Here is a 71,744-nt window from a genome sequence, read left to right on the forward strand (position 1 = left end):
AGAAGTCTCGGGAAGAAGTCTCTCTTCTGCCATCTGTGGCCTGATTCCTGCTCACAGAATCCCCATTCTTTCCCTAGGACATACTTATTTCCTATTGTTTGCCATTCATTCATTCATTCAGTCAGTCAGTCATTTATTCTTTTTGTGGTCTATAAGGGCCCAGATATTTTGATATTTATCTTTTCTTTTTCATCCACTCTACTCTCCTCTGAAGGCGTTCTAGTTCTTTATTTCCTTCCCCCAGCACACGTCACTTCTCAGATCAACAGGAGAGCTAAGAGAGACCGTTCTCTGTTACTGCCACCAAATTTATTTGTGTCATTTCGCTTTTATGATTTTCTATAAACATGCATGAGGATCTGGATTTAATTGCAGAATCCAGGAAACTCATTGGAAAACAAGTGTTGAGGAGTGGGACTGCCTCTCTGTCTCTGCCCGTCCTTCTCCCCCCCCACCTCCTGCCTTTCGCCGTCACTGTCCTGTGTCCCCCTGTGGAAGATGCCCCAGCGAAACCCCCTCTCCGTGTTCACAGCAGTTATGAAGGGAGCGTCACCAAGGAAGCTTTCAGTCTCACAGTTCACGATGTCCACCTACGTCACAGGAAAAGGAAATCCAACCTCTCAGACCGAGTTCAAGGGGTCAGACTTTCACAAGAGCAATATCCTTCACAGTTCCTTCCACGTGCAGTTTTCTCTCATCATCCTTATAATGCGGCTTGCCATCACAGGAAGTTGGATCCGTTGTCTAAAGTTCTGTGTAATCACTTTCTCCACATTCTTATTTCTCACTCGCCCCTCAGTCCACCCTAATCCGTGTTCTGTGCCTATTTTCCATGGGATCTTCTCTTCCTAATATTAGCGGTGACCTCCATGTTTCTAAATTCAGTGGACTTATTTTTTTCTTATTTTATTAGCATTCAACACAATTTCCATGCCTTTCTGGAAGCATCCTCTTTTCACGAATTCTGATACGTTACACTGCTGGCTTCCTTCTCTTTCCTTTGGTCACTTCTCGTACCTCTTTGCTAGCTCACCATTCCCCTACTCATCCCTGAAACGGTGACTTCCTTCAAGCTTGGTTCCAGGTTCTTTCCTGTTCTCACCTGTGCTCTCCTGCTAGTCGACTGCGTCTGTTTCCGTAGTTCCAGTTACCACCTTCGTGACACCCCTGGTTTGAATCTCCATCCTAGGTTTCTATGAGCTTCACATGCACACGCCCAACTGCCTAGTTGACACTGCCATTTGGGTGTCTCACAGGCACCCCAAATCAAATGTGTCCAGACCTGGCCTTAGATCTTCCCTAACAAATTCGGCCTTCATCCACCCTTCCGTGTCTAAGGGCATTTTTTTTTCTTTTTTTTTTTTTGAGACGGAGTCTCGCTCTGTCGCCCGGGCTGGAGTGCAGTGGCCGGATCTCAGCTCACTGCAAGCTCCGCCTCCCGGGTTTACGCCATTCTCCTGCCTCAGCCTCCCGAGTAGCTGGGACTACAGGCGCCCGCCACCACGCCCAGCTAGTTATTTTGTATTTTTTTAGTAGAGACGGGGTTTCACAGTGTTAGCCAGGATGGTCTCGATCTCCTGACCTCGTGATCCGCCCGTCTCGGCCTCCCAAAGTGCTGGGATTACAGGCTTGAGCCACCGCGCCCGGCCCTAAGGGCATTTTTGAGACAGAATCTCACTCTGTTGCCCAGGCTGGAGTACAGTGGTGCATGATCTTGGCTCACTGTCACCTCTGCCTCCCGGGTTCAAGCAATTCTCATGCCTCAGCCTCCCAGGTAGCTGGGATTACAGGCATTTGCCACCACGCCCAGCTAATTTTTTATTTTTAGTAGAGACAGGATTTCACCATATTGGTCAGGCTGGTCTTAAACTCCTGACCTCAAGTGATTGGCCCACCTTGGCCTCCCAAAGTTCTGTGATTACAGGCGTGAGCCACTGAGCCTGGCCTAGAGTCAGTCTTAAAGTGAATCTCGATACTATCTTCTTCCTTATCCCTAGAATGCAGTATGATGTACTCCCCAAATGCTTATGGATTCCAAATATGAATCCATCCATCCGTCTCCATCTCCATCATCCCATCTCAGTGCCATCATCCCAACCAGGATTTTAGCAGGGCCCTGACTCACTTCCTCTCATCCATCAGCTTCCCGGGCAGTCAGTTCTCCATACTGTATTAGTGGAATGGTTTTAAAAATGTCAATCCAATTACACCACCTTCTTGTCCTTGCAGAGACTTCTCACTGCTTTTAGGAGAAATATGAATGTCCTTAACAAGGCCTGCCTTGCATGGCCCTTGCCAGCTTCCACTGACATCACTCTTCTCTCTCTTTGCTGTCTGGGCAGGGCCATTTTCCACTTCTGTGAAGGTGTCATGTTTTCTGTCTGCCACGGGGAGCTTGAACCAGCCCCTGCCTGGTATGTCTTTATTTCTTTTACCCATTCCAACGTTTCCAGTTAATTTGTAGCTTTCTTTCAGATAACCACTTACTTCTTTAAGAAAGCCCTGCTTGGCTGGGCACAGTGGCTCACGCCTGTAATCCCAGCACTTTGGGAGGCTGAGGCAGGTGGATTACCTGAGGTCAGGAGTTCGAGAGCAGCTTGGCCAACATGGCGAAATTCCGTCTCTACTAAAAATACGAAAATTAGCCAGGCATAGTGGTGCACGCCTGTAATCCCAGCTAGTCAGGAGACTGAGGCCAGAGAATCACTTGAACCCAGGAGGTGGAGGTTGCAGTGAGCCAAGATTGCACCACTGCAATCCAGCCTGGGCGATAGAACAAGACACTGTCTCAAACAAACAAACAAACAAACAAACAAACAAAAAAAGCCCTGACCGCCTAGATTGTGACTCCCCTCTTATAGGTTCTTATAGCATCTTTTCTATTGCTAAGTAGTATTCTGTTTTAAGGATATTTCGTCTTTTTTTTTTTTCCTTTTTGTGGAGAATGGGGTCTCGCTGTATTACCCAGGCAGGTCTCGAACTCCTGGGCTCAAGCTATCCTCCCGCCTCTGCCTCCCTGAGAGCTGGGATTACAGGCACGTTTATCCATTAATCTGTTGATGGATAGTTGGTTTAGGTTTTTTTTTTTTTTAAAGTTTTCAGCTAGTATGAATACAGCTATTAAGAACATTCTTATTTAGGTCTGTGTGTGGAAATGTTTTCAGTGCTGTTGGGCAAATACCTGGCAGTCTATTGGCCAGGTGACATGGTAAACATTTTATTTACTTTTTAAGAAACTACCAGTTTTCCAAAGTAGCTGTACCATGTTGCATTCCCACCAGGAGCCTACGAGCATTTCAGTTGCTCCACATCCTCGCCAACACTTGACATTTGCTAGTTTTTAATTGTAGGCATTTTAATAAGTATGCCACGGTATCTTGCTGTGGTCCTTATTTTTTCTTTTTTTTGGAGACAGAGTCTTGATCTGTCACCCAGGCTGGAGTGCAGTGGTGCCATCTCCACTCACTGCAACCTTCACCTCCCGGGTTCAAGCCATTCTCGTGCCTCAGCCTTCTGAGTAGCTGGGATTACAGACACGTGCCACCACGCCTGGCTAATTTTTGTATTTTTAATAGAGATGGGGTTTTGCCATGTTGGCCAGGCTGGTCTTGAACTCCTGACCTCAGGTGATCTGCCTGCCTCGGCTGCCCAAAGTGCTCAGATTACAGGCGTGAAACACCGTACCTGGCCTTTGTTGTGGTCTTAATTTGTACTTTCTTGATGATTATTGGTGTTAAGCATTTTTTCAAGTACTTATGAGTCATTTGCATATCTTCTTTTGTGGAAAAGAAGTGTGCCTGTTTAAATATTTTGCTCATTTAAAAAATTTTAGACTGAGCATGGTGACTCACACCTGTAATCCTAGCACTTTGGGAGGCTGAAGTGGGCCAATTGCTTGAGGTCAGGAGTTTCAGACCAGCCTGGCCAACATAGTGAAACCTCATCTCTACTAAAAATACAAAATTTAGCTGGGCATGGTGGCGGGCACCTGTGATCCCAGCTACTAGGGAAGCTGAGGCAGGAGAATCGCTTGAACCCAGGAGGCAGAGGTTGCAGTGAGTCAAGATCGCACCAGTGCACTCCAGCCTGGGTGACGGAGTGAAACTCTGTCTCAAAAAAAAAAAAAAAAAAAGGATTATTTTCATATAGTTGAGTTCTGAGAGTTCTTTATTATATTCTGGGTACTAGTCACTTGTCAGATGTATATGTTACAAATATTTTCTGCCATTCTGTGACTTTTCTCTTCTTCTTTTAATTTTTTTTTTTTTTTTTAAGACAGAGTTTCACTTTGCTGCCCAGGCTGGAGTGCAGTGGCTTGATCACAGCTCATTGCAGCCTTGACCTCCCAGGCTCAGGTGATCCTTCTGCCTCAGCCCTCCAAGTAGCTGGGACTGCAGGCACCTGCCACCATGCCTGACTAATTATTGTATTTTTTGTTGAGATGTGGTTTTGCCATTTTGCCCAAGCTGGCCTCGACCTCCTGAGCTTGAGCAGTCTGCCCACCTTGGCCTCCCGAAGCACTGGGATTATAGGCATGAGCCACTGTGCCTGGATTTCCTTTTCTTAATTGTCTCTTGAAAAGCAAAAAAGTTTTACATTTTGATAAGGTCTAATTTATCTAGTTTTTCTTCTATGGTTTGCGCTTTAATGTCCTAATAAGTTTTTACCTCCTTATCCAATTATTCCAGATTTTCATTTCCCTGTTGAATTGCCTTGGCACCTGTACTGAAAACCCATTGGTTGTATATGTGTGGTACTATTTCTGAACTCTCTATTCTTCTCTAGCGAACTCTGTGTCTTGCCTTTCATCATTTGCACACAGTCTTTTAAAATTTTATTTATTTTTATTATTTTTTAAAATTTTTATTTTTAGACGGAGTCTTGCTCTGTCTCCCAGGCTACAGTGCAGTGGCGCTATCTCGGCTCACTGAACCCTCCTCCTCCCGGGTTCAAGCAATTCTTCTGTCTCAGCCTCCTGGATAGCTGGGATTACAGGCGCTCACCACCATGCCCGGCTAATTTTTGTATTTGTAGTAGATACAGGGCTTTGCCATGTTGGCCAGGCGAGTCTTGAATAGCTGACCTCAAGTGATCCATGTGCCCTGGCCTCCCGAAGTGCTGGGATTATAGGCGTGAGCCACTGTGCTCAGCCTGCACACAGTCTTGATTACTATAGTTTCATAGTAAGTCTTGAAATAGGGTAAGTCCTCCAACTTCCTTCTTCTTTTCTAAATTTGCTGTGGCTATTCTGGGTCATTTGCATGTTCATATAAATATTAAAATCAATTTCTACAGAAAAGCCTGCTGGAATTTTGACTGGGCTCACACTGAACCCGTAGATCAATTTAGGACCATCGACACTGGACATCTCTCTCTATTTATTTAGGTGTTTAATTCCTCTCAGCAATGCTTTCTAGTTGTCAGCATAGAGGTTTCACGTGATTCTAAATATTTTGGAGGCCGCTGTGAATTGAATGTTTTTAGGGTTTCTTTTCTCATTGTTTGTGGCTCTCATAGCATCTTTTACTGTTCCTTCCTATGTCCCACGTCTCAGTTTATTATAATGTGTTCATTAGCATGAGGATTTGCATTAAGATGGATGTGAAGTCTACATCCCCTTATGAGACTGTCCACAAAGGCAGGGAACACAGCTGCTTTGCTCACCATTGCATCCCCAGGGCCTGGCGTGGAGCCTGGAACGTGTTAGGCCCTTAGTAACAATTTCCTGAATGAGAGTGGAGGATAGATGGACGAGAATGGCTTCAGAATGGAGGTAAGTCCATTTCAAAAGCTCAGAGGACGCTTGTCCTCAGATGCCTCATTTATCTTTTTCTGTGACCTGTTAAGACATCCTGGATGTGTAATCACTTGAGAGCTGTCTTGTGGTTTAACGGACTTGCAGCAAAAGTCACAGGGACTTTTTCCTCATGGTCAGCACTGACGATCCAGGCTATACACCTTTCTTTTTCTTTTTCTTTTGAGATGGAGTCTTGCTCTGACATCCAGGCTGGAGTGCAATGGCACGATCTTGGCTCATTGCAACCTGGGTTCTCTCTGCCTCCTGGGTTCAATTGATTCTCCTGTCTCAGCCTCCTGACTAGCTGGGACTACAGGTGCCTGTCACCATGCTCAACTAACTTTTGTATTTTTAGTAGAGACGGGGTTTCACCGTGTTGGCCAGGCTGGTCTTGAACTCCTGACCTCAGGTAAACCCCCTGCCTTGGCCTCTCAAAAAGTGCTGGGATTACAGGCATCAGCCACTGTGCCCGGACCCATCTGCATTTTTCGACCATGATATTTCCAATGCTTGGCGCAGATCCTGGCACATTCTAGGGGGTGGATATATATTTGTTGAATGAATGAATGAAACAATTGCCAGCCTCCCAAATGCTAGGATTATAAGTGTGAACCACTGTACCCTGCCGTAAGACTCCATTTTTGAGCAGTGGGAAGTCACTTAGGGCCATAAGAGGGGAATGATGTGATGTGATGTATGATTCTAGAAGATCAAGCCCGATACTGTGTGAAGGACAGTCCCTAGAACAGAACTGGAAGCAGAGGGATATGCTAGGAGGGTGTTGCAGTCACCAGGGGTTGAGGGATTGAGGATGGCGTGGATTAGGGAGAATGTGCACCCGGGGCAGAGAAGATCACTTGGGATTTGAGGTATGTAACTTTGTTTCATTATTATTATTTTTAAATGTTATTATTTTTATTTTTGGTAGAGAGGGGGTCTTGTTATGTTGCCCAGGCTGGTCTCAAATTACTGGCCTCAAGCCATCCTCTCACCTCAGCTTCCCAAAGTTCTGGGATTACAGGCGTGAACCACCATGTCTGGGCTGATTATTATTATTTTTAGAGATGGGGGTCTCGCTCTGTCACTCAGGCTGGAGTGCAGTGGTGTGATGATAGCTCACTCCAGCCTTGACCTCCTGGGCTCAAGCAGTCCTCCCACCTCGGCCTCCCAAGTAGCTGAGACTACAGGCTTGGCCACCACACTCAGCTAATTTTTTTGTAGAGACAGAGTCTTGCTGTGTTTCTCAGGCTGGTCTCAAACACCTGGCCTCAAGTAATCCTCTTGCTTTGGCCTCCCAAACTGCTGGGATTACAGGTGTGGGCCATTGCACCCAGCATGCAATTTTAAATAAATGACAATTAATAAGGAAGTACAGGATGCCAGAGAGAAATGGAACCTCCTAGGGATGAAGAGGGAAGGTGAGTCTAGACCAGCACGTGCTGATGGACTTTGAGACGTCATGGCTCGTGTGCCAGTGCAGTTCACCCGACTTCATTTGTGTATCACCCTTTTTGTGCCCTGCAGAGGCCTCACCAGAGGAGCTCACCCACTGTGAAGGTAAGAGTTTACGCCCACCCCCCTCAGTGCATCTTTTTTAGTTGTCACTTATGCAGCCTCCTCTGTCACTCGTCATAGGGTCCTTCACTTCCATAGTCCCTACATAACCCATTGCTGGGCTGGTGCATTGCTGAAGAAGAAAATTAAAAGGAGAGTCTTGAGGCTAGCTTCTTGGGAGAACTCTGCAGACTCTGTCTCTGTGGCCTCTGTGGTGGGCCTCTGTGGTGGTTCCCACCACCCACTGCCGGTAGCCACACCCCATCCTCTCTCTGCAGAGACCTTTCCTTCCTCCACTCTCTGTCCACCTGAGTCCTTTTTATCAACTTCACTCCTGGCCAATCATACCAGGGATTAGACCCATGTCCTAATCCCTGGAATCCGTGAAGGCTACTTTTCATGGGCAAAAAGGACTTTGCAGTTGGGATTAAGAAGCTTGAGATGGGGAGGTCATCTTGGACTATCTGAGATGGCCCTAAACATAATCACAAAAAGAAGGAGGCAGAGCCGGGCACATTGGCCCACGCCTGTGTTCCCAGCACTTTCAGAGGCCGAGGCAGGCAGACCACTTGAGGCCAGGAGTTCAAGACCAGCCTGGTCAATATGGCAAAACCCCGTCTTGTCTCTACTAAAAATCCAAAAACTTAGCCTGGCATGGAGGTGTGCATCTGTAATCCTAGCCATTCCAGAGGCTGAGGCAGGAGAATCACTTGAACATGGGAGGTGGAGGCTGCAGTGAGCAGAGATCGCACCGCTGCACTCCAGCCTGGGCAGCACAGTGATACTCCACCTAAAAACAAAAGAAGAAGAAGAAGAAGAAGAAGAAGAATCTTTAGATGGGGAGATCGTCTTGGACTATCTGAGATGGCCCTAAATGTAATCACGAAAAGAATGAGGTAGAGGGAGAAATCAGACAGAAAGGGAGACGATGCTGTGATCACGGAGGACCGCAGTGATGTGGCTGCAAGCCAGCGCCCACCAGAAGCTGGAAGAGGCAAAGAATGGATTTTCTCAAGAGCCTCCAGAGAAACGGGATCCTGCTGACACCTGTGTTCCATCCCAGCTGGATCCGGTTGGAGTCACCCCGAAAAGCTGTGGCAAGGGAGTTTCTGCCAAGGAGTTCCCCAAACCATCCCAAGATGGGGCCAGATGGGTTCCCAAAGAAAGAAGCACCAAACGCCAGGGTGATTAGTGCAAAGCATTTTGGAGGGGAATTTGCAGAGTAGGCTTCAGCATCCTGGACACTGAGAGAAAAGGGAGGGGGCAGGGAAGGGGTTTGCATGCGGGTTTAAGGAATTTGGCCCAGGGCCAGGGCTGATTTCTTTCAGTGTCTTGGGCAGCAACCTAAAGACCTTTATCAGTGCCTGGGAATGGTCAAACTCTGGCTTGGGTTCAAGTCTGCAGAGAAAACACGCAGCTGGCTGTGTGGCAGGTTGGTCAAGGCACTCTGCTTCTTGGTCAGGATGGAGAAAAAAGGAGGGAAAGTTAGGAGACCCCGCACCTTGATTTCAGCCCCGTGACACTGGTTTTGGACTTCTGGTCTTCAGTACTGTGAGAGAATAAATTTCTGTTATGTTAAGCCACCAAGTTTGTGGCAATTCATTACAACAGACAGAGGACATAGTAGACATAGCAGCCAACATTTATTGTATTGTATGACATTGTGTATCAAGTGCCACGCAAAGAGCTTTGCAAAGATGAACTCATGTAAACCTTAAAACATCCTAGGAAGTTACACACTCATCCCCTTTAGTGGACGAGGAAGCTGAAGTATGTAGAGATAAGAAGTGATTTGCCTGGAGTCATGCATCTGGTGGACGGAGGAACTGAACTCTGAACTAAAAAGTCCATGGCCTTTTTATATTTTTTATTTTTTTAGACAGGATCTCGCTCTCTTGCCCAGGCTGGAGTGCAGGGGCACAATCTGCCTCTGCCTCTGCACTCTGCCTCCCATGCTCTGCCTCCCACGCTCAAGTGATTCTCCCGCCTCAGCCTCTGGAGTAGCTGGAATTACAGGTGCACGCCACCATGCCTGGCTAACTTTGTTTTTTCTTTTTTTTTTTTTTAAAGACAGGGTCTCACTCTGTCACCCAGGCTGGAGTACAGTGGCACCATCTCGGCTCACTGAAACCTCCAACTTCAGAAATCTTCCCGCCTCAGCCTCCCGAGTAGCTGGGATTACAGGCATGCGCCACCATGCCCGGCTAATGTTTGTATTTTTTGTAGAGACAGGGTTTCACCATGTGCCCAGGCTGGTCTTGAACTTCTGGACTCAAGTGATCTGCACACCTCGGCCTTCCAGAGTGTGGGGATTACAGGTGTGAGCCCCTGTACCTGGCTGGAGTCCATGGTCTTTACCACCACACTACACTTGCCACTGTACTGTGAGGGCCCGGGTTAGACCCTACTTCCTTGGTAGCCCCTGGAAGTCCTGTGCATCCAACAGAGGAGGACATGGGGGACAGGTCAGGGTGTGAGATGGCGTCACCTGCTTCCTGCAGGGTGGGTCTGTGTGGTCACCAGGCTTCTTGCCAGTGGCCTTCACTCTTTCCCTGAAACCATGAAGGAATAACCTTCAACCCTAGACCCCCAAGATCCAGGAGACTCCCAACCTTCCACATGTCTTTGTTCCTGCTGTAGCCCCAGATCCCAGATGCTGCGATCTGTCGTCAGTCCCCACTCCCTGTCTGTAAACATTCTGGATACACAGGAAGTAGAGGGAAGATTCTATTTACTGTTTCTGTCTACCGTTTACCAAGTTGTTTAGCTTTCATGGTTTCCATGAATGTTTACAAGACTCTGGATTTGATTGTGAAACAGAATGAAGAGTTTGGGAGAAGGAATGTTTATTCCAGGAATCCTGGAGAGGTTGCCTGACATTTTCCTCCTCCTTCCCCAAGACCCCTTCTCCATCTGCTGTCCATGCAGAGGTGACCACTGGACTAGGCACAGGACTAAAAAACCCTCCCGCTGCCGCTTCGAGGCCAGACCATTGGGTTATTTGCGTGGGTTCACACCACCCTTGGTAAAGGCCAGAAGGCAGCAGCTGGTTGTTTCCTTGGGCTGCCTTTCAGTGCTGACCCTGAGCAAGGGAGGAGAGGCAGCAGAGTGTCTGGAGGCAGAAACTTGCAGTCAGGTGCTGGCTGATCCTGCAAAAGACACACCAGATGGGGGGCAAAACTGGTTGCTCTGTGTTCCTCTCCCCAGTCCGACTTTGTCTCTGTTTTCCTCCGTTACCTGCTTCTGCCACATACATGACTCATCTTCCCCTAAGAGTTGTGGTATCGCTGGAGTCACCAGGGTTTTTGTCTACTTTGCAGAATCTTAGGAAACTTAAATTAGACCGTGGGTTTTCAGGAAGTGCAGGGAGGATATCAGAAACTCCCGGGTGTCGCAGCAGGGGAGATGGCAGCACATTTGAAAATGCTTGGAAATTTCCCAAGAGAGAGAGAAAAGCCCTGATTTTCTTAACGCAAACCAGAAAGTAAAGTTTCTGTTTATCAGAAGCGGGAGGTGGTTAAAAATAGATTGAGAAACAGTGATTCAGTGGACGTAACACTGTAAGACCTGCTCTCGGGAAAGTTTATGTGAACCGAGATCCTCTTCTTGTTGAGCCATCTTCCCTGAGCTCTTTCCACTGCCAGAAGACTTCAGATTCCATAGGAAGCAATGAAGGCTGCTATCAGGAGAAGGTGGGAGGGGAGCGTGTAGTCTTAATTTTGGGAGTGTCTTGGGGATCCCTTCCCTCATTATTTTTTTTCCTTGAGCCCTTGCTACACAATGATATGAAGCCACAGTGAATTAGAATCCAGAAGCCCCCTTCGGTCTCTAGAAGTCTTTGCCATTGATGAAGATAAAAGCCTTATATCTCATTTGAGAACTGTCAGATGTGCCCAGATAACAGAGACTTAAACACGTAGAGATTTATTTTTCTCATGGAACATGAAGGAATTAGGGAGCCCATGTCCAGGGCTGCTGCTCAGGATCACTCATCCATCCACATCCTGGGGTCCTCTGGCTGTCTCTTTCACTACCCCCAGATCTTAGCTTTCGCTTCATGGTGGTAAGAAGCATCTACATTCTGAGCAGAAAAATGGGGCAGGGAGGACAGAGAGCAAAAGATGTATGAGAGATGGATCTATCCCTTTTTCAAGCAGGAAAATGACAGCTTTTCTAGATGCAGTGGCTCACGCCTGTAATTCCAGCACTTTGAAAGGCCGAGGCAAGAGGATTGCTTGAGGCCAGGGGTTCAAGACCTGCCTGGGCAACAGAGTGAGAACCCCCCATCTCTACCAAAAAAAAAAAAAAAAATCTAGGTGGGTGTGGTGGTGCACTCCTGTAGTCCCAACTACTTGGGAGGCTGAGGTGGGAGGATCGCTTAAGCCTGGGAATGGGAGGCTGCAGTGAGCTGTGATGGCACCACTGCACTCCAACCTGGGCGACAGAGGGAGACTTTGTCTCTAAAAACGGAAAAAAAGAAAATGATAGCTTTTCTGGAAGCCCTACCCAGCAGACGTCTACTTATTTCTGACTGACTGGCGTTGTATCTCATGGCAATTCCTAACTGCAAGAGAGTTTGGGCAAATGAGTATTAATTGGGCATTTCCCTAACCTAACAAAATTGGGATTCTGTTGGTAAGGAAAAAGGGGAGAATTCCAAAAGTATACAGATCTTGAATAGCAAATATGGGGAGCAAAACCAATTCTGAGCCTAAAATATCTATGGTAACCATAGGAAGATGTGGGATTTTAGAGGGGACTTTTATCAATTGTTGTTATTAACAGGTAACATACATACAAAAATACAGCTTGATGCATGTTGACATATCTGTACAAATCTGTATGACCACCCAGGTTGAGATGGAGGCCGTTTTCAGCACTCTAGAGGCCCTTTTATTCCCTCTCAGTCAGCAAACCTTCCACCACCAAGATAACCACTTTTCCAACTTCTACCTCTTTTTTTTTTTCTTTTCTTGTGAGACAGAGTCTCTGTCGAGTGAGTGCTCATATGAGCACTCCCAGGCTGGAGTGCAGTGATGCAATCTTGGCTCACTACAACCTCTGCCTTCTGAGTTCAAGTGATTCTTCTGCCTCAGACTCCCGAGTAGCTGGGGTTACAGGCGCATGCAACAAGCCCAGCTAATTTTTATATTTTTAGTAGAGACAGGGTTTCGCCATGTTGGACAGGCTGGTCTCGAACTCCTGACCTCAAGTGATCCGCCCACCTCGGCCTCCCAAAATGCTGGGATTACAGGCATGAGCCACCATGCCCGGCCTTGTTTCTATTTCCTTTGACACAAGCACTGTTTATCTTCCAGTGTAAAAACGCAGTCAACCATAGCACTGTGGGATAGCAGCCAGGAGGCCGGCTGTATCCTGCTGCAGCAGCCACCGCACACGGAGGGTGGAGAGACAGCCACCCTGCTGCGTAGCTCTGTGTGGACCAGCTGTGTCCTTCAGTGCAGGTCCAGTCAAGAGCCGTGGGCCACAGAGGACACTGGTGCAGAAGCAGAGGGCAGACTAGGCAGAGGCAAGGCTTTCCTGTGCCCTGAGCTATCAGAGATGGGCCAGAGCCATCAGCTTCCTCGATAGGGCAGAAGTAACCACGCTAGCTCCACTCAGCAAAGGATGTGGACAGAACTGCCGGGCTTGCCTGAGAGGAGGAGAAATGTGGAATTGAGTGAGGCTCTCTGAGAAGGTTCTGCTGGAGTTAAGAAAAATTAGGGTGAGGCACCTCCCTGATTTTATGTCCCTTTTCCTGGGTCCAGCCTCCTGAACAGCTACCATTTGCTTCTTTGAAACACCTATCAGTACCTCCTTTTCCAGCCCTTAATGGAACAGTGAGTGAGGTGCACTGACTGGGGTGGAGTCTGCTTGTGAGTTTCCCCATCCCATGTCTCTCTGACTCCTGCTCCAACTCCTTACTTCACCAATTCCTCTCCCAGCTGCCTCAGACTCCCCATACGTGTTCTTACAGGAGTTTGAAGCTTCAGGAGTGCCCTCCGGCCACATGAAGACCAGGCGCTAACAAACTTCTGCAAGTTGCACCAATGCCAACTCCTGTCTTACTCTCGCAGAGGCCTCCTGGGCTCTTCTGAGAAGGGTAAACTTGGTTGGAGGGAAGAGAGGGGTTTGGTGGCTCTTAGTAAAATTGGTTCCCACAGTGACCTTTGGCAGGTTAGCGTAATAACCTGTGCAGAGAGAGGGTCTCCTGTCCTGAGGTCACAGCCCAGATCTCCAGGCCGGCTCTGCCGCCTCTGAATGGTTTGTGGGTCACACATGCCGACAGCGTCGCCAAGGGCTGGCATCAGCCTGCTTGAGCCACAGAAACTGAGTGGACAAGGGTGAGTTCCCCAGCACAGAGGGAGGCGTTCTCCGTCAGGACTGTCTGTGCATGTGCTGTGCACTGCACAGTCTGCACTGCGAGGTTAGTGCTTCTTCCTCCCTCTAGAAAGTGTAATGGGGGCCAGGTGTGGTGGCTCACGCCTATAATCCTAGCACTTTGTGAGGCCGAGGCTGGCGGATTGCCTGACTCAGGAGTTCGAGACTGCCCTGGGCAACGTGGTAAAACTCTGTCTCTACTAAAATACAAAAAAAAAAAAAAAAAAAAAAAAAAAATGTAGCTGGCTGTGGTGGCGGGCACCTGTAATCCCAACTACTTGGGAGGCTGAAGCAGGAGAATCGCTTGAATCCGGGAGGCAAAGGTTGCAGTGAGGCCAGACCGTGCCATTGCACTCTAGCCTGGGCAACAGAGCCAGACTCTGGCTCAAAGAAAGCGAGCGTACCAGAATACTCATAACTGACAGTGATGTTCTAACAGCTTACCTTGTATCCTCTCATTTCTTTGTTTACTTAAACTTTCAAGGCCTAGTTTTTTCAGTATTACCAGGAACCATGGACTTACATTTCTTGCCTCTTGGTGTGTTGCCATATCCCAGCAGTGTGTCTCAATGTGCTTTTGAGAACTGCTTCAAGAGGGGGCCAGATGCACAGAGACAAGCTTCCAGCCTGGCCAGGGACAGACCCTCTGGGGGGGATGCTCCTCTGGCTGGGCACCAATAGAAGCACCTGCCTCCATCCACACCCAGACGCCATTCCCTTTTCTTCACCACTGCTTCCCATCAGAGGGACCCCAAGAGTGGCACCCTCCCACTTGGTCTCACAGGAGTCTCTGTGCTTCTCAGGTGTGTGTGCCACATCCCTCTTCTATGGACACACAGTGGTCAGGATGCCTGCACAGGGAAGGGCACCACAGTCCACCCCGGGAAAGGTGTTCAGGCTTTCAGTAAAGAGCCTGTAAGCACCTCGACTGCTCTTCTCCCCTAGGGCAGAGAACTTTCTTACCCATAGGGGTCCTTTGTCAAAGAGAGGGAGAGCATCGGTGAGCTCTTTCAAAGGCAGCCGAGCCCTCTGCCTCTCCCCAAATCCCTGCTCCTATGAGTCGAATTGATCTCTCCTAGAAATCTAAGTCCTGACTTCCTCCAGGCCTCTTTTTACATCCGTCTGCGTAGCCCACCCTTTCTTCTTTGGAGGACCCCCTCAGGTAACTTCCGTCTGCCCCTCAGTGTGTCTTACCCCTTCCTTCTGTTCTTTCTTTACCTCCCTCCCTCTCTACCTCCACACTGGACTATAGCAAGTTCCTGTTCATTTTTTAGCATGGTCCAGTCAAAGCAGGTTAATCTCTTGGTCTTGGCCAGCAGAGGACGTTTCACAGAAATATTCTCTAAGTCCAGGGCCAGCCCAGGAAAAATGCCCCAAGTCCAGGCAGCCTCCCAGAGTCTGCTACCGTCTGGAGAATCCGGCTCAGCTCTTGCCCCCGCACATTCTCTCCTTTCCAGTGCTCCGTGTCTGGTTCCTGCGCCATCTCCTCTCCTGTCCTCGGTGTCTTCTGTCTGAATTCCGTGGGCCCAGGACAGCCCCAGCCTTCTCAAAGGCACCAGCATGTCTCTTGGATTAGGCAGCTGAGTGCAAGGTGACAACCAGATCATGTATTTTCATCTCTCCATGGATGGATGGGGTTAGCATCACAAGACAGGTATGGTGGCTGGGTGTGTTGGCTCATGCCTGTGGTCCCAGCACTTTGGGAGACCAAGGCAGGTGGATTACTTGAGCTCAGGAGTTCAAGACGAGCCTGGGCAACATGGTGACACCCCATCTCTACAAAAAAATGCACAAATTAGCCAGGTGTGGTAGTGTGTGCCTTTAGTTCCAGCTACTCAGGAAGCTGAGGTCAGAGGATCACTTGAGCCCAGGAGATTGAAGCTGCAGTGAGTCTAGATTGTGCCACTGCACTCCAGCCTGCAGGACAGAGTGAGACTCTGTGTGGTTTTTTTTTGTTTTTTTTTTTTTAAAGGCAGACATGGTTCTTGCCTTCATGGAGTTGACACTGTAGTTGTGGGGAGGGGTGAGACACTAGTACAGTCTCTACTGGAATATAGGAGGTAATGTGTGGCATCCTTTCAGAAGAAAATAGAATTGAATGATAGAATAGAGTAACCTGTGCTGGGGGCAGCAGGTAAGTGTCCCTGAAGGGGTGACATTTGAGCCGAGGCCTGAAGGTGCTCTCCATGGAAGAGCCGGGGGAGGAGCATTCGGGGCAGCGGGACAGTTTGTGCAAAGACCCTGAGGCGATACGAAGCTTGGTGCGATGGAGAAACCGAAAGGAGGCCAGTGTGGCTGCCGGGGGGAGTGAGCGTGAGGGAAGTGATGGGAAACTAGGTCAGAGACGTGACAGCGGGGGGTGGAGGGAAAGCACATCGTGCAGGGCCCTGTTGTCCAAGGTAAGGATTTGGATTTTATTCCCAAAGTCTTAGGAAACTCTTGAAGGGTATAAGGCAGAGGAGTAAGTGATCTGATGTATGGGTTTCATTTCTTTTATTATTTTTTATTTTCTTTCTTTATTTTTGTATGATGTGTGGGTTTTAAGGATTCCTCTGGCTGCCTGTTTGTGTGCGAGTGTCTTGCCCTACTGTCTGTCAAAACTTTTATCTTTCCCTGCCATTAGGGAAGGCCTCGTGATTCAGCAGCTGCTCATTTCTCTCTCTCTCTCTCTCTTTCCCTCTCTGTCTCTCTCCTGGCTTCACTGTCCTCCTGTAGTTGAATCCAAAGCTCATACCACTGTCTGCACAACAGCCAATAAATCAAGAGACAAGATATTGGTGGAAGGAAAATGACATTATTTCAGAGAGCCAGCAGACTGAGGAGATAGCAGACTAGTGTCCTGAGTACCATCTTCAGTAATAGAATTGTAGGTTCCTTTTACATTAGGGATGGGGGAGGAGGGTGGGGCTTAAGATCAAGAGGTGACCGATGATTGCAGACATCTGGGCGGCAGTGAGTGTCCGAGGTGGGGCATTGTGCAACTTCTTTGTCCTTGCTGAGGTCATAATGCTCCTATAAATCTTTAACATGAAATAGCTGCTAGTGTGTACCCTCCTTATCTCCTTGGGGGTGAGTGTTGGGAAGGGACTATTGTCACCCTCACTTTAAAGTTAAACTGTAAACTAAATTCTTCCCATGATTAGCTTAGCGGATGTGCAGGAATGACAAAGGCCATTAGCTTGTGAGGTTAGAAGCAGGACGGAGTCAGCTATGTCAGATTCCACTGTTACACTCCAGGCAGACCCACTTTCTAGATGAGGAGGGGGAGCATAAGGGTCCTTTGCATCTCTTGACTGTCCTCACATCATCTGCTTTTATTTTCTGTAAATGTTTATGATGTCCTGGATTTGAGTGAATACCACAAGCTTCCTGGCAAGGAGATGTTGATAAGAATGAGTGTGGCTTTCCCCTCGAGTTCCGTCTCGCCCAGCCTCCTGCCCACTCTTGACTAGATCAAAGGGACCACAGGCTCTGAGGATGATGGAGGAATCTCCACTTGGGGAAGACGTCAAGCCACACGTGGTCTCATGATCCTGGCGATCCTTAGACCCCTGCAGCGTCCTCCTTTCCACTCTGGTCACCTAGGGGGCATTCCTACCCTGCCCCTTTCCAGGTGTTCAGCCTGGGTAGGTGGGAGGAGGAGGAGGCTTTTCAGGTGTGGGAGTATGAACCTGGAGCAAGGCTGCGTTCCTCCTGCTTTCTGCCAGCTGGCCTCATCTTCCCCCTTTTACAACCCTCCCGTCTGATCTGGCATGAGGAACATCAGGCTTCCATGATGCACCCCGCCCCTGTCCCAAGCACATCTTTCCTGGGGTTAATGTGTGATCTTGCTGAAGACAGACTATCCCGTGGCCTGCGGAATATTCAGAAGCCTTTACGTTGGCCAGTGTTTGTCCCCAGCCCTGCTGAGCCACCCTGTCTAGTATCTCTGAAGATGTTGGAGTGCGGTGACACAATCGCAGCTCACTTCAGCCTCGACCACAGAGCCAGACTCTGTCTCAAAAAATCCCATATGTATGTATGTATGTGCCTGATACAAAGCAAGTACTTAGAATTGCTGGCTGTTACTATTATTAATATTTGATTTTTGTTTAGGGTAAGGCTAAATTATATGTGAGAAAATTAAGTCAATTAAAAAAGTTGAAAAACAAAAAACAAAAAACAGTGGCTCTGCCGGGTGTGGTGGCTCACGCCTGTAATCCCAGCACTTTGGGAGGCTGAGGTGGCTGGATCACCTGAGGTCAGGAGTTTGAGACCAGCCTGGCCAACATGACGAAATCCTGTCTCCACAAAAAATTACAAAAAATTAGCCAGGCGTGGTGGTGGGCACTCCACCTCAAAAAAAAAAAAAAAAAAAAAAAAAAAAAAAAAAAAAAAAAGCGAGTTTGCTCTCTCTATTGAGTTGGGATGTCCATCTTCTCCTGCCCTCAGACATCAGTTCTCAGGCCTTCAGATTTGGACTGAATTACACCACCAGCTCTCCTGGTTCCCCAACTTGCAGACAGATGGTACTTCTCAGCCTCCATAATCACATGAGCCAATTCCCACAATAAACCTCCCTCTCTCTCAGAATAAGTGAGGTAACATATGTGAAAACACTTTGCAAAATGGCAGAATACTCCTGTATTGTAAATTGTGTGAGAAACAAACTCTGCCAGGTGCCGTGGCTCACGCCTGCAATCCCAGCACTTTGGGAGGCCAAGGCGGGTGGATCACCTGAGGTCAGCAGTTTGAGACCAGCCTGACTAACGTAGTGAAACCTGTCTCTACTGAAAATACAAAAATTAGCCAGGTGTGATTACAGGCCAGTGCCTGTAATCCCAATTACTCGGGAGGCTGAGGCAGGAGAATTGCTTGAACCCAGTAGGTGGATGTTGTAGTGAGCTAAGATCATGCCACTGCACTGCAGCCTCGGTGGTGGGGTGGGAGTGGGTGGTTAAAGAAGCCCTGACTGATAGTGGCCTGGCAGCTAGATGAAAGGGAGAAAAAAAAAAGAAAAAGAAAAAAGAAACAAACTCACTTGTCCAAACCAAAGAATGGACTTAAGGACGGGGGAACAGCAGAAGCGAGACCTTAATGGCTGTCTTGCAAGATGGGGTGTTTGGCGTGCAGGCACACCTGGAACGATTTCAACAAGCAATTTATTCCCGAGTGTGCAAGTCCCTCCCCCAGTTCCTCATTGGCTGAGTACTACTGGGTTACAATCTTTCTGGATGTTGCCTGTTAGCAGTTGGGTTAAGGCTTTCATTATGTTCTTTAGGGTCTTTCTGCTGCATTTTATTGCAGCCCATAATGCATTGTGAGTATCTCAGGACTCTTCAAACATTTGGGTTATGGCCATAGTGGCTGGACTTAGTGGATAAGAAAGAGTAAAATTATTTATGTTGCAAGCTAGCCTAAACTAAATTTTTTTTTTTTTTTTTTTGAGACAGAGTGTTGCTCTTATTGCCCAGGCTGGAGTGAAGTGGCGTGATCTCGGCTCACCGCAACCTCTGCCTACCCGGTTCAAGCGATTCTCCTACCTCAGTCTCCCGAGTAGCCGGGATTACAGGTGCCTGGCTAATTTTTGGATTTTTAGCAGAGACAGGGTTTCACCATGTTGGCCAGGCTGGTCTCGAACTCCTGACCACAGGTGATCTGCCTGCCTCGCTGGGATTACAGGCATGAGCCACTGTGCCTGGCCCAACTAAATTCTTTGGTGGAGTGGGAGGGGGTGGTTAAGGGGGCCCTGACTGATAGGCGCCTGGCAGCTAGATGAAAGGGAAAGCAAGAAGTGGGATGGGTGGGGGGGGGGGGTGACTTAGTACGTTCTGCTTCTTTATCTCTTTGTAGCCTGTTTAAACCTATATTAAGGCACTTAGAATTGAAAATGGACCACCACACATAGGTTGTTTTCTATAATTGTAACCAGAAAACTGAACTCTTTTTTTTTTTTTTTTGAGACAGGGTCTCACTCTCTCACTCAGGCCGATGTGCAATGGCTCCATCATGGCTTGCTTCAGCCTTGGCTTCCCAGACTCGAGCAATCCTCCCATCTCAGCCTCCCAAGTAGCAGGGACTACAGGCGCACACCACTACGCCTGGCTTAGTTTTATATTTTTTGTGTAGTTGAGGCTTTGCCATGTTGCCCAGGCTGGCCTTGAACTCCTGGGCTCAAGCAATCTGCCTGCCTCGGCCTCCCAAACTGCTGGGATTATAGGCATGAGTCATTGTGCCTGGCCTCAACTGAACTCTATACAGGAGGAGTTCTTTTTTTTTTTTTTTTTTTTTTTGAGACGGAGTCTCAGTCTGTAGCCCAGGCTGGAGTGCAATGCGTGATTTTGGCTCACTGCACACTCTGCCTCTCAGGTTCAAGCAATTCTCCTGCCCCAACCTCCCAAGTAGCTGGGACTACAGGCGTGCGCCACCATGGCTGGTTAATTTTTGTAATTTTTTTTTTTTTTTGAGATGGAGTCTTGCTCTGTCACCCAGGCTGGAGTGCAGTGGCGCATTCTCTGCTCACTGCAAGCTCCACCTCCCAGGTTCACATCATTCTCCTGCCTCATCTTCCCAAGGAGCTAGGACTACAGGTGCCTGCCACTATGCTCAGTGAATTTTTTGTGTTTTTAGTAGCAACGGGGTTTCACCACGTTAGCCAGGATGGTCTCGATCTCCTGACCTTGTGATCCACCCGCCTTGGTCTCCCAAAGAGCTGGGATTACAGGCGTGAGCTACTATGCCAGGTCTAATTTTTGTATTTTTAGGAGAGACAGGGTTTTACCATGTTGGCCAGGCTGGCCTTGAACTCCTGACCTCAAGCGATACTCTTGCCTTGGCCTCTCAAAGTGCTGGGATTATGGGTGTGAGCCACTGCGCCCAGCCTAGGAGCAGTTCTTAATTTCTTTCCAGTGACCACACAAGGGGCAGGTTATGACCACATGCTGGATAGGCTCCCAAGCAATCTAGCTGCAACTTCTCCCATCCTGCTCCTGCTCAAGAGAGGGAATGTTAACACCTCTCAGTCAGAAGTTCCAAGGGGCAGAAGAGATGCCTCTGTGCCTGTGGGCGTGCCTTAGCTGTTCCCAGCTCCCCAGCTCCAGCCCAGGAGAGCATCACGCGGTCTCTCCATTAGAAGCTCTCCACTCTTGTTCCCTTTCTGTGATCTTTGCCTTCCCTGGTTCTGTCTGTCCCTTGGGAGTGAGCCCCTTGCCTTGCCCCCAACAGCGTGGCCCTCTCCTGATTCCTTCTCCACCAACATCCTTTTCCAGAGTACAGGCAGCTGCCTGGAAACCTTGCTCTACTCTCATTTTTTGTTGGGGAGTGGAGTGGTAGCCTCCAAACAGAAGTCTTCATGCTCCTGACTGAAGTTGCACAGTTGGAGCTGGCTTTTTCTCCTCTGGCTCTGCTCTAGGGACAGGCTTTCACACTAAGATGGGCTGTGTCCATTGGAAAGTTGGTAGTTGATTACCTCTATGAAAAAAAAAAAAAATCTGAAAAATTCCACCTTTTCTCTAGAACTGATTCCGTGAATCTAACGTGTGGATTCCCAAATGCAGACCTTGGTTGCTTCCCCAGTATTCCTTTGACTTCTACAGTTAGGTATCTGGAGAGGCATCTCGTGAGGCTGTGTAGAGTGGCGGGCGAGAGCATGGACTGGATGCAGACTGCCTGGATTCCAGCCTTGCTGGGCTCCCTTCAGCTGTGTGTGCTTGGACAAGTCCTGTAGTCTCCTGGGCTGTGGTTTCCTCCCCTCTGAGTGGAGGAAATGATAGTGCCCACCTCACGGGCTTTTGTGAAGGCTGAATGGATCGATATATCTAAAACTGCTGGGGAGCCAGGTGCGGTGGCTCATGTCTGTAATCTCAGCACTTTGGGAGGCCGAGGTGGGCAGATCACCTGAGGTCAGGAGTTTGAGATCAGCCTGGCCAACATGGTGAAACCCTGTCTCTACCAAAAAATACAAAAATTAGCCTGGCAGGGTCACGGGGGGCTCCTTTAATTCCAGCTACTTGGGAGGCTGAGGCAGGAGAATCACTTGAACCTGGGAGGCAGAGGCTGCAGTGAGCCAAGATCACACCACTGCACTCCAGCCTGGTGGGCAACAGAGTAAGACTCTGTCGCAAAAATAAATAAATAAATAAACAAACAAATAAATAAATAAATAAATAAATCTCTTGGGTCAGGATCTGGGATGCAGTCAGCGCTGTGTGTTTTGTGTTTGTCCTTCCTCGTGGTAGCCTGGATTCCTTGATGTCCCGGTAGGTCCACTCCTTCCTCACACCCGGGACTACTCTCTTATTTGTTCCCTCCTATCCTGAGTCCTAGTAGGTTTTCATTTGCGCTCCAGGGTTCAGCTGCAGACCCACCAGGTGAAGACCAACCAGGTATGTGTATGGACAGTGGGATTACGTGGCTTGGACCCGAGATCTTTTCTTCCACTTGGAAAAGGTTTACTAGTTCCAGCTTCATCCAGGTGTGGTTCCAGGGGAATTGATGGCCTGCTGGCCTCCACATTCTCTTTCCCAGCACACCTTGCCCTGCTTCTGGGTCATGTCTCTCCAGTGCACCTGCAGGAGACCTCTGTGGATGCACCGTGTCTCCTAGCACTGTCTCCAGCCCACACTGAGCTTGTCTCGCGTGAAAATCTTTGTCTCTGCTGTTGCCTTTGCCTGAAGCGTCCTTGCCCCACACTCTCTTGCGGCTGCTTCTCTATCATCTTTCCAGTGTCTGTCCAAGGAGAGCCCTTCCTGGCCACTCCATCTAAAGGTGTCCTTGGCCAGGTGCGTTGTCCCACACTTGTCATCCCAGAACTTTGGGAGACGGAGGTGGGAAGATCACTTAAGGCCAGGAGTTCAAGACCAACCTGGGTAACATACTGAAACCCCCATGCCTATAAGAATAAAAAAGGAAAAAAGTAACCAGGGGTGGTGGTGCACACTTATAATCTCAGCTATTCTGGTGGGTAAGGCTTGAGCCTAGGAGTTCAAGGCTGCAGTGAGCCAAGATCGCACCACTGCACTCCAGCATGGGCAACAGAGTGAGACCCTGTATCAAAAACTAATTAAAAATAGTCTGGATGCAGTGGCTCACTCACGCCTGTAATCCCAGCACTCTGGAAGGCTGAGGCAGGCAGATCACCTGAGGTCAGGAGTTCAAGACCAGCTTGGCCAACATGGTGAAACCCCATCTCTACAAAAATACAGATAGTCAGGCATGATGGTGGGTGCTTGTAATCCCAGCTACTCGGGAGACTGAGGCAGGAGAATCGCTTGAACCTGGGAGGTAGAGGTTGCAGTGAGCCGAGATTGTGCCATTGCACTCCAGCCTGGGTGACAGAGTGAGACTCTGTCTCAAAAATAAATAAATAAATAAATAAATATAAAAAAAGGAATTTCCCTCTTCTTATTGCACTAATCGATTTGTTTTCTTCACTATGCTTTGCCAAAATCTGAAATTGTTCTATTTATTCACCTTTTGTCAATAATTCCTGGTAAGAGGTGCTACCAGTCACAGAACTGGTTTTAGGCTGCTCCAGTAAAAACTTTTTGCTGTCCTTAGCAAAAAGAGTTGCACACATAGACATGCTTTCAGGTGAAACCAACACGTGTGTTTTTAATATGCTACCCCTCACCACTTCTTGGCCTAGGAACAGGGAGGAGGAAGCCACGCTTGCATTATTACTAACTATCTCGGGCCTTTTATTAGTTTGATCAAGTAATAATCATCTAAAGTGCATCTCCTTTGTGGGGAGTCCAAATTCCAGGCCGGAAAAGGTCCCACCACTGTTCCTCCACTGCCGGTGATTTTCCAGAACATGAACTTCACGAGAGCAGCAGCTTCCTGTCTTGTTCACCAAAATATTCTCAGCAGCTTGAACAAGTCCTGTCAGGGAGCAGTTGATGAAGGAGTGAATGACAGGCAAATTGGGATGCAAGCAGGTGTCTTTTTCTTCTCAAACCCCTGCAACGAGAGCCTTTGAGGAGAGCCGATAGAGTGCTGTAGAGCACAGGAAACCTTTGAAACAACGCCGAACTATTGACAGGAATGTAACTTAATACAGTCATTATGGAAAACAGTATGAAGCTTCCTCAGAAAAGTAAAAATAGCACTGCCATATGATCCAGAAATCCCCCTGCTGGGTGTAGATCCAAATGAACTGAAATCAGTATGTCAGAGAGATGCCTGCACACCCATGTCCATTGCAGTGTTATTCACAATGGCCAAGATGAGGAAGCAACCTAGATATCCATCATCAGATCAATGGCTAAAGAAAATGTGGGCCAGGTGCAGGGGCTCATGCCTGTAATCCCAGCACTTTGGGAGGCCGAGGTGGGAGATCACTTGAGGTCAGGCGTTCGAGACCAGCCTGGCCAACATGGTGAAAGCCCATCTCTACTAAAAATACAAAACTCAGATGGGCGTGGTGGCAGGCACCTGTAATCCCAGGTACTTGGGAGGCTGAGGTGGGAGAATCGCTTGAACTCAGGAGGTGGAGGTTGCAGTGAGTCAAGATTGTGCCACTGCACTTCAGCTTGGGCAACAGAGCAAAAACTCCATCTCAAAAGAGAAAAGAAAAGAAAATGTGGTGTAGGTATACAATGGAATACTAGTCAGCCTTGAAAAAGAAAGAAACCCTGTCATTTGAGCCTGGAGTGCCTTCTGCTAAGCGTCATAAGCCAGGCACAGAAAGACAAATACTGCATGATCTCACTTATGTAGAGAATCTTAAAAAGCCGATCTCCTAGAAGCAGATCTCATAGTGAGAAGTATGCCGGTTACCAGAGGCTGGGGGAAGGGGCTGGATGGGGAAAGGGAAGATGCTGACTGAAGGCTTCGAAGTTTCAGGTAGGAGGAATCAGCTTTAGTGATCATTTGCACATAATGGTGTCTATAATAAATAATAATGTAATGTATATTTCAAAGCCATGAAAAGAGATTTTAAATCTCTTATCCTTGCAGTTTACACTGCAAGAAAAGGATAAGTATGTGAGGTGATGGGTGTATTTAATTAGCCTGATTTAATCATTCTGCGTTGTAAACATGGATCAAAACATCACATTGTATCCCATACATAGATACAATTACTATTTGTTAATTAGAATAGAACTGTGCTGAGCCCACAGTAAGTACTCCACAATGTTTCCTGCTCCCTCAGGACCCAGGCAGAAACTCTAGCAGCTTCGATTCCCCTCCAGGATCCTGGGCATTCAATCCTTTAGTGTTCCTGTCATCACACCCCATGCTGTAGCACAGAATGCGCACAGGGGAGTGGAGACTGGCAGATTCATTCGTCATGGGGCCAGGACCATGGTGTGAGGCGCAGGCAAGCACAGGGAGAGCCCTGTTCCTGCGCCAGATTCCAGCCGGTAGCCTCTGCCCTAGGAGAAGCCAGACTGACAAAGGCACAGACCACGAGCCACCGTGGGAGCTGGAGCAGCCTGGCCATCTCGCATAGTGGCAGTTGCCACAGCAGGTGGAGCAGGGCAGCATTCTTCCCGGGCCACACACATGGCCAAGAGGCTGGCAGAGGGACTGATAGCACAGACAGGATGCAGCTGCAGAGGACTGTCAACCTGGAGACCTTGGATGCTCTCCTGATTGTGTCCATCAGCCTTCCCACTACAGACAACAGACTCCTCTTGCCCGGTTAAGCAGGAAAGGAATTTTGTTCTTATTCTATTTTATTTATTTTTTATTTTTTTTTTGAGACGGAGTCTTGCTCTATCGTCCAGGCTGGAGAGCAGTGGCATGATCTCGGCTCACTGCAATCTCTGCCTTCCAGGTTCAAGCAATTCTTCCACCTCAGCCTCTCAAGTAGCTGGGATTATAGACACCTGCCATCACATCAGGCTAATATTTGTATTTTTAGTAGAGACAGGGTTTCATCATGTTGGCCAGACTGGTCTGGAACTCCTGACCTCAGGTGATCTGCCTGCCTTGGCCTCCCAAAGTGCTGGGATTACAGATGTGAGCCACCAAGCTCAGCCTATTTATTTTATTTTAAAATTATTTTTATGGAGATGGGATCTCACTATGCTGCCCAGGCTGATCTCAAACTCCTGGCCTCCAGTGATCCTCCCACTTGGAGCCATCCTCCCATCTTGGCCTCCCCAGGCACTCTGATTACAGGCATGAGCCATCCCACCCAGCCTAGGAATTTTGTTTTTAAAGGGTATTAGGTAGCTTGTGGAATCTCCAGACCAGCCAGAACACCAGGCTTGGAGGGTGTGCCTGCATGATACCCTTGCAGACACCACCGCCTCCACCACTGGCACAGACTCTGCCATTTACACACATGCTGGGCACTGCTGCTGCGCCCTCGGCACCTCTCTCTGCCGCCCTGGCAGCTGGCTGTGTGCTGCCAGCTACCTAGAGTGGCCTCCCGGCCTAACGCCACAGTTGGGCAGCACTGCCCCCACCTGGGCTTGCTAATTGGCTGAACTTTGGTCACATGCCCGTGCCCTAGATGGGAGCCGACTCTGAGAAAGCAAGTTTCTGCTTCTCCGTTGGGCAGGCATAGATTCACAGGCAGGGAGTTCAGAGGTTCCGGGTGGCCAAAAAGAATGACATAAGTCCTTGATAGAAGAGGTGTAGTCAGGGCCAGGTGCAGTGGCTCAGGCCTGTCATCCCAGCACTTTGGGAGGCTGAGGTGGGCAGATCATTTGAGGTCAGGAGAGACCAGCCTGGCCAGCATGGTGAAACCCCATCTCTACTAAAAATACAAATATTAGCTGGACATGGTGGTGCACACCTATAATCCCAGCTACTTGGGAGGCTGAGGCAGGAGAATCGCTTGAACCACGGAGGTTGCAGTGAGCCGAGATTATGCCATTGCACTCCGGCCTGGGTGACAGACCGAGACTTTGTCCCCACCATCCCCCCATTAGAAACTAACTTCATCAGATTGTTTTATGACTGGGGAGTGATAATATGTGTGGAAACTTCCAAAACCGCAGAATGCACTTCTGATTGAAATCGTTGTTAAGCAGGCATCTGATTTATTGGTGCAGGGAGAGCCGTCGCTAGCATACTGGGGTAAAGTGCCATGCCTGGCCCATGGGCTGTGACTCTAACCCTTGCATGTCCGAATGTGAGTGCATTCATGAAAGTATTACGCAGCTAGCTTTGAATCTTCTCTTATTTTTTAAAATCATAAAAGATACAATTCAGAAATGCCTTTATTCTTTTTCTTTTTTGAGATGTAGTCTTGCTTTGTCGCCCAGGCTAGAGTGCAGTGGTGTGACCTCGACTCACTGCAACCTCTGCCTCCCAGGTTCAAGCGATTCTCCTGCCTCAGCCTCCCGAATAGCTGGGATTACAGGTGTGTGCCACCACACCTGGCTAATTTTTGTACTTTTAGTAGAGACGGGGTTTCTCCAGGCTGGTCTGCAACTCCTGACCTCAAGTGATCTGCCGTCAAAGTACTGGGATTACAGGCATGAGCCACTGCATCAGGCCCTGGAAATGCCTTTTTTCTTTATTATTATATTATTTATCCTTTATTATTATTTACAAGTTATCTAAAAAACATTTGTGTTCATTGCTTCCAGGTAACAAAAAACCTTGCTTCAGCTAATTGTGCAAAAATGGAAATTTATTAGCTATGAAATTGAAGAGTTGAAAGTGGCTTCAGGAATGGTGAGATCCATATGCTGAAATGAAACTCTCAGCCTCCTGTCTCCATGTCTCAGCTCCGCTTCTCTATGCTGGCTTTGCTCACAGGCAAATTCCTCCTGCGTGGTGGCAGGAAGCTCCAGGATTACCTTCTGCCTTCCTCACCACCCTGTGGAAAGAGAAAGCTGCTTTCTGAATTAGTCTAGAAGAGTCTAGAAAAGATTGGCTCTAGATGGACTGAGCTTGTGAAGTCTGGGTTGCATGCCCTGCAGTTACAATGGGGCCAACCTCCCCTTCTCCCCCTGTCCCCCTCCCCACATCCCACAGACCAAGAGTAGAGGAGGAGTGGTTAACTAGAGGAAAATTGGGATGCTGCTACCAGAAGAAGGAGGGATGAACTCTAGGCAGGCAGCACCCAGGTACCACTCATGGTAGGTCGCCACACAGAGTGTGAGGACTGTCATATCACAGGCGAGTTGAATGCCAGGGCATTGCTCCACTCTGAAGAGAAATCCAGGGAGAATAAGTGATGAGGGGAGCAGATCTGGATCCCAATCCCACTTTTGGCAATTCCCAGCTCTGTGACTTTGAGAAAATGATATAGCATTCTGTGCTCAAGGCAATTCTCTGCTCTGAAGAGGATACCTGGTTCTGCTTGGTGCCTTCCCATTTCAACCTCTGTCATCCCTCCACCAATTTCTCTCCTAGTTTTTGTTCAGTTTTCTTGATCTTTTACTATTCTGGTTTCCCTCCTGCACTGGAAATGAAGGTCAGAAAACCTTGTTCCCCAGTAAAGTGAACCTGTGGTCACCTGGGTCTCTCCTCCTTTTCCTTTCCCGGGTGGGAGCTTAGAGTGTCATCTCCCAGGACATGCTGGGAGTATTTTAGGTGTCTAGCTTCATCCTGTTTCTAAGCAGACAGCTCTTAGTGATCAGCCTTAAGTGGACTTTTACCAACTCATTGAATAATGTGCATAGATACAGCCACCTCTGCCATTTCAGGATCTCCCAGGAACCAAGAACTTTTACACTTGAGCTTGCTATGTGTTAGGAAGAGGAGGGTCAAAAGTTGAGCTATTTCTCAGGCCACTTAGCCCTCTGTTTCCCCTGAAAGTCTGTGCCCACAAATCTCATTGATCCTTTCTAGATCTCAAGCCCTGATTATTCTTTCAGACTTTGTTCAGCTTTCGTCATTCATTCAGGCATTCTGTTTCATTTCCTCTCTTGGTGGATTATTCCAAAGGAGCTTGCCCACTGCCAGTTTCTCCTGTGCTTCCATCCCTGCCCCTGGCTACTCTACTTGTTTGGTCGGTTTTCCCTATTCAGGGTCAAAGTGGAATTGGTTATTTTTGTTTGCTTGTTTCTTGAGACAGGATCTCACCCTCTTGCCCAGGCTGGAGTGCAGTGGCACGACCATGGCTCACTGTGGCTTTGACCTCCTGGACTTAAGCAATCCTGCCACCTCAGCCTCCCAAAGTGGTGGGATTACAGGCATGAGCCCCTGTGCCTGGCTGGAATTGGTTATTCTTTAGCTCAGCCTCATAAAACCTCCCTAGAATCCCTGGACACAGGAGCACCTGAGAAGAAAGTGGGGCCACTTATTAAAATGTCCATAGAGGGCCAGGGCTCCTCACACAGCCCATTGCTCTCTGCAGGCAGGAGCTCTGATTCTGTCTCACACTCTGGCCTCATGTCTTGATGTCCTATCCCCTACCTCTGCACTATTCCTGGCTTCTTTCACTTGTGCTTTCCTTAAACCATATAGACCTAAGTGGCTCCAGTTCCCTCAGAAGTCATTTGATACAGACACATGAGCACATGACAGACAGACCACTCTCCATCTCTCTGTAGGAACCATGTCTTATCTTGGCCCATGTCACATGACCCAGAGCCAAGAGAAGCTTCATTCTCATCCCCATGAACCAGGAAGCTTGGCCACCGCCCCACATCCTCCCTCAGGATCCCAGCATCTTATTTTCCCCTTCCTTCCATCTCCAACCTGCACTCTCCTCCAAGACCAAGATTTCCTAACCTTCCATTGACTGTTTCTCTCCTGCATGTTTGTGCTTTCTATATAAATGGTGGGACCAGTGGAGAAACCCCTCTGTGCTGAATTTAATTGCGTCATTTTACCTTCATGCTTTTCTTGACAATCTGGATTCTGTTAAGAAAGGCAAGGAGCTGGGAAGTGGGCCACTCCTTTACCCCTGGAGTCCTGGAGACAGTGTCTGTCCCACTTTGCCACACCATGGTCCATGGATACGTCTGGTGCTTGTGCCAGTCTGCTGGGTTCCTATGAGCGTCTCAGGTGCTTGTTTGAACTCCCTTTCCTCTGAGCAGGTCGTGCATGCCTGGGTCACTCCCCACCACTTATTACCTAGGGTCAGGTTGCAGGGCTGGGGTGGGGAGAAGAGTTGGTGGGAAGGCTGGTGAGCCTTCTTGCAGAAAGAACTGGATTCATGCCATCACTTTGAGAACACCTTGGCAGCTTCTACTGAAATGGAGAATGCACATGCCGTGCCACCCAGCGGAAGAGCTCTCCGGCGTGTGTGCAAAGAGATACACACAGGGATGTTTAAAGCAGCATTGCCATGCTGGCGAAGAATGGGAAGTGATTTAAATTTCTATCAATAGTAGAATGGAAAAAAATAAAACTCGTTTTATTAATATGAAGGACTGTTAGAGCAGACAAAAGAAATCAATGAGATATGTAAGGTTCAGTGATGGAGGCCAGATAGCAAAAGCATGATGTGGGGCAGAAAGTAGCTAACTGCAGAATGACTTGTACTATAGGTATTTATGGATATTTGTTTTTTTTTTTTTTTTTTTTTGAGACGGAGTCTCGCTCTGTCGCCCAGGCTGGAGTGCAGTGGCCGGATCTCAGCTCACTGCAAGCTCCGCCTCCCGGGTTTACGCCATTCTCCTGCCTCAGCCTCCCGAGTAGCTGGGACTACAGGCGCCTGCCACCTCGCCCGGCTAGTTTTTTTGTATTTTTTAAGTGGAGACGGGGTTTCACTGTGTTAGCCAGGATGGTCTCGACCTCCTGACCTTGTGATCCGCCCGCCTCGGCCTCCCAAAGTGCTGGGATTACAGGCTTGAGCCACCGCGCCCGGCCTGGATATTTGAAGTAACACAAAATAATACTAAACAGTGTTTAGGTGCAAAGTATATTTGCAAGGTACAATTTAAAATCATGGACAGGAAGGATGAACTTAAAGTCCAATATAATGCTGCCTCTGATGAAGAAGGTAGGAGATTCAGTGAGGGAGAAGCATAATGGGAACATCAACCACAAAAACCTAAAGAAATACGACTCAGTGTTGGCTGGTGCGGTGGCTCATGCCTGTAATCCCAACACTTCGGGAGGCCGGGGTGGGCTGATGAACTTGATGTGGTCAGGAGTTCAAGACTAGCCTGGCCAATATGGTGAAACCCCATCTCTACTAAAAATACAAAAATTAGCCGGGTGTGATGGCACACACTTGTAATCCCAGCTACTCAGGAGATTGAAGAGGGAAGATCACTTGAACCCAGGAGGCGGAAGTTGCAGTGAGCTGAGATTATGCCACTGCACCCCAGCCTGGACAACAGAGCGAGACTCTCTAAATAAATATCTCACAAAACTCAATGGCAAAACAAATAAAAAACCAAGCAATTCAATTAGAAAATGGGCAAAAGGCATGAATAAAATGGGCAAAAGGCTAATCTTTAGAACAAGGACGAGCATAAAGCAATGAACATACATGACTGTGCAGAGCAATTACATTATGTCCATCTCAGCTTTAAACTGGCTTTAAGCTAAAGAAGGAGAATATTTGGTTTTCAAATCTAAAACTCCCCAGAGCAGATCTGCTTTAGGACATCAAATGCCTGAATGTGGGGTTTTTCTCTGTTGCACCTTCCTTTAAGTTGACTTCAGGCTTAGGCAGCCTGTCTTCACAATGGCTCCAGAAGAGAGGGACCAGCCTTCAAGTTCAAGTTCAGTAGAAGAGATATTCTTTCTCCTGGTGGTTAAAAGAGAAGGGCTGGCCAAGTGCAGTGGTTCATGCCTGTAATCCCAACACTTTGGGAGGCAAAGGTGGGCGGATCACAAGGTCAAGAGATCGAGACCATCCTGGCCAACATGGTGAAACCCTGTCTCTACTAAAAATACAAAAATTAGCTGAGTGGTGTGGTGCGCGCTTTTCATCCTAGCTACTCGGGAGGCTGAGGCAGAAGAATCGCTTTGCCGGGAGGCAGAGGTTGCAGTGAGCCGAGATTGTACTACTGCACTCCAGCCTGGCGAGACTCTGTCTCAAAAAAGCAAACAAAAACAAAAACAAACAAAGAAACGGCTGGATCCAGAGTGGATGCACTCTGTCACTCAGGCTGGAGTGCAGTGGTATGATCTTGGTTCACTGCAACCTCTGCCTCCTGTGTTCAAGCGATTCTTCTGCCTCAGCCTGCCGAATAGCTGGGACGAAAAGCGCGCACCACACCGCTCAGCTAATTTTTGTATTTTTAGTAGAGATGGGGTTTCACCACATTGGCCTGGCTGGTCTCAAACTCCTGACTTCAAGTGATTCACCTGCCTCAGCCTTCCCATGTGCTGGGATTACAGATGTGAGCAACCACGCCCAGCCTAGGTTCATCTTTCATTGGTCTGGATTGAGTCATGCACCCAAGTGTGAACCATCACTTGGTCAGAGGATGAACTGCAGATGATCAGGGTCATGGTTTCACACGTGCCCCTGGAGCAGGAGCTGGGGGTGAAGTCAGCTCCACCAAACCACATGGTAGAGGGCAAGGGAGGGATGCAGTTACTAAGGAGGAAGGGATGCTGCCAAGAAGGCCAAACCAACCAGTGCCCCCTCTGATTACTGGCTCATTTTTGAAAAGAGACTGTAGAGCATGCTGTGATAAAATCGCAATCCTCAGGGTCCACCAATCAGTACCCTCTTCCACCCCTTCCTCTTGTTTTTTTTTTTTTTTTTTTTTTTTTTTGACGGAGTGTCTGCTCTTGTTGCCCAGGTTGGAATGCAGTGGCGTGATTTTGGCTTACAGCCTCTGCCTCTCAGATTCGAGTGATTCTCCTGTCTCAGCCTCCCAAGTAGCTGGGATTACAGCCGCGTGCCACCATGCTCGGCTGATTTTTATATTTTTAGTAGAGATGGGGTTTTGCCATGTTGGCCAGGCTCATCTCAAACTCCTGGCCTCAGGTGATCCACCCACCTCCGCCTCCCAAAGTGCTGGAATTACAGGCCTGAGCCACCGTGCCTGGTACACCCCTCCCTCTGATCACTGTGTCTCACCCCTAGAAGCAGGACTTCCCCAAGGTCATTGAGAGTAATATTGTAAATGGTGGCATCTTGATCCCTCCTTTAGGAGAAAGGTCTCCTATAAGTTTACAGAAACCAAGTGACCTGACTTCACATCACAGTCCCTTTCCGGTGGACACTCACTCTCCCCACCATTAACCTGCAAACCAGAGAGGGCTGAGGGCAGCCTTGTTGGTAACCTTCAAACTTCTGTTCCTTGCTTAACACAATGCCCCAGGAACCATTTATTTACCGGGAGGTGCAACGGAACTAGTTGAATTGCCCTATATTATATGAAGTAGATGCTATCAAGTAGTCTAACAGTAAAACTGAGGCTTTCACAAAGGCTTTGTGAATTCCCCCCTTCAAAATAAAACACACTAAGCCTGTTCATAACTTTTGCCCTGAAAACCTTTCTTTAATCTTTGCTGACAAGAATTAAATGTGCATTTTTCCCAGGATGACATAGGACAAATATAATTAGTATTACACTTTCCTCCTTCACAAGTTCCTATAGCCTCTAAGGTTGGAAATCCTACATATAGTTTGGGTTAATATTCCACCTAATTGTAGATGAAGTAATCTTTCCCCATAAAACAAGAAAAACTCCAATTTAAAGAATCCTCAGGCCGGGCACGGTGGCTCACGCCTGTAATTCCAGCACTTTGAGAGGCTGAGGTGGGTGAATAACTTGAGGCCAGGAGTTCAAGACCAGCCTGGCTAACATGGTGAAACCCCATCTCTACTAAAAATACAAAAATTTGCCAGGTGTGGTGGCACACTCCTGTAATCCCAGCTACTCAGGAAGCTGAGGCATGAGAATTGCTTGAGCCTGGGAGGCAGAGGTTGCAGTGAGCCAAGATCATGCCACTTCACTGCAGCAGCCTGGGCGACAGAGTGAGACTCTGCCTCAAAAAAAAAAAAGGTCTTTAGAACAGGAACTAGCATAACGTGGTGAATACAGGTCTGTGCGGAGCGATTACATCCCATCCATCTAAGCCAACTTTGGCTTTGTTACTTCTTTTTATTTTTATTTTTATTTTTTTTGAGACAGAGTCTGGCTCTGTGGCCCAGGCTGGAGTGAGCGGCGCCATCTTGGCTCACTGCAAGCTCCGCCTCCCGGGTTCCCGCCATTCTCCTGCCTCAGCTCCGGAGTAGCTGGGACCACAGGCGCAGCCACCACGCCCGGCTCATGTTTGTATTTTTAGTAGAGACGGGGTTTCACCGTGTTAGCCAGGATGATCTTGATCTCCTGACCTCGTGATCCGCCCGCCTCGGCCTCCCAAAGTGCTGGGATTACAGGCGTGAGCCATCGCGCCCAGCCTGTTACTTCTTTATATCCTCATGAAATAGTTCTGGTTGTTAAGTCTCATATTTAATACCTCAACAAGCTTTGCATTTTACCAGGCAGACTTTAAACTCACTTTGAGAGCTTAAGTGGCATTGGACTTTATGAAATTTTGAATCATTAAACACATATCAGGTAGCAGAATGTTTTATATGTGCACAATTGCACTTAGCAGAGTAAGCCTGTCTGTCATTTCACCAGGTCAGCAATTCTCAAATTTGTGGATCTCAGGGCCAGTTTATACTCTTGAAAATTACTGAAGGGGTGGGTGTGGTGGCTCACCCCTCTAATCCCAACACTTTGGGAGGCTGAGGCAGGTTGATTGCTTAAGCTTGGGGAGTTTGAGACCAGTCCGGGCAACACGGCAAAACCCCATCTCCACAAAAAATACAAGAATTAGCTGAGCATGGTGGCGTGCACCCCTAATCCCAGCTACTCAGGAGGCTGAGGTGGGAGGATCGCTTGAGCCTGGGAAGACGAGGCTGCAGTGAGTTGTGTTCATGCCATTGCACTCACCCTGGGTGACAGAGTGAGACACTGTCTCAAAACAAAAAGAAAGAAGAATAAAAGAAAATTCCTGTGGGCGCAGTGGCTCACGCCTGTAATCTCAGGACTTTGGGAGACTGAGGTGGGCGGATCACGAGGTCAGGAGTTTGAGACCAGCCTGACCAACATGGTGAAACCTTGTCTCTACTAAAAATACAAAAATTAGCCAGGCATGGTGGCATGTGCCTGTAATTTCAGCTACTCGGGAGGCTGAGGCAGGAGAATCGCTTGAACCCACGAGGCAGAGGCTGCAGTGAGCCGAGATCACGCCACTGCACTGCACTCCAGCCTGGGTGACAGAGCGAGACTCCATCTCAAATGAAAAAAAAAAGGAAATTCCTGAGGACCCCAAAGAGCTTCTGTTTAAGTAGGCTGTATCTGTTTACTTTAACCATATTCAAAGTTAAAACGGGGCCAGGCACAGTGGCTCATGCCTGTAATTCCAGGCCAAGGTGGGTGGATCACCTGATGTCAGAAGTTTGAGACCAGCCTGGCCAACATGGTGAAACCCCGTCTCTACTAAAAATACAAAAAAATAGCCGGATGTGTTGGTGCATGCCTGTAATCTCAGCTACTTGGGAGACTGAGGCAGGAGAATAGCTTGAACCCAGGAGGCAGAGGTTACAGTGAGCCAAGATCACACCACTGCACACCAGCCTTGGCAACAAGAGTGAAACTGCATATCAAAAAAACCAAAACAACAAAGTCAGAACAGAAAAATTTTAAAATGTGTATTATCTTATAATAATAATAATAAAGCCATTACATGTTAATATAAATAACACGTTCCTAGAAAAAGCAACTATATCTTCAAAAAATTCGTGACAGTGGCATGGTTTCACATTTTTGCAGATTACTTTAATGCCTGGCTTAATAGAAGACAGCTGTATTTTCCTATCTGGTCTGCATTCATTCCGTCATGATATCACATCACGTAGCTCTCAAAACCTCCACTGTGCACATTATTTGTGAGATAATGAAGGCGAAGAGAGCAATAAGCATCTTAACAGCATTACGAATAGTTTTGACCTCACAGACCGTGCTTTGAGAAATGCTGCCCTAGATTCACATAGTTTGAAGCCACTTGGGTTGGTTTTTCCTTGATGTGTGGTATCAAAGGGAAGAAGGGAGGGAGGGAGGGAGGAACTCACTGAGGAAGTCCTAACATCTTACAATGTTTAAAATAACCACCAAATAATGGAAACAGAATATATAGTTTCGAAGTCAATGGAGGAATAAATGAAATGAGAAAAGAAATAAACAAACTGAATTCCAAAAGAAGGCTAGAGAGCAGAAAAAAAGAAACATTAAAAGATGAGGGACGGCCGGGCGAGGTGGCTCACACCTGTAATCATAGCACTTTGGGAGGCTGAGGTGGATGGATCACCTAAGGTCAGGAGTTCAAACCAGCCTGGTCAACACGGTGAAACCCCGTCTCTACTAAAAATGCAAAAATTAGTCAGGTATAGTGGCACACATCTGTAATCCCAACTACTTGGGAGGCTGAGGCACAAGAATTGCTTGAACCCAGGAGGTGGAGGTTGCAGTGAGCCGAGATCATGCTGTCAAACTCCAGCCTGGGCAACAGAGTGAGACTGTGTCTGAAAATAAAATAAAATAAAATAAAAAATAAAATAAAATAAAAGATGAGGGAAATAAAAAGTACAAAATAAGATGGTAGACGTTTCGCTTTTTCTTAAATAGGTGTGTTCACTCTGTGATATTTGTGATAATTTATTTGGCCTATACACTTGTTATTTGGCTATGCATGGTGATATGGTTTGGCTATGTCCCCATCTAAACCTCATCTTGAATTGCAGTTCCCTTAATCCCAAGTGTCATGGGAGGAACCAGGTGGGAGGTAATTGAGTCGTGGGGTGGTTATCCTCATGCTGTTCTCCAATGGTGAGTGAGTTCTCACGAGATCTGATGGTTTTATCAGATGGCTTCCCCCATTTTGCTCTGCACTTCTTGCTGCTGCCATGTGAAGAAGGACCTGTTTGCTTTCCCTTCTACCATGATTCTATGTTTTCTGAGGCTTTCTCAGCCCTGTGGAACTGTGAGTCAATTAAACCTCTTTTCTTTGTAAATTACCCAGTCTCACGTACATCGTTACTAGCAGCGTGAGAATGGACTAATACACATGGAATGCATGTATATTTCAATATATGTGTACATACTTCACTAAAAGGATTTAAAATAAGATGACAGAAATAAATTCAAAAATATTGGAAATTATTATTTTATAACTATAAATGGACAAAATGATATAGTTAAAAGACAAATATTGTCCAGTTGTCAGACCAGATTATAAAAAAATTCAACCTCTTATACACTGCTTAGGAAAAACACATTTAAAACATAAAGATATAGCAAGGTTGAATGTAAAAGGATGGACAGAGATGGACCAGGCAAATAATAACTAAAAACGAAGTCAATGTGGCTCTGCTAATATCAGACAAAATCAATGTTAAGGCAGAAGGAATTTTGAAAGTTTCAATTCACCAGGGAGACAGAACTACAAGGAGAAATTGACAAACTTACCATGATAGAAGGAGCATGTAATGCACCTCTTCATGTAACTGATAGATTAAATAGATGAAAATGTATGTAAAGGTTATGAAGATTTGAACATCATAAATTAACAAGTTCGATCTAAGATATATACAGAGAAGATGGCACCCAACAATTGCAGAATCTCTCTTCTTTTCATTGTTGGAATACTAGAATACTGTTTATATTCCAAGCCAAAAAAAAATTATCAGCAAATTTCCAAAAAACCGATACCCTTGAAACAATACTCTCTAGTTAGAAATGAATAACAAAAGAATAAAGGGGAAAAAAATTCTGTGTTTGAAAATTAAGATACATTTCCAAAGTCGAGAGTCAAAGAAAAATATCACATGGAATTTGGAGCCTATTTAGAACTCAAAATAATGAGAATTCTGCAAATCAAAACTTGTGACATCCCACTAAAGCTGTTCTTAGAGGGAAATCTATCCAACGCACTAAATGCTTACATTAACAAAGAAGAAAGGCTAAAATGAATGAGCATCCAAGTTAACATGTTAGAAAAGGAGCAACAGAGAAGACTCAATAGAGTAAAACGAAGGAAACAATAAAGATTAGAAATTAATGCAACAAGAAAACAAAGATAAATGCAAGAAAGGATCTTGGTTTTCTGAAAAGACAAATTAATGGACCTCTTGGCAAGACTGAGAAAGGAAAAAAGAAGGCACAAACACAATAGGAGGTAACCACTAAAAAGTATCATGACCTGTTTCTTCCCACCACGTGGACTCTGCTCTGAAGGACTGTTGCTTTTCTTGCCCAGTTTGTCCACCTGTGCCAGTCACTGCTTTGTTTCGGGTGCTGGTCCTTTGAGTCCACATGCAGGCTCCTGCCTTGCTCCCCAGACTTGCCTGTGCTGGGTTGTTCAGATTCAGCATGAAGAACCCTCCTTTCTGAATCGGAGCCAAGGATAGAATTAAGAGCTCTGCAGCAGATAAGTGAATGCTACCATCTTCTAGATACAGAGTAGGGAAGATAAAGAATTCCAAGACTCTGATATTACAGAATAAAAAGCCTTGTGGTTTACCACGAGGTAGTACCAGCCATAATGAAGAAAATGTTATAGGCTGGGTATGGTGGCTCACACTTGTAATCTCAGCACTTGGGGAGGCCCAGGAGGGAAGATCGCTTGAAGGCAGAAGTTGTTGAACATCCTGGGCAACATAGTGAAACCCTGTCTCTATAAAAAATAAACAATTAGCTGGGCATGGTGGCGTGCACCTGGCGTCCCAGCTACTCAGGAGGCTGAGGCAGGAGGATGGCTTGAGCCCATGAGTTCGAAGCTGCAGTGAGATGTGATCACACCACTGCATTCCAGCCTGGGAGACAGAGGGAAACCCTGTCTCTAAAAGAGACAAACAAGTAAAACAAAGCAAAAAAGAAAGAAAGAGAGAGAGAGAGAGAAAGAAAGGAAGGAAGGAAGGAAGGAAGGAAGGAAGGAAGGAAGGAAGGAAGGAAGGAAGGAAGGAAGGAAGGAAAAGAAAATGGAATGTATCATAGACCCAAAGGAACAAAATGAAAACACTCACTCAATGGCTGAGTTGGGTTTGAGCTATCTACTACTCTCCTTTACCTCTGAACTCACCTTAGTTCTGTTTCATTGTTCCTCTTTTTGAGCCCTCCTTCCCCAAAAGGTTACCCCAAGCTGGCGCCTCTAATCTCCTGTGAAGGTGACATTGGCCACCCCTAAGATCCGCATCTTCTCTCTGAAGCTGGCTCTCCACTACCCAGACAGTGAGACCCCCCATGCTGCCGCCTCTGTGGCCCTCTGTCAAAGGCTTTGTGCACATGGAGGAAGAGAAACAGAAAATCAAGGGGTTAGGCTGGGCATGGTGGTTCATGCCTGTAATTGCAACACTTTGGGAGGCCAAGGTGGGCGGATCGCTTGAGGTCAGGAGTTCGAGACCAGCCTGACCAACATGGTGAAACCCCGTCTCTACTAAAAATACAAAAATTAGCCAGGTGTGGTTGTGGGGGCCGGTAATCCCAGCTACCCAGGAGGCTGAGGCAGGAGAATTGCTTGAACCTGGGAGGCAGAGGTTGCAGTGAGCCAAGATCACACCACTGCACTCCAACCCAGGTGACAGAGCGAGACTCCGTCTCAAAAACAAAACAAAACAAAATAAAAACAAAAACAAAAATAAAGAAAATCAAGGGGTCAATGCAGCATTGAGAGCACTGAGCAACACTGCCCCCGCCCACCAATTTGACTCTTCCATTGGGGGAACCCACCCTGGTAGACAAAGTGTAGGGTCCAAACAGACCAAGAAGTTGAAGAGGATCATGGCAGCCAGTCTCCTGGCTCTTCTGCACCTCCAGGTCCCCACTTGGGGCCAGGAGAGCATGATCTGCACAAAGTGCCAGTGGCAGAAGGTGGTGAGCGCCATGGGGATGAAGAAGAGCTCCAAGTACAGCTCCAGCTGCAGCACCATGGCCAGCTGCTCTTGGGGGGAAGTTCTCATAGCAGATATGGGGCCCTCTGGCATATCTCATTGTCTTCTTGGTTAGTAAAAACTAGACAATGAGGCCAGGCGTAGTGGCTGATGCCTGTAATCCCAGCACTTTGGGAGGCCGAAGCAGGCAGATCACTTTAGGTCAGGAGTTCAAGACCAACCTGGCTAACAAGGTGAAACCCCGACTCTACTAAAAATACAAAAATTAGTCGGGAGTGGTGGCACGTGCCTATAGTCTCAGCTACTCAGGAGGCTGAGGCAGAAGAATCACCTGAACCCGGGAGGTGGAGGTTGCAGTGAGCCGAGATAGTGCCACTGCACACCTCTCCTCGAAGTGATCATTGAAAGGTAGACATTTAAAATAAAACTTGTGGCTGGGAGCAGTGGCTCATGCCTGTAATCTCAACACTTTGGGAAGCCAAGACGGGAGGATTGCTTGAGTCAAGGAGTTCAAGACCAGCCTGGGCAACACAGTGAGAGCCTTTCTCTACAAAACGTTAAAAAATTAGCTGGGCATGGTGGTGTGCGTCTATAGTCCTGGTTACTCTGGAGGCTGAGGCAGGAGGATCACTTGAGTCCAGAGTTTCAAGGTTACAGTGAACCATGGTGGCACCACTGCACACCAACCTGGGCGACAGAGCAAGACCCTGTCTCAAAAAAAAAAAAAAGTTTAAAATGAATAAAATAAAACTTGAGGCCTTAACCTATGATGGATAACATATCACCGCTGGCCCATCTGTATGTTTCATTCTGCATTCCAGAATTTCAGAGGTAGAGGACCAGATGAATGGGAGCGGTCCTGCCGCCGTGGGGCTGAGCTCCACCGCTTTCCTCCTGCTCCTCCCGGCCAGGCCCTGACCATCTCTCCACTGACTTGTTCTGGCCCCTTTCCCATTTCTGTGGCCTCTTCCCTCTCCTCCTTGGAGAGTAGCCCTGTCCTCTGCTCCCTGCATGCTCTCCTTCCATCCTGCCTCTCCCTGGGGTTATGATCCCAGCAACCTCTTCTTTGAGCCCAAGCGAGGTCAGGTCCCTTGCCTTTTCCTGCAGGTAAATGGATGGGTTTTCAAAATGTCTGGTTTCAGAAGCAGGTGGCATCTGGTCTAACTGGACCACCTTTTCCTTTTCCACCAATGGCAGGCTTTTATACCTGGAAGAGTCATGTGGTCAAAAAGAGGAAAGTCAGCAGTGGAGCTCTTTCTAAAGCAGCTTGACCTTCTGGGTCTCCCACCAAATTTTGCCCCTAGCAGACTTATTTCACCCAGAGTCCTATTTGTTTGTTTGTTTGTTTGTTTATTTATTTATTTTGAGTCAGTCTTGCTCTATCGCCCAGGCTGGTGTGATCTCAGCTCCCTGCAACCTCTGTCTCCCTAGTTCAAGTGATTCTCCTACCCCAGCCTTCTGAGTAGTGGGATTACAGGAGTGCACCACCACGCCTGGCTAATTTTCGTATTTTTTGTAGATGAGATTTCACCATGTTGGCCAGGCTAGTCTCGAACTCCTGGCCTCAAGTGATCCGCCTGTCTTGCCTCCCAAAGTGCTGGGATTACAAGCGTGAGCCACCGTGCTTGGCCCGGAATCCAAATTTGAACAGCTTTTTCAGGCTTCCTCCTACCCCTGCATTCCAAGAGGCTGCATTCTGTTTCCTTCCCACAGGCAATTATCCCATACGACTGCACACACATCCATCTCTCACCTTCTTCCTTCCTTCCTTCCTTCCTTCCTTCCTTCCTTCCTTCCTTCCTTCCTTCCTTCCTTCCTTCCCTCCCTCCCTCCCTCCCTCCCTCCCTCCGTCCCTTTTCTTTCTTCCTTTCCTTTCCTTTCCTTTCTTTCTTTCTTTCCTTCCTTCCTTCCTTTCTCTCTCTCCCTTCTTCCCTTCCCTCCCTCCCTCCCTACCCCCCCTCTTTCTTTCTTTCTCTCTCTCTCTCTCTCTCCCCCCCCTTCTTTCTTTCTTTTGTTGTTGCTATTGTTGTTTTGAGACAGGGTCTCACTCTGTTGCCCAGGCTAGAGTTCAGTGGTGCGAACATGGCTCACTGCAGCCTTGACCTTTTGGGCTCAAGCGATCCTCACACCTCAGCCTCCCGAGTAGCTGGGCCACAGGTGCATGCCACTGCATCTGGCTAATTTTTGGTAGAGACAGGGTTTCACCATGTTGCCGAGGCTGTTGTCGAACTCTTGAGCTCTGGCAATCCACCCACTTCAGCCTCCCAAAGTGCTAGGATTACAGGTGTGAGCCACCATGCCCAGCCCGAAGTTGGTTTTTAGAAAAAAAACCTAGCACTGTCCCTTGCCTATAACAGACACTCAGATCCTTGTGGAATGTAAGGATGGAGGCTGGATGTGCCTGTAAGTGCTTGCTAACTGATGACACAAGCAAAGAGTGTGTCAGAACCTGCACCTTTTATCTTCTGTCCTTTATTGCATTCTGTTGCCCGGGTTACTGGTATGGGGACATCTTTGGTGCTGAGGTCTAGGTTCCAATGAGGTCAAAGGGAGCATTCAAACTAAGTTGTTTGGCAGCACCCCAAGGCTGTGCTGACCTCACACACAGCTGCGTCATGGGAGAGGGCAGTGCAACATCTCAAATCCAACTCAACTGAGCAATCGTTCAGGCTGAGTCCCACCATGTATGAATGCGGGGGCGGGGGTATGTGGCTCCTCTCCAACAAGCCACACTGCTTCCCTGTCACAAAACACAAGGAACCCTTACTCTGTGCGAGGTACTGTTCTAGGAGATAGAGACAAGAGTAAACAGGATGGACAGAAAACAAGTAGACAAACCAACAAGGCAATTTCACAGGAAGAAAGGAAGTAGGCCAGGCAAGGTGGCTCACATCTGTGATCTCAACGCTTTGGGAGGCCCAGGCGGGAGGACTGCTTGAGGCCAGGAGTTCAAAACCAGCCTGGTCAACATAGCGATACCACATCTCTACAAAAAATGAAATAAAAAGTCAGGCATGGTGGCTCACACCTATAATCCCAGCTACTTAGGAGGCTGAGGCAGGAGGAGGATTGTTTAAGGCTGAGTGTTTGAGACCAGCCTGGGCAACATAGTGAGACCCCTGTCTCTACAAAAGAAAGATAAAAATAAAAAATTAGCCAGGCATGGTGATGCACACCTGTAGTCCCAGATACTCAGGAGGCTGAGGCGGGAGGATCACTTGAGCCTAAGAGTTGGAAATTAAAATGAACTATGATGGTACCACTCCAATCCAGTGGTCCTGTCTGGAGGGGAAAAAAAGGGGGTGAAAGAAAAGAAATTGGCTAGGCGTGGTGGTTCACACTTGTAACCCCAGCACTTTGGGAGGCTGAGGCGGGCACATCACTTGAGGTCAGGAGTTTGAGACCAGCCTGGCCAACATGGTGAAATCCTGTCTCTACTAAAAATACAAAAATTAGCCAGGTATGGTGGCGGGCACCTGTAATCCCAGCTACGTGGGAGACTGGGGCAGAAGAATCACCTTAACCTGGGAGGCAGAGATTGCAGTCAGCTGAGATCGTGCCACTGCACTCCAGCCTGGGCGACAGAGGAAGACTCTGCCAAAAAAAAAAAACGAAACACCAAACAACAACAATGACAACAACAACGAAAGCAAGCAGGGAAATTGAGAGAGAGAGAGATGGGCAGGGCCTGTCAGGAAAGGCCTGGGACATTTGAATGGGTGAGAAGGAGCCACTACCTGAAGAGCGTTCCAGGTAGGGGCACCAGTGGGAACTTAGCCTGAACCATGGCTCAGTTGAATTGGACTTGAGATGTCGCACCGCCCACTCCCATGGTGCAGCTGCACGTGAGGTCAACACAGCCTTGGGATGCTGCAAAACAGCTTAGTCTGAATTCTCCTTTTTTTTTTTTTTTTTTTTTTTTTTTTGAGATGGAGTCTCACTCTGTTGCCCAGGCTGGAGTGCAGTGGCGATCTCGGCTCACAGCAACCTCCACCTCCCTAGTTTAAGTAGTTCTCCTGACTCAGCCTCCCGAGTAGCTGGGATTACAGGTACTCGCCACCATACCCGGCTTATTTTTGTATTTTTAGTAGAGACGAGGTTTCACCATATTGGTCAGGCTGGTCTCGAACTCCTGAGCTCAGGTGATCCACCCACCTCAGCCTCCCAAAGTGCTGGAATTACAGGCGTGAGCCACTGTGCCCAGCCTGAATTCTCCCTTTGACCTCATGGAACCTAGGCCTCAGCACCAAGGATGTCTGAGGCCCTGAAGCTCTGAGATGGGAGAAGCTGCTGTGTTGGAAGGATGGAAAGGAGGCTGGAGGAGGGGCCCTGGCCTCAGTTGATGGTTGCCTCATCCTTTGATTATATCATCCTCTCCTGATCTGTGATACATTCTGATAAACTGCTACAGCCAGTCAGAATCTGACAGCCCCCTTCTGGTTCCATGCCCTTGTGATATCTTGACAACAGAAACCCACATTGAGCAGCCACACTGTCCTTGTCAGCATCCTGTAATGACAGATAGGGTAAAGGTCAGAGATGGGGCACCCAAAACAGAATGACTGGGAAGCATTTTAAGATAAAAGGGGGCCAGATGTGGTGGCTCATGCCTGTAATTCCAGCACTTTGGGAGGCTAAGGCAGAAGGATTGCTTGAACTCAGTTGTTTGAGACCAGCCTGGGCAGCATAGCGGTAGCTCATCTCCACAAAAAATTTAAAAAATTAGCTGAGTGTGCTGGTGCATGCTTGTATTCCCAGCTACTCAGGAAGTTGAAGTGGGAGAACTGCTTGAGCCCGGGAGTTCCAGGCTGCGGTGAGCTACGATCGTGCCACTGCACTCCAGCCTGGGTGCCAGAGCCAGACTCCATCTCTTAAAAAAAACAAAACAAAACAAAACAAAAAACGCTGGGCCCACGGGCTCATGACAAAGTGCTGTAATCCCAGCACTTTGGGAGGCTGAGGCAGCAGATCACTTGAGGTCAGGAGTTCGAGACCAGCCTGGCCAACTCGCTGAAACCCCATGTCAACTAAAAATATGAAAATTAGGCAGGCGTGATGGCAGGCACCTGTAATCCCATCTATTCAGGAGGCTGAGGCAGAAGAATTGCTTGAACCCAGGAGGCAGAGGTTGCAGTGAGCTGAGATTGCACCACTGCACTCCAGCCTGGGTGACAGAGTGAGACTCAGTATCAAAAAAAAAAAAAAAAAAAAAAAAAGCAAGGGAGCACAGGTGTCTCCAGCTGTATGGGCACCTGGGCACCAGCATGCACTAACAGGGGAAGGAAGTAGAGGGAAAGGAGGAGTATGGGCCTAGCTGGGGGACAGGATTTGAGTTAGTCACTGCCCTCATTTGCCTGTAGGCTGGCCGTTCCTTACAGTTCAGCCTGCTGCAGTCTAGCTGTACCTGTTTTGAAATCACCCTGACAGGCTAAGATCAGGAAACCTTATCTATTGGGAAAGGGAGTTTGCCAGATGCCTCCCCTCTACCAGCTGCTGCCCCTGCAGGCCCATGGTGCCAACATCTTGGGAATGGGGCACCAATCACACAGACTCTTCCACCCCATCCTTCCAGTTGCTCAGGCCCTGAGAGATCTCTGATTCTTCTCTTTTTTTTTTTTTTTGAGACGGAGTCTCGCTCTGTCACCTAGGCTGGAGTGCAGTGGCCGGATCTCAGCTCACTGCAAGCTCCGCCTCCCGGGTTTATGCCATTCTCCTGTCTCAGCCTCCGGAGTAGCTGGGACTACAGGCGCCCGCCACCTCACCCGGCTAGTTTTTTGTATTTTTTTTTTTTAGTAGAGACGGGGTTTCACCGTGTTAGCCAGGATGGTCTCGATCTCCTGACCTCGTGATCCGCCCGTCTTGGCCTCCCAAAGTGCTGGGATTACAGGTTTGAGCCACCGTGCCTGGCCTGATTCTTCTCTTTATCTGACATTTGCCCCACCAGCAAATCCTTTCCACCCTGTCTTCAGAATAGCTCCCCAATCCAGCCACTTCTCAGCACAGCCCTGGTCCAGGCTGTAAGTACTGTGTCTCACCTGTGTCTCTTCAGCATCTACTCTCTGGCCCCCTACTTCACACCACACAGCAGCCGGAATGGTCTTATAAAAACACAAGCAGGGCTGGGTGCAGTGACTCACACCGGTAATCCCAAAACTTTGGGAGGCCAAGGCGGGAGGATCGCTTGAGCCCCGGAGTTCAAGACAAGCCTGGGCAGCATAGCGAAACCCTGTCTCTACAAAAAATAAAAAAAAAATTAACCGGGTGTGGTGGTACGTGCCTGTAGTCCCAGCTACTGAAGGAGATGAGGTGGGAGGATCACTTGAGCCCAGGAGGTTGAGGCTGCAGTGACTCGTGATTATACCACTGTACTCCTGCCTGGGTGACAGAGTGAGACTTTGTCTCAAAATAGATAAATAAATAAAAACATAAGTAGGCCACATCCATTCCCTACTCAAAACCCCACAGAGGCTCCCCACCTTTCTGATCAAAGCTAGAGTCCTCCCAGCATCCTGTAAGTTCTGCTCCACGGGCCTTCTGTCTGCAGCAGTTTCTGGCCTCATCTGCTCCTCTTTTCTCCCATCTCCCTGTGACTCTGGGGACTGCGATTCTCTGGGTACTTCTCTGGGGACTGTGATTTGATGACATCTTTCAAAATGAAACACTCTGGCCAGGGGGTGGTGGCTCATGCCTATAATCCCAGAACTTTGGGAGGCTGAGGTGGGCAGATCACTTGAGGTCAGGAGTTCAAGACCAACCTGGCCAACATGGCAAAACCCCGTCTCCACTAAAAGTACAAAAATTAGCCAGACATGGTGAGGCACACCTGTAATCCCAGCTACTTGGGAGGCTGAGGCAGAAGAATCACTAGAATCTGGGGGGAGGAAGTTGCAGTGAGCTGAGATTACACCACTGCACTCCAGCCTGAGTGACAGAGAGAGATTCTGTGTCAAAAAAAGAGAGAGAAAAAAAGAAGGAAACAAAACAGAACAAAACAAAAAAACCAAGATGAAACATTCCATACGATTTGGCCCAAGAAGCTGATATCTACAGATTTATTGTATGGATGAACTTTTCTGTTTATTATTATTGTTGTTGTTTGTTCTGTGATAATAAAAAATCGGGAGCAAACTGTCTATCAGTAAAGGCTCTGGTTAAATAAAGATCGTGGAGCTTCCACATGGTAGGAATCCCACACACCTGTTACAAAGAATGAGGCAGGTCCACGTATGCCAATGTAGACCAGGCCCTGACATGTACTGTCCAGTGGAAAAAAGCAAGGCACGAGAATGGCCACGCGTCTCCACACCCATTCAGCGAGGACTTCCTGAGCAGCCCCTGTCACAGCACTCACTGGTGCTGGGGATTCAGCAGTGGACAAGGCCTAGCTCCATGCAGCTGACCATTGCAGCAAGACAGGCCAGAGACTGATAAACAGCGATCACTTAAAACTCACTGAATTTATACACGTAGAAAAGGGGAGGAGACTGTGATTTTCTTTTTCTCTTTCTTCCTTTCTTTCTCTTCTCTTCTCTCTCTTTTCTTTTCTGTTCTCCCCTTCTCTCTTTCTCTCTCCCTCTCCTCCTTCCTTCCTTCCTTCCTTCCTCTCTTTTCTTTCTTTTTCCTTCCTTCTTTCCTCTTTCTTTGTTTCTTTCTCTCTCTTTCTATCCATTTTTCTTTCTTTTCTTTCTCTCTCTTCCTTCCTTCCTTCCCTCCTTCCTTCTTTATTCTTTCTTTTTTTCCACAGGATCTCACTGTGTTGCCCAGGCTAGAGTATGGTGGCACAATCATAGCTCACCGCAGCCTCGACCTCCTGGGCTCAGGTGGTCCTCCCACCTCAGCCTCCTGAGTAGCTGAGACTACAGGCACACAGCACCATGCCTGACGAAGACTTCGTTTCTTATAAAGGGTTACAGCCTGCAAGGTGGCTGTCCCACAGGCTGGGAAGTGTGCCTTTGGCCAAGAACAGAGACAGGCACTTCAAAGAAAGAGGTTTGAGGTAGGAGTTTTATACTGAATGGGTTGGCTAAACACACATATTCAACAGATTACAGGAGAAGCTATGAATATTCATGAGGTAGTCATGACACATGCATATTCAACAAATATGCATGTAACATACGACCTATGTTGGCCAGGTGCAGTAGCTCATGCCTGCAATCCTAGCCCTTTGGGAGACCAAGGCAGGCAGATCACTTGAGGCCAGGAATTTAGGACCAGCCTGGCCAACATGGCTAAACCCATCTCTACTAAAAATTAGCCAGACGTAGTGGCGCACCTATAGTCCCAGCTGCTTGGGAGGCTGAGGCATGAGAATCGCTTGAACCTGGGAGGCAGAGGTCGCAATGAGCTGAGATAACGTCACTGCACTCCAGCCTGGGCGACAGAATGAGACTCTGTCTTCAACAAACAAACAAACAAACAAACAAACAACCAATGTTCACCTTGGAGTGGAGACTTAGCATTTAAATGTTATTACAATTAGGTCCTATATATCAAAAGCTATTTTTAAGACAGGAAGGCAACCTGTGTGCAACCTCTGTAAACCAGCGAGGACCAGTCCATGTTCTTCTTACCAGGAGAAAGTGGCTGAAATCAGTCTCTTGTCCAGTCAAAGCTGTAGTTGTGGCTGGTGGAACAGAGGCTGGAGGTCAGTTATGCAGCATCTGCAGGAACTTCCAAATGTTTCAAAGTTGCTTATCCTGAGACCAGTGCTTGTTTATCTGCTAGAGAAAAAGAAAAGCCTCGTGGCAGTTAGAACGTAAGTTATTCTTTAAGTGTAGAGGTGAGTGACTTACCGCTTGTCTGGAATGACCTTAGTCCTATTTATAATTTGGTATCTTACTTCCACAAAGGGCCCGTTCCGTGAGTCTTATGACCTCTATTTTAACACGAATGCTGGTCAGTGTCTGAACTATAAAAGGTGAAGAGGTATAAAGAGGCATGTCTGACCTCCCATCCTTTCACTGCCAGGAACTCAAGTTTTAAGGTTTTTCTGGGGTCCCCTTGCCCAAGAGGGAGTCTGTTCAGTCACTGGGGGGGACTTAGGATTTTTTTTTTTTTTTTTAAGAGACAGAGTCTTGCTCTGTCACCCAGGCTGGAGTGCAGTAGCGTGATCTCAGCTCACTGCAACCTCTGCCTCCCGGGTTCAAGCCATCCTCCCACATCAGCCTCCAGAGCAGCTGGTACTACAGGTGCGCTCCACCACGCCCAGCTAATTTTTGTATTTTTAGTAGAGATGAGGTTTGGCCATGTTGGCCAGGCTGGTCTCGAACTCCTGGCCTTAAGTGATCCGCCCGCCTCGAACTCCCAAAGTGCTGGGATTACAGGCATTAGCCACCGCGCCCAGCCAGGATTTTAAGTTTATAACAGTTACCTTACGGTAAAGCCTGGGGCTGTGGGCTGGAGTCGGGTAGGAAGCCTCAGACCGTGAGAACAGAGGAAGAGGGCGCAGGCAGCCCAGGAAGGCCCCTGGGAGGAGGTTGTATTTGAGGAGAGAACTCCAGCAGGAGAGTCAGAGGCTGGAGCCTGTAGGGACATTCTAGGCAAAGGTACAGCAAGTCGTGAGATCAGCTATGGGGTGTCAGAGGGGGCCGGGGAGGCCAGAGCGGCTGCAAGGGGATGGGGTAGGGGAGAGCTGTGGGAATGAGGCCAGGGAGGCCAGAGCGGCTGCAAGGGGTCGGGGTCGGGGAGAGCCGTGGGAATGAGGCTGGGGCAGGCGACTGGTCCAGATTACGCAGGGCTTTGTCGCCACGGTAGGAGGTAGAATGACATCCGGAGAATAATGGGAAGCCGCTGGAGGGCAGCGGTTGTGCTGTAATCTGTGTCACACTTCTGAAGGATCCATCTGGATGCTGAGTGAGGAATAGACTTGGGGAAGGGTCACCCACGAACCTGTTCTCCACGGCTGTCTCTGGGAAGGGGCTCTGGGCATTGGCGCAGGAGGGAAACTCACCTTTCCCTGTATATCCTTTTCTGCCGTTGAAGAAATTCTCTTAAGTATGTAAGTATGTGTGTGAATGTTCAATGTTGCTAAAAAAAATGAATGAAAAGCAAGAAGAACGTGACTTATGATTAAGGCGGAGGCAAGCGATGTGGCTCACTCCGTCCAGCCACAGCCCTTTCTTCTGTTGAGCTGTTGAGTGTATGGAACCCAAATAGACATAAAAATAGACATAAAAAAGACACAGAAACCAGGTGCTGTGGCTCACACCTATATCCCGGCACTTTGGGAGGCTGAGGTGGGAGAATCATTTGAGCCCATGAGTTTGAGACCAGCCTGGGCAACACAGCAAGGACCCTGTCTCTACAAAATAAAAATTAAAAAACTGGGCGTGATGGCATGTGCCTGCAGTCCCAGTTACTTGGGAGGTGGAGGCAGGAGGATCACTAGAGCCCGGAGGTAGAGGCTGCAGTGAGCTACAATTGCACCACTGCACTCCAGACCAGGCTACTGACTGTCTCAAAAAATAAAAATTAAAATTAAAAATTAAAAAAAAGAGAAAAAAATGTAAAAAAGCAAACTTTTGTTTGTTTTTTGATAGAGTCACTCTGTCACCAGGCTGGAATGCAACGGTGTGATCTTGGCTCACTGCAACCTCCACCTCCTGGGTTTGAGTGATTTTCCTGCCTCAGCCTCCCGAGTAGCTGAGATTACAGGCGGCCGCCACCACGCCCGGGTAATTTTTGTATTTTTAGAAGAGAAAGGGTTTCATGATGTTGACCAGGCTGGTCTCGAACCCCTGACCTCAGGTGACCCACCTGCCTGGGTCTCCCAAAGTGCTGGGATTACAGGTGTGAGTCATCGCGCCTAGCTGAGAGAACACATTTTTTTAAAAAGGGAAAAGGGTATAGTCACTGGCCACAGAGCAATTGGATCTCCAAGCCACACCCCCCACCCACTCTTGGCATTATCCAGCGCCTGAGATTTTGCCAGTCACATGGATATCAAGTAGTGTCTCCATGCTGTTTTAGTGCAGTCTCATTTTTCTGATTACTAATGGGCTGCCCACCTCTCAGCAGAACTCAGGCTTCCTTGCTCATGATCATTGCGCTGGACTCGTGTCTCAGCAATGGCTCTTAATTGCAGCAACAGAGACCAATTCTGGCTCATTTAGGGATTTAATGATAAGATATTGAGTAGCTCAGAGATGTGCCAGGAAGGCTGAAAAACCAGGCTTCTAGAATCAAGGAAGCTGCACAGCCAGGGCCACATTAAAAGTCATGCCATTAGCTCAGTCCAGGGAGTACATGGGAGTCCCCCCACCACCACACACTAGGACCTAGAGCCACATTCTGTTTGCCACCGCTACTGCCACTGCCAGAAATAATTTTCCACTTTTTCTCCTTTGTGCCATTAGCCTCAGATTCAGAATTTGGGGCAGGTGCACCTGACTGGCTAAATGCAGGCAACAGGGATGCTTGGAAAATAAGGTCTCTGCATCAGTAGTTTGTCTAGTGGGAGATGGGCTCTGCCTCCTCACAAGGCTCATACGTGGCCAGTTCCCTAAACACAGAAGTGGTTCAGAAGCCAGGAAACCGAAAGATGGCCCATGTTCCCTCAGGGCCCTTCAGAGGTCAGGACAGCTTACACCACTTCCATTTTTTGTTTCCTAGTATATGAAAAAAATGATGCAATACCAAAACCGTGAGATTTATGTATTTGTGTGCTCATTTGAGGTGACCAAAACCATGCTGTCGGCTGGATGCAGTGGCTCATGCCTGTAATCCCAGCACTCTGGGAGGCCAAGGTGGGTGGATCACCTGAGGTCAGCAGTTCGAAACCAGCCTAGCCAAGATGGCAAAACGCTGTCTCTACCAAAAATACAAAAATTAGCTGGGCGTGGTGGCTCACACCTGTAATCTCAGCTACTCGGGAGGCTGAGGCAGGAGAATTGCTTGAACCCGGGAGGCAGAGGTTGCAGTGATCGCGCCACTGCACTTCAGCCTGGGCAGTGCACTTCAGAGCAGGACTCCGTCTCAAAAAAACACACACACACACACACACACACACACACACACAAAAACCCAAAACCAACCAAACAAACAAACAAAAACAAAACACACACAGGCACAAAAGCCAACGCAAAAACAAAACCTGTGCTGTCTTTACATTAACAGAGCAACATTTTAAATGTGAAATAAGTAATGTATTGTTCACAAAATAATTTTAGGATGTTATTTGTTTGGTTTTTGACAGAATTCATCACAGTATAGAGCCAGAAATAGGCCACAGGTTTAAAGTTGGGTGCTGTCAAGATAGCCCTGTGACTGTTTACCTTCATTCAGTATTCATGGCAGAAGAGTGATTATGAGGCCGGGGCCAGATGGCCCAGGACTGCGATTCAGCGTTGCTGTGAGTACAGGACTTGTCCTTGGGCAGTGACCCCTCCCAGCGCAAGCAGCTTGATCTCTTCCGCCAGCCCAGAGCTGCACTGGATGTCGTGCAGACGCTGAATGCCAAAGAGGTCAATTACAGCACAGCACCCTCTTTCTTAGAGAAAACACTCCTGCTTTCAATGCCTGAGGTTTGGGAATGGTTTATGCAGACGCTGAATGCCAAAGAGGTCAATTACAGCACAGCACCCTCCTTCTTAGCGAAAACACTCCTGTTTTCAATGCCTGAGGCTTGGGAATGGTTTAAGCACCTCGCTCCTCCCCAGCCCCAGGGATGGGCACTTAGAAGCCTGAGCACGTTAAATCATTTATTTACGCCCGTGATTCCAGCTACCCTCACAGTGACCCTGGAGGTCTCCAGGCAGTTTGAATCCCTGTGCTACCTTATCTGCTCTTGCTTGGTCAGAATCAAGGTGCTGAATGGTTTCCCATTATTATTTCTCTAATTTAAAAAAATTGCATTATAATGCGTGAATATAGCCTTTTAAAAAAACCCAACGGTACAGAAGTAAAATGTGAAATGCCATTTTGCTTCTTCCTTCCCAGATGAAACCACTATTTTGTTTATGTTCATATATGTACATATACAAATATTTGGCTTAAAAATGAATACATGAGGCCGAGTGTAGTGCCTCACGCTTGTAATCCTAGCACTTTGGGATGCCAAGGCAGGCAGATCACTTGAGCCCAGGAGTTTGAGACTAGCCTGGACAATATAGTAAAACCCTGTCTCTACTAAAAATACAAAAAATTAGCTGGTGTGGTGGTGCGCACCTGTAATCCCAGCTACTTGGGAGTCTGAAGCAGGAGAATTGCTTGAACCCAGGAGGCAGAGGTTGTAGTAACCCAAGATTGCGCCACTGTACTCCAGCCTGGGCGACAGACCGAGACTCCGTCTCAAAAAAAAAAAAAAAACAAACAAACATAAATGAGGCTGGGCCCGGTGGCTCGCGCCTGTAATCCCAGCACTCTGGGAAGCTGAGGCAGGCGGATCACCTGAGGTCAGGAGTTCGAGACCAGCCTGGCCAACATGGTGAAACTCCGTCTCTACTAAAAGTACAAAAATAAGCCAGGCGTAGTGGCAGGTGTCTATAGTCCCAGCTACTCATGAGGCTGAGGCAAGAGAATCACTTGAACCCAGGAGGCAGAGGTTGCAGTGGACCGAGATGGCACCACTGCACTCCAGTCTGGGTGACAGAGCAAGACTCCATCGCAAAAAAAAAAAAAAAAAAAAAAAAAAAAAAAAAAAAAAAAAAAAAAAAAAAAAAAAAAAAAAAAAAAAAATGCGTAAATGGAATCATACTCTATATATTTTTGTGAAATTTTATTTTTCACCTTATAATGTGCCTTAGTAATCTTTTTATGGCAGCCTGTACCAATCTAGAGTCTTTCTAATGGCTACATGGTTCTTTGTTTTAGGACTGTCTTATAATTTATGTAACCATTTAGGATTAATTTACATAGTTTATAGTTCTTTTGGTATAACAAATAGTGCCTCTGCAAATTTGTCTATTATCTCTCTATCTATCATCTATCTATCTATATCTTTCTAGCTAGCTAGCTAGCTATCTGAACAGGTGTGAGTATTTTGGTTAGACGAATCTTTAGATCTATAATTTATGTAATTTCTAGGTCAAAGAGATGCGCCTTGAAATTATTGATAGATATTTACATATTAACTTCCTGATAGTGTTTGGCAATTTACATTTCCACCAGCTGTACATGGCATAACCGCTTCCCCTGCACCTTCTCCAACACTGAATGTTTGAATCTTTAATATTTTTGCTAATTATGGGTAAAGATGGGTAAAAATGATGAAATCTTGTCATTTTAGATTACATTTGGAGGATTCTTTCTACTTAAGTGATCTAGGTCCATTTCAAACCACTGTGGGAAAGGATGGACGATTCAGTAATTTATGTTGGGATAGCTGACTATCCACTGGGAAGAATTACAGCTAGGTAACAAGAATAAAAGGCAGGTGTGTTCAAGATAAAAAATGGTTTTAAAAATTATAAACGTTATGTAGATATTGTGTAATTTTAAAAGTCTTATAAATAAGGAGTTTTTTTTCCTAGTATGACATAACGTAGAAGTCATCAAAAAATAATCAGACATTGAGCACATAAAAAGAGAAAGCTTACGAGAAACATTAACAATCGGCCAGGCACGGTGGCTCATGCCTGTTATCCCAGCACTTTGGGAGGCTGAGGCAGGTGGATCATGAGGTCAGGAGATTGAGACCACCCTGGCTAACATGGTGAAACCCTGTCTCTACTAAAAATACAAAAAAATTAGCCGGGCGTGGTGGTGGGCGCCTGTAGTCCCAGCTACTCCAGAGGCTGAGGCAGGAGAATGGTGTGAACCTGGGAGGCGGAGCTTGCAGTGAGTGGAGATCATGCCACTGCACTCCAGCCTGGGTGACAGAGTGAGACTCCATCTCAAAAAAAAAAGAAAAAAGAAAAACATTACAATCAACAAAGTAAAAGGCCACTATGCTTCTACTTACATACCTGATATGGGGTTTGTCAGCCAATATTCAAAGAACTCCTGTAAGTCAAATAAGAACAAAGCAAGTATTGGGAGAAACACAAATGACTCTACACAATATGCAAATATTGTCTATCTCATTTTTAATCTGGGAGATTAATATGAAAATAACACAGAGTATGATGGTTAAGTTTATGTGTTGGCTTGGCCAAGCCACAGTGCCCAGATATTTGGTGAAACATTATTCTGGGTGTTTCTGTGAGGGTGTTTTTGGATGAGACTGACATTTAAATTGGTGGACTCTGAGCAAAGCAGATTGCCCTCCAAAACGTGGGGGCCTCCTCCAGTCACTGAAGTCCTGAACAGCACAAAAGGCTGACCTCCACATGCAAAAGAGAATTCTCCTGCACACTGGATTCAGACTTTGTCTGTAGCAGTGGGTTTTCCTGGCTCACCATTAGGCTGTCTTTAGACTCAAACCATAACCTCTTCCTGAGCCTCGAGTCAGCCAGCTTCCTCCATCAGATTTTGGGCTCATCAAGAGTTCACAATCACATGAGCCAATTCTTTAAATAAATCTCTTTATACACACACACAGACATGCACACACACACACACACACACAAACACACACAGACACACAGAAACACACACACATACATAGAGACGCACACATAGACACACACACAGACACACACTAACACACACACACACAGGGACACACAGAGACACACACTAACACACAGACACACAGAGACACACATGGACACACACACAGACATGCACACAGAAACACAGAGACACACAGACACAGACATGCAGACACTCACTCAGAGACACACAGACACACAAAAACACACACACAGAGACACACAGAAACACACACAGACATGTACACAGAAACACACACACACAGAGACAAACACAGAGGCATACATTAACACACAGAGACGCAGACATGCACACAGAGACACACAGACACAGAGACACACATACAAAAACATACACAGAGACACACACATAGAGGTACACACACACTCAGAGACACACACAGACACACACACAGAGACACACACACACAGAGACATACACAGACACACACACACCGCAGAGATACTCACACAGAGACACACACACACAGACACGTGCACAGAGACACAGACACACACACACACACAGACACACAGACACACACAGACACACACACAGACACACACACACTCTATTGGTTCTGTTTCTCTGGAAATCCCAGACTAATACATAAGTTTCTAAATTCTAAATATCATCTCAAAAAATTAAAATATAAAATTTTCTCTTGTTGGCAGAGTTATGGGATCTCTTACAGACTGTTGGGGAAGAAAGGGTTGACTCAGCCGGGGAAGGTGATTCATCAATATTTATCAAAGCTTTACATGTATATATCATTTAATTCAACAGTACGACTTGTAGGAAATGCACAGTGCACATGCCTTCATGTAAAAGGATGTTTCTCATAGCATTATTTACAATTGTAGAAAATTAGAGATATTTTTTAAAAATCACTCACTCATTTATCCACCACCAAATGCCCAGTCTGTGCTAGGCACGGTTTTAGGCACCCACTGGGTATATAGTGGCAAACAAAACTGACATGGTGACTGCTGTCATGGGCTTCTCAGTCTAGTAGGAGCCATGTTAAACAAATGAACACGCAAATACATCAAACCATGAGAGTGCAGTGTGAGATAATATCAGAAGGGGGCTACTTGAGATTGGATGATCAGGGAAAGCCTCTCTAAGGCATGACATTGGACAGAAACTTGGAAGAAGTGGGGAACCAGCCAGGTAAAGAGTGGAGGACATGGTGCATGCAGACATTCAGAGCTTGGCCTGCTCAAGGGACAGAAAGAAGTCCAGTCTGGAAGAGCGATGTCAGTGACTCTTCTCTGGGGATGGCCCCAGAGAAGCTTGGAGAGAGAGGCAGGGCTTCAAAGGCTATGAGGAGGGGACCAGAATGGGAAACCATTGAAAAGTTTCATTCAGGGCAATGACAGGATCCAATTTATATTTCTCATGAAACTGGCCCGATTGTCCCATAGATGCTTCTTTTGGATCAACATAGAAATTCACCTTACTGTTTTTCTTTTCTTTTTCTTTCTTTCTTTTTTTTTTAAGATGGAGTCTTGCTCTGTCACCCAGGCTGGAGTGCAGTGGCGTGACCTCGGCTTGCTGCAACCTCTGCCTCCCAGGTTCAAGCAATTCTCCTGCCTCAGTCTCCTGAGTAGCTGGGACTACAGGTGCGTGCCACCAAACCGGGCTAACTTTTTGTACTTTTAGTAGAGACAAGGTTTCACTGTGTTAGCCAGGATGGCCTCGATCTCCTAACCTCGTGATCCACCCACCTTGGGCTCCCAAAGTGCAGGGATTACGAGCGTGAGCCGCCATGCCCAGCCCAGATGGGTTTTATTTAACTCTATATATTGCGACTTACTTTCCAATCTTACTCTGGTATAACATTACATGACAAAGAAGAAAGTCATAATATTTTACCCCAAAACACGTTTCTTTCCCATATTTTGAAATGACCCTGCAAAGTTGTCCTTTGTGGGGGGAGGGGGAATTTGCATCTGTAAAGATCTCTATTAACATAACTAGATATTTTTCTTCCAGCCCCTCCCAATCCTGAAGAGATTAACTAAGAGTCTAGCACCTTTTAAAGGTCTTACTGTCTCTAAGGGCAGCCACTGTAAGACTTCAAAAGAACCTTGATCTCCACAATCTTTTAACCTGAACATTTCCTTTCTATGATCCCAGGTCTTTAGACAAACTCAACCAATTGTCAACTAGAACATGTTTAAGTTTACCTATAGCCTGGAAGCCCTGCTCTGCTTTGAGTTGTCCCGCCTTTCTGGGCCAAACAAATGTATTTCTTAAATATATTTGATTGATGTCTCATGCCTTCTTAAAATGTATAAAACCAAACTGCACTCCGACGACCTTGGACACATGCTCTCAGGACCTCCTGGGAGCTGTGTCACGGGCCATGGTCACTCATATTTGGCTCAGAATAAATCCTTCAAATATTTTACAGAGTTTGATTCTTTTTGTTGACATTAGTAATTGTGTGTGTGCACAACTGCGTCTGGTGGATATCAGGTGGCTCCTCTTGATTTGGGAAACTCAGAGGGTATTTCTGTTTGCAGATGGAAGTAGACCAACTTTTGCAGTCTGACAACCGACTGACCCCACCTGAACCCATGACTCATGACTCAACTGGTCCTATGGTTCCCACCCAGAGGCAGACTCACTGCACAAGGACCATTTTCCACACCCCTACAGTTTTACCCCCAACCAGTTAGCAGAACCCATTCCCCAGGCCTCTGCCCACCAAAGGTTTGGTTTGCCCTTTATAAAGCAACTGAGAGAAGAAGACACCCTAGCTGTTTTAGTTTGGACACTCTTGGGGCTTGTTTGTTGCTATAGCAGTTGGATTGCATTTTGATAATTGTTTGTTTATGTGTATATGTCAATATAGTTGTGAGAAACCAGAATTTGATCAATGGATATTATTTTGCAATGCTCTGGCCCCTCCATGGGTCTCATTTTGCTGTTGAACGGGAAAGTGGGATGGAGTTCCACGTATCCAGGTTTGTATGTTGCTGTTCTAAGCCGGGTTGGGCTGTAATTGCCTGATGGATTTTTCTTGCCCACTGCACAGACAAAACCAATTCACTGAGACCATGATATTGCAGTAGAGAAAGAATTTAATTAACACAGAGCTAGCCAAATGGAAAGACTGAAGTTATTACTCAAATCAGTCTCCCTGAGGACTCAGAGGCTAAGGTTTTTATGGATTATTTGGTGGCAGAGGTCTAGGAGATGGGTGTTGCTGATTGGTTGGGGATAAAACTGTAAGGGTGTGGAAAATGGTCCTTGTGCACTGAGTCTGCCTCTGGGTGGGAACCACAGGACCAGTTGAGTCATGAGTCATGGATTCAGGTGGCGTCAGTTGGTTGCCAGAGTGCCAAAGTCTGAAAAACATCTCAAAAGACCAATCAGTTTCTACAATAGTGATGTTGTCTACAGGAGCAATCAGGGAAGTCATGAGTCTTGTGATCTCTGGCCACAAACTCCTGAACAGTAAGAGATTATTGAAACTATGCCTACGTTTTAACAGAATTCAGGCCTCTCCCATAATCCTAATCTTGTAGCCTTTCATTAGTTTTATAAACATGGCTTCAGTCACTGAGCAAGGAGGGTTTAGTTTTAGGGAAAGACTTATCATCCTTGCTTCAAAGTTAAACTACAAATTCCTTCAATGGTTAGCTTGGCTTATGTCCAGGAATAATGAGGACAACCAGCCTGTAAGGCTAGAAGCAAGATGGAGTCAGTCATGCTAGACTTCTCTCACTGTCATCATCTTTGCAAAGGTGGTTTCAAGGCCTTATTAGTACATGATGTTCTTCTGTGGTATTGTTTGGCCTCAGTGTTCTTTGGAGTCTGGGGAGGTTTGGCCTTTAAAAATCAAACTGTAGGCTGGGCACGGTGGCTCATGCCTGTAATCCCAGCACTTTGGGAGGCTGAGGTGGGCAGATCACTTGAAGTCAGGAATTCAAGACCAACCTGACCAACATGGTGAAAGCCTGTCTCTACTACAGATACAAAAATTAGCTTGATGTGGTGGCGGGCGCCTGTAATCCCAGCTACTTGGGAGGCCAAGGCATGAGAATCGTTTGAATCTGGGAGGTGGAGTTTTCAGTGAGCTGAGATCATGCCACTGCACTCCAGCCTGGGCAACAAAGTGAAACTCCATCTCAAAAAATAAATAAATAAATAAATATAAATATAAATAAAAATATAGGTCAGGCACAGTGGTTCATGCCTATAATCTCAGTGTTTTGAGAGGCCAAAGCAGGAGGATCACTTGAGCTTAGGAGTTTGCAACCAGGCTAGACAACTAGGAAGATCCTTTCTGTACAAAAAAATTAAAATATTAGCCAGGCATGGTGGCATGCACTTGTAGTCCCAGATATATAGGAGACTGAGGTGGGAGGATTGCTTGAACTTGGGAGGTCAGGGCTGCAGTGGGCTGTGGCTATGATTGCACTACTACACTCCAGCCTGGGCAGCAGAGCAAGACCCTATCTCAAAAAATAAAAATAAAATAAAAATAAAACTATCATAGAAAGTGCTTTACTCAAAATTTTGGTTCATAGCCTTCGTTGAATTACCCATCAGGGAAAACAAAGTTCACCTGTGTGAATATGTTTATAAACTGGTGAATTTGTATTGCTATCTCATGGCTAGAATCCCTAGGAAAAACTATTGGGTCTTGAGTGTATATGTTCCTGGATGTTATATGTTGTTTTTGTAGGGTACCAAAATTGGCATGTAAATAAAGGAGCACTCATAAATTAAGTGTATAAGTCCAAGCATTTTTCAAGTTTACATGACTTAGGTAAATGTTCAATAAATAAGCTGGCTCTAAGATAATTGGTAAAATAAAAATAGAAATTTCTTCTGAATTGTCAGCATACAATTTTTTCTGGGTTTTATCTTTGTCTCTGCTAGATATTTTAAGGTGTCAGAGTTTGGCACAAAAGATTATAAGATTGTAAATCTAGCCAGGAACAAAATGATCTTTGTGCGATTTTTTTGCTAGGTAAGACTAATTTAATGTTGTTAGTTTAATAAAAGCGGAGAAATCTTCTGAGATATGGGTGAAAATACCCATGTATTTAACTTGAAATTGCTTACTTAGGTGAACACCTGATATTCACAGGTTATAAAAATGGTTAATGAAGAAATAATGACTAGCTTTGTTTAATATCCCAATTCTCATTAGTAAGCTAGATAAATTGCTAAAAATGAATGAAATGTAAATGGGATAAATGCAGTAGGGAAACTTTTCACATAATTTAAAATCTTGAAATTATATTGGGTGCTTATTGGATGTCTGGGACATTTCCAATTCATAAAGGGTTGTGATGTAGGAAAGCATGTTTTTAAAAATTAAGGAATTGTCTCGCCTATACAATGTTAATATCTGTTAGGCAGGTCAGGATTTCTTGCTTCCTAAGTTTTCACTAAAATTTAAGATTACTAAGAATAAGAATTCTAGTTAATACATAATTCTGTATGTAAAATGTGCCAAAGAAGATGCGTTCTTATTGAGAATAAGAATAATTTTGTCTAATTCAGAAGTTATTTAGAGGTTGATTCACGTTATGGGCTTGGAAAGGTTATTTATGAAACAAGGTAGAAAGCAAAGGGAAGAGAGATGTAAAGATAGTTATGGATATGAAGATATGTTTTTGGTAAGGAAGGTTAGAAAGAAAATACTTTTGTAGGAGAAAGGATCTTGCATGGTAAATTTCTGTCCTAAAGTAAAATGAGGGGTTATTTACAAAATAAAAAATTTAGGACAGGTTGGGCACAGTGGCTCATGCCTGTAATCCCAGCATTTTGGGAGGCTGAGGCAGGCAGATCACCTGAGGTCAGGAGTTTGAGACCAGCCTAGCCAACATGGTGAAACCCTGTCTCTACTAAAAATACAAAAATTAGTTGGGCAAAGTGGCACACACCTGTAATGTCAGCTCCTCAGGAGGCTGAGGGAGGAGAATTACTTGAATCTGGGAAGCAGAGATTGCAGTGAGCCAAGATCATGCCACTGTATTCCAGCCTGGGCAACAGAGCAAGACTCTGCCTCAAAAATAAACAAACAAACAAATAAACAAATAAATAAATAAGATTAGGACATAACAGGAAGTCCAAACATGTCATAGATGGTCTATGTAAGTCACACATAGTTTTTCATTTTTTTCTATTTCTCTGAGTGTCTGTGTTCATGAACATACAGAAAAAATAGGAAGTTGAAAAAGTTTAGTTAACAAGATATTTTTGACTGGGTGCAGTGGCTCATGCCTGTTATCCCAGCAATTTGGGAGGCTGAGGCAAGTGGATCATCTGAGGTCAGGAGATCAAAACCAGCCTGGCCAACATGGTAAAAACCCATGTCTACGAAAAATACAAAAATTAGCGGGGTGTGATGGTGGGTGCCTGCAGTCCCAGCTACTCGGGAGGCTGAGGCAGGAGAATCGCTTGAACCTGGAAGGCAGAGGTTGTAGTGAGCCAAGATCATGCTGCTGCACTCCAGCCTGGATGATAGAGCAAGACTCTGTCTCAAAAAAATAAAATAAAATAAAAATAGTATTTAAAACCTGGTGGAAAATTACAGAAATTTGACTAGTTAACATTGTTCATAGTTAAAGCTCTTAGTTGTGATGAAGTTAAAATAAGAAATATTGTGAAGAAATACATTGGCAGTTTGGCAATTGTTTTTAATGTAGTTAAGCATGAAGCCAGATTTAGCATGGAGCCCAATTTCACATAAATGCTTGCACTGGTTTGTTTCACTCTGTATTTGCTATTTTGCATAGACAGTACTAGCACTAAGGGACTTACTGGTCACGTGCCTCAGGTGAATTTCTTTTTCTTTTTGTTTTTTAGAGACACAGTTTCACTCTGTCACCCAGGCTGGAGTGCAGTGGCATGATCTTGGCTCACTGCTACCTCTGCCTCCTGGGTTCAAGGGATTCTCCTGCCTCAGCCTCTAGAGTAGCTGGGATTATAGGTGCACACCACCATGCCTGGCTAATTTTTACATTTTTTAGTAGAGATGGGGTTTTGCCATGTTGGCCAGGCTGGTCTTGAACTCCTGGCCTCAAGTGATCTGCCCTCCTCAGCCTCCCAAAGTGCTGGGATTACAGATATGAGCCACCACACCCGGCCTCAAGTGAATTTTTTAATTGCACAGAATGTATATTGGTGTTGGGGGATTTAAAGACATTAATTTGTGTACCAGGAGCAAAATATCCATGGTGTTTTTGTTTGTTTGTTTATAGGCTCTGGGTAACACTGTAGCTTCCAAGGTGAAGTAAATAGGAGGTTGAGTGTGGTGGCTCATTCTTGTAATTACAGTACTTTGGGAGGCTGAGATGGGAGGATTAGTTGAGCCTAAGACTTTGAGATCAGCCTCTGCAACATAGTGACATCCTGTCTCTACAAAAAGTTTAAAAATTAGCCAGGCATGGTGGCATGGATGAAGCTCAGTAACATTGTGCTGAACGAAAAAAGTCAGCTAGCCAGGTGCTGTAATCCCAGCACTTTGGGAGGCCAAAGTGAGCATATCACCTGAGGTCAGGAGTTTGAGACCAGCCTGGCCAACATAGTGAAACCCTGTCTCTACTAAAAATACAAAAATTAGCCTGGCATGATGGCACATGCCTATAGTCCCAGTTACTTGGGAGGCTGAGGAAGGAGAATTGCTTGATCCCGGGAGGCAGAGGTTGCAGTGAGCTGAGATCACACCATTGCACTCCAGCCTGGGCATTGCAGTGAGATCTGTCTCAAAATAAATAAATAAATAAATAAATAAATAAATAAATAAATGCCAGCTTAAAAGGTTACACACTGTAGGATTCTGTTTATGTGACATTCTTTTTTTTTTTTTTTTTTTGCTCATTAAACTTTTTTAATGGGTTTCAAAATTCTGTGACAAATTTTTGGTCAAGTTGTTTCCATTAAAAAGCACTGATTTTAAACACTAATAAATTAAAACTGCCACACGCAAAAAAGAAAACCAAAGTGGTCCACATAACATTAATCTTTCCTTGAACTGAAAGTTTTATGATGCATTGTTATCATTAACCAGTCTTTTACTACTAAACTTAAATGGCCAACTGAAACAAACAGTTCTTAGACCATTCTTCCACCACTGATTAATACCAGAGTGGCAGGTATTAGGGATAATATTCATTTAGCCTTCTGAGCTTTCTGGGGAGACTTGGTGACCTTGCCAGCTCCAGCTGCCTTCTTGTCCACTGCTTTGATGACACCCACCGCAAATGTCTGTCTCATATCACGAATAGCAAAGCAACCCAGAGGTGGATAGTCTGAGAAGCTCTCAATACACATGGGCTTACCAGGCACCATATCAGTGATGGCAACATCACCAGATTTCAAGAATTTAGGGCCGTCTTCCAGCTTTTTACCAGAATAGCAATCAATCTTTCCCTTCAGCTCAGCAAACTTGCATGCAATGTGAGCCATGTGGCAATCCAGTACAGGGGCACAGCCAGCACTGACTTGGCCTGGATGGTTCAGGATAGATCACCTGAGCAGTGAATCCAGCTGGTTCCATTGGCGGGTCGTTTTTGCTGTCACCAGCATTGTTACCATGACGAACATCCTTGACAGACACGTTCTTGACATGGAAGCCCACATTGTCCCCAGAAAAAGCTTCACTCAAAGCTTCATGGTGCATTTCAACAGATTTTACTTCAGTTGTAGAGTTGACTGGAGCAAAGGTGACCACCATACCAGGTTTGAGAACAACAGTCTCCACTCGGCCATCAGGAACAGTACCAATACCACCAATTTTGTAGACATCCTGGAGAAGCAGGCCTTGTCAGTTGGACGAGTTGGTGGTAGGATGCAGTCCAGAGCCTCAAGCAGCGTAGTTCCACTGGCATTGCCATCCTTACGGGTGACTTTCCATCCCTTGAACCAAGGCATGTTAGCAGTTGGCTCCAGCGTGTTGTCACCATTCCAACCAGAAGTTGGCACAAATGCTACTGTGTTGGGATTGTAGCCAATTTTCTTAATGTACTGCTGATTTCCTTAACAATTTCCTCATATCTCTTCTGGCTGTGGGGTGGCTCAGTGAAATCCATTTTGTTAACACTAATGATTAGTTGTTTCACAGCCAGTGTGTAAGCCAGAAGGGCATGCTCTCGGGTCTGCCAATTCTTGGAGACACCAGCTTCAAATTCACCAACACCAGCAGCAACAACTAAGACAGCAGAGTCAGCCTGAGATGTCCCTGTAATCATGTTTTTGATGAAGCCTCTGTGTCCTGGGGCGTCAATGATAGCCGTGCAGTACTTGCTGGCCTCAAATTTCCACAAGGAGATGTCAATGGTGATACCACATTCATGCTCAGCTTTCAGTTTATCCAAGACCCAGGCATACTTGAAGGAGCCGTTTCCCATCTCAGCAGCCTCCTTCTCAAATTTTTTAATGCTTCTTTTGTTGATGCCACAACATTTGTAGATCAGATGGCCAGTAGGGGCGGACTTGCTCAAATCTACTTATCCACTGACGACAATGTTGATATGAGTCTTCTCCTTTCCCATTTTGGCTTTTAGGGGCAGTTTTCATGACACCTGTGTTCTGGTGGCAAACCTGTTGCGAAAAGCTATGTGACATTCTTGAGAAGATAAAACCCTAGTGATAGCACATCTGTGTTTCATAGTGGCTAGGGGTAAAAGGAAGATGTGACTATCATTGATCTTTATCTTGATTTTGTTGCTGGTTACGGGAATCTGTCTGTCTGTTTGATTCACAGAACTGTACATCTTTTCCTGAAAATGTTCATTTTATTGTGTGATCATTTTAAAAATTAAAAAAAAAATCAAATCTCTAAAAACAGAAAGAAAGGGCTGGGCATGGTGGTTCACGCCTGTAATCCCAGCACTTTGGGAGGCCGAGGCAGGCAGATTGCTTTAGCCCAGGAGTTCAAGACCAGCCTGGACAACATGGTGCAATCCCATCTCTACTAAAAATACAAAAGTTAGCCAGGCATGGTGGTGCATGCCTGTAATCACAGCTACTCAGGAGGCTGAGGCAGGAAAATCACTTAATCACTTGAACACAGGAGGTGGAGGCTGTAGTGAGCTGAGATTGCGCCACTGTACTCCAGACTGGGCAACAGAGTGACTCTGTCTCAAAAAAAAAAAAAAAAAAAAGAAAAGAAAAGAAAAGAAAGAAAGAATGAATGAATGACATCTCGGTTTCTGGTGTGAGCAGACTGTGGGTGGTGTTGCCATTTATAGAGGTGGAGTAGGCTGGGTGGTGGGGCCAGATTAGGGAGAGGAAGTAAGGAGTTAAGTTTGGTCTTGAAAGTCTAGAAGTTGAGATGTCTCTGTATACAGGTGGATACACAAGAGTCTGGTGCTGGCAATGGAAATGTGGGAGTCATGGATGTTTACAGCCATTGTGATGGATTAGAATGCCTGCAGAGAGGAGAGAGAAAACGAGCAAAGGTGGGCGGGGTCCGAGCCTGAGGAACACCTGCCTTCAGTGCCAGTTGGGAGGGGGAGTTGGGAGGGGGAGGAGGGAGAGCCAGCATGAGTCCTCGGAGCTTCCCTCCCTGCCTGGTCTGTGGCCTCCAAGATCTTTTCGTGGATGACGGAGACAGCTTTCAGAGAACGGCTGTAGGGGCAGGGAGGGACCGCAAAATAAGAACGAGGGACGAGGAAGAACGTCTTCAGAAAGTCAGCAGGTCTCGTCAACTGCCTGTCTTGGGTTCTGAGTAAAAGTATGGGCTGTGCTTACTGCAGAATCACACTTCCTCATGCTCCTTCCCCTTCCCTCCCGACCTCTGAGCCCTCCTCCACCTCTGCTGCTGCAGAGGTCACAGGCCGGAAACCTAGAAGACAGTCCTCAATCCTCAGGCCTGATTCACTTTCCCCACACAAGTACTTAAACGTTTTCAATTTGTTATCAGTTTTATAAAAAATGTAAGATTTCAAAAACAGCAATAACAACGGGATTTTCAGCTTGGAAAATTGGAAAGTATGATAGAGCTGCCCCTACAGCCCCACACGGTGACAGGAGGTGTAATGAACCATTGCACTGTCCAGTTGCCACCCTTTCCACCACGCCCTGCAGATCTCCAGCACCAAGATAAAAGCTGGTTGCCATGTATCATTTGTTTGCACATGGTTTCTACACTTTTATGTAACCTGGGTTATCATCCAGCAGTCACAGCCTCTGCAGAGCAGCTCAGCAGAAGCAGAGACCTGCTTGGCTGAAGGAAACTTAGCAAGATTTATATTAGGTACACAAACACTACAAGCCAGGAGGTGAGGTGACACCAGCTTTTAAAAACATTATTGAGGCTTCATTGACACACCATAAAATGCACCCATTGTAAGGAGAGAGTTCAATAAGTTTTGACTTCTTGTGTGACCCCCACTGCAATCAAGTAATCTCACATTTCCATCACCTGAAAATGTCCCTCTGATATCTTCCCAGGCAACACCCTCCACTCTCCCATCCGCAGCCCCTGGCAACTACTGGTCTGCTTTTTGTCAGAGGCCACACTGTGAATCAAAAGAAGGTTAGCTGGAAAAGCTGTAAGCAGAAGGGTTCACTGCAGAGTGAACAAGCAGACCAGCAAACATGGGCTAGGGAAGCCGTCTGCTGGCCTGCACTGGCTGGGGATGCCTGGCAGTGTTCCTGCAAGTCATTGGATTGTTCACCAAAGGACTCACAAACAAGGAGTTATTTTTATGGAGGTTATAAGAGAGCATTCTAGACTGTTAAAAAAAAAAAAAAAAAAAAGATGACAGTAATGCTCTAAGCATAGAGAACCACTGGAGATTATCAAGGCTAGGCTCACGCCTTTCACGCCAGCACTTTGGGAGTCCAAGGTGGGAGGATCGCTTGAGCCCAGGAGTTCCAGACCAGTCTGGGCCACACAGCAAGACCCTATCTCTACAATTTTTTTTTTATTAGCCAGGCATGGTGGCATGCACCTATAGTTCCAGCCAGCTACTTGGGAGGCTGAGGTGGGAGGATTGCTTGAGCCTGAGAAGTTGAGGCTGCAGTGAGCCATGATCACGTAACTGCACTCCAGCCTGGGTGACAGAGCCAGACTCTGTCACAGAAAAAAAAAAAAAAAAAAAGAAAAGAAAAGAAAGAAAGAAAAAAGAAGGGGAGGGGAGGGAAAAGGGAATCATCTAATTGTGTGCATTAATTGTAAGTAGTAAATTAGGCATCCAGGACCACATATCCCCATCTTCACGTGGGCATTGTGTGTGTTCGAGTGACTCCACAGGCACAAGGACTGGGTAGCTCTCCTGTGCCCAAGAACACTGAACAGAGACAAGTACTTTTCCACAGGATAACATTGCTCATGGTCCGCATCCTACTCTTTCAGCCCTCTCTTGTTTCCATGACATCCAAGAGCCCATAATAAGTATGAGATTTTTTTTTGTTTTTGTTTTTGATTTTTTGAAACAGAGTCTTGCTCTGTTGCCCAGGCTGGAAGGCAGTGGCATGATCTCTGCTCACTGCAACCTCCATCTCCTGGGTTCAGGCAATTCTCCTGCCTCAGCCTCCCGAGTAGCTGGGATTACAGGCGTGTGCCCCCACACCCAGCTCATTTTTGTATTTTTAGTAGAGACAGGGTTTTGCCATGTTGGCCAGGCTGGTCTCGATCTCCTGACTTCAGGTGATCTGCTCAAGTATGGGAATTTTTATTAATAAAAGTGCAGGCTTGCAATTGAGATTGTCAGTCAGATGAACATTTTATCTTAAAAAGATCCCATCTAGCATTTTTTTTTTTTTTTTTTTTTTTTTGTCTTGGAAAGCTATGTTCGTGCAGCCCCAGCCAGTCAGCTCTCAAAAGCCTCCTTCTGAATGAGGAAAGTCCACATCTTGATGCTAGAGCTAGTGTCTAGAACAATAAGACATCTCCTGAGTTCAGCCTTAACAGATAAGGCAAATGCTAACATCACATAGCTTCTATAAGGCAAATAGGCAGAGTTTAGAAACCCCAGGACGTTAAAATATTTTAACGTGAGAGAAGATGTCATTGGGTATGTTCTAGTAGGATATAGGCTGATCTACCATGTTCAGCTGTAAGTTAGAGGGTATCTGGCCAATAGTGAGTCAACATTTACTACAGTAACTTTGGAGGTTGGTGGTCCCACCTCAACAGGGTCAAGGACACAGGCTCTTTACATCCTGCTGCTCTGCTGTCCTTAGCTTGTTTGTCTTCTTCCTCAAGTTTGTAACCTCATGGCCCCAATATGGCTGTGTAGCTCCAAGTATCACATTCTTCCATGGAAAGTTCCAGATCAGAAGTGGGAGAGCAGCTCCTTACGCATCTATTTTTTTTTTTTTTTTTTTTTTTTTTTTGAGATGGAGTCTCACTCAGGCTAGAGTGCAGTGGCGCGATCTCAGCTCACTGCAAGCTCCACCTCCTGGGTTTACGCCATTCTCCTGCCTCAGCCTCCTGAGTAGCTGGGATTACAGGCGCCCGCCACCACACCCAGCTAATTTTTATATTTTTAGTAGAGACAGGGTTTCACCGTGTTGGCCAGGATGGTCTCAATCTCCTGACCTCATGATTCACCCGCCTCGGCCTCCCAAAGTGCTGGGATTACAGGCGTGAGCCACCGCGCCCGGCCCACATCTATTTTTTTTTATGAGATAGAGGAAAATCTTTCCCAGAGGCCCCCAGCAGACTTCTTTCTTTGTGTTGACTGGAACTGGGTCACACTTCCATCTTGAGACCAATCACCAGTAAAGGGGGTCGAGAGCGTCATGATTAGTGACAATCACGATTTGACCCCTGAGACTGGAGGATCTGCAGCAGGGGATGATTGATTGGGTTATCTCACTGTACTCTTCTTTTAATTTTAATATTTTTTGAGAAAGGGTCTCACTTTATCACTCAGGCTGGAGTGCAGTGACCTGATCATGGCTCACTGCAGCCTCAACCTCCCAAGGTTCAGGTGATCCTCCTACCTCAGCTGAGACTACAGGTATGTGCCACCACACCCAGCTAAATTTTGTATTTTTAGTAAAGACAGGGTTTAGCCATCTTGCCCAAGCTGGTCTGGAACTGCTGGGCTCAAGTTATCTACCTGCCTCAGACTCCCAAAATGCTGGCATTACAGGCATGAGCCACCACATCCAGCCACTATATTCTTCTAAATCCACTGAAAGCACCCTCTCCTTAAAAAATATTTCTGTATCCCATTTCCTCTTTTGCAACATTTTCTCTCTGCTAGTTCCACCCTGGCTCCCATGGGAAGTGAGCTTTGCACTTCCCCACTTCTACCAGTGTTGATCAGCTTTCTTCTTTTTATGGAGACGGAGTTTTCTCTTGTTGCCCAGGCTGGAGTGCAGTGCTGTAATCTCAGCTCACTGTAACCTTGCAACCTCACAACCTCAGCTTCCCAGGTTCAAGCGATTCTCCTGCCTCAGCCTGCCGAGTAGCTGGGATTACAGGCACATGCCACCATGCCCGGCTAATTTTTGTATTTTTAGTAGAGACGGGGTTTCACCATGTTGGCCAGGCCTCTCGAACTCCTGACCTCAGGTGATCTGCCCGCCTCAGCCTTCCAAAGTGCTGGGATTACAGGCGTGAGCCACCACACCCAGTCATGTTGATCAGCTTTCATTCCTTCTATCCCATCTTTTCTCTGGAATGTGATCCCAGCATCCTTTTCCCAGAACACAGGCTGCTGCTTTGATAGTTTGACTTGCCTCCATATGAATGGCTTTTCAGAACTGGCCTCAGAGGAAAGTCAGAAGGCTTCCCACAGATGTTAACGAAGTTTTGGGAACCGCAACCATCAGTATCTCTTGGGGACTTTTTACTGTTTTCTAAACCAGAAGAGTCATGTCCTCAGAGAGGAAGGTCAAAAGTTGAGCACCTTCTCACACTGTAACCCCACAATAAAAACCTCTGTCTCCCACTTGCAGTTCCCAGGAACAGTGGCCTCACTTTTCTTCCAGGTGTCTTTCAGCTTTTATCGATGCTCTGCTTCCTTTTTTGGAAGAGTCCTGCAACTAATTTTGTAGACTCCCAGGCTTCTTGCTCTCCCTGTCTGGTCTTTGCCTCCCTTCTGATGTAGGGCAGATGAGCCCTAAATTGGGGCTTAGCCTGGGAAGTTTCTTGGCTTTGCCCAGGAAATTATTTATTTATTTATTTAATTTTTAAATTTTTATTTTATTTTTTTGAGATGGTGTGTCACTCTGTCACCCAGACTGGAGTGCAGTGGTGTAATTTTGGCTCACTACAACCTCTGCCTCCTGGGTTCGAGCAATTCTCCTGCTTCAGCCTCCTGAGTAGCTGGGATTACAGGTGTGGGCCACCACACCTGGCTAAATTTTGTATTTTTTGGTAGATACTGGGTTTCACCATGTTGCCCAGGCTGGTCTCGAACTCCTGATCACAAATGCTCTGCCTGCCTCAGCCTCCTAAAGTGCTGGGATTACAGGTGTAAGCCACTGCACTCAGCTCACCCAGGAAAGAATTTAAAGGCTACCCAGTGGTAGAAGAAAATGGCTTTATTGAAGCGGTGGTGTTATAGTTCCGGTAGTGCGACAGCTCCATGATTGCCCTTGCAGAGCAGGGCTACCCCATAGCGATATGCTAAGAGTAACAACTTAGGGCAGTTTTGCATTCATATTTATATCCATTTTTAATTACATGCAGATTAAGGGGTGGTTAATGCCCAAAGTTTTAGAAAAAGGGTGGTAATTACCAGGTGTTACCACGACAATGGTAAACTGCCAGGGGACACTGGTGGACATGCCCTATAGGAAGCCGCTTAAGCCCCGTCCCTGTTTCCCTGTTTTAGCTAGTCCTCAATTTGGTCCAGTGTCTGAGCCCCACCTCCAAAGTCAAGTCCAGCCTCCTACCTCCCTTCCACCTCCCCCGGCCCTGACCAGGTCTATGTCTGCCCCCTCCCATTGAACCCAGTTGAAGCCGACTAATGGATCCTGTTTTGTAGCACAGCTTCCCATGCCCCACCAGGCACATTCACAGCCTGAAAGGCCACTTACTTCACTCTCCAGTGGATACATGTTTAACTCGGGAAAAAGCACTGGTATCCTGTCTCCCAGTGGGGAGTTCCTGCTCTGCCTCCTGTCTGCCACTGCCACTGGTTTACTGAGTAGTCTGAGCTTAATGGGCTCAAGCCTGCAATGGTCTTACTGCCTTCCATGGGATGGACTGAACCATCTTTGTCAGTTTCTTAGGTGGCTTCCAAAGGTTTCTGGTCACTCTTGGTGATTTTTTCTTTTCTTTTCTTTTCTTTTTCTTTTCCTTTCTTTCTCTCTCTCCTTTCTTTCTGTCTCTCCTTTCTTTCCCTCCCTCCCTCCCTCCCTCCCTCCCTCCCTCCCTCCCTCCCTCCCTCCCTCCCTTCCTTCCTTCCTTCCTTCCTTCCTTCCTTCCTTCCTTCCTTCCTTCCTTCCTTCCTTCCTTCCTTTCTCTTTCCTTTGTGTTTTTGTTTTAGGGTCTTGCTCTGTTACCCAGGCTGGAGTGCAGTGGTACAATCACGGCTCACTGCAGCCTCGATCTCCTGGGCTCAAGCGATCTTCCCGCCTCAGCCTCATGAGTAGCTGGGACTATGGGCATGTGCCACTATGCCCAGATAACTTTATTTTTCTTAGAGGAAGGAGTCTTGCTTCAAGCAATCCTCCTACTTCAGCCTCTCAAGGCACTGGGATTACAGGCGTGAGTCAGCGCATCCAGCCAACACTGGGTAATTGAAAATTTCTAGTTTCCTCTCACTCCCCTGTAAGCCGAGACTTGAC

At 46.7% G+C, this 71,744-nt stretch overlaps 1 long non-coding RNA gene and 2 pseudogenes across 2 annotated transcripts; 1 reads left to right on the plus strand and 2 right to left on the minus strand.

The window, feature by feature from the left end:
• Positions 1 to 12,765: 12,765 nt before the first annotated feature.
• LOC115892326 lies at positions 12,766 to 29,362 on the plus strand. The gene is made up of 4 exons (XR_004052212.1): positions 12,766 to 13,076; positions 13,329 to 13,454; positions 27,262 to 27,349; positions 29,176 to 29,362. It is a non-coding gene; the product is annotated as an uncharacterized LOC115892326 (long non-coding RNA).
• A 9,310-nt stretch (positions 29,363 to 38,672) lies between these two features.
• On the minus strand, positions 38,673 to 39,572 carry LOC104667103 (annotated as a pseudogene).
• A 23,564-nt stretch (positions 39,573 to 63,136) lies between these two features.
• Positions 63,137 to 64,537, minus strand: LOC104667104 (annotated as a pseudogene). The gene has a single exon (XR_004052023.1). The product of XR_004052023.1 is annotated as a putative elongation factor 1-alpha-like 3 (transcript).
• Positions 64,538 to 71,744: the final 7,207 nt, after the last annotated feature.

The sequence above is a fragment of the Rhinopithecus roxellana genome, chromosome 12 (genome assembly GCF_007565055.1).
Source record: "Rhinopithecus roxellana isolate Shanxi Qingling chromosome 12, ASM756505v1, whole genome shotgun sequence".
NCBI classification, from domain to species: domain Eukaryota; kingdom Metazoa; phylum Chordata; class Mammalia; order Primates; family Cercopithecidae; genus Rhinopithecus; species Rhinopithecus roxellana.